The 71,169-nt window shown below is 49.9% G+C and overlaps 4 non-coding genes across 4 annotated transcripts; all 4 read left to right on the top strand.

Moving 5' to 3' along the window:
• Positions 1-15,488: 15,488 nt before the first annotated feature.
• Trnat-agu (transfer RNA threonine (anticodon AGU)) lies at positions 15,489-15,561 on the top strand. The gene has a single exon. It is a non-coding gene; the product is annotated as a tRNA-Thr (tRNA).
• A 27,938-nt stretch (positions 15,562-43,499) lies between these two features.
• On the top strand, positions 43,500-43,572 carry Trnas-gga (transfer RNA serine (anticodon GGA)). The gene has a single exon. It is a non-coding gene; the product is annotated as a tRNA-Ser (tRNA).
• A 10,202-nt stretch (positions 43,573-53,774) lies between these two features.
• Trnat-agu (transfer RNA threonine (anticodon AGU)) lies at positions 53,775-53,847 on the top strand. The gene has a single exon. It is a non-coding gene; the product is annotated as a tRNA-Thr (tRNA).
• Positions 53,848-56,032: 2,185 nt separating this feature from the next.
• Trnat-agu (transfer RNA threonine (anticodon AGU)) lies at positions 56,033-56,105 on the top strand. The gene has a single exon. It is a non-coding gene; the product is annotated as a tRNA-Thr (tRNA).
• Positions 56,106-71,169: the final 15,064 nt, after the last annotated feature.

The raw sequence follows: 71,169 nt of genomic DNA, 5'->3' as shown, positions 1-71,169 counted from the left end.
TTTCTTGTTTTCCAGATTCTTTACCTTGAGCTACTACATCCTCCCCTTTGCTTTTCGAGGTATTCTTGAATGCCAATTCTTATTTATTTCATATTTTCAACAAGCCCTTCATTTCCTAATCTCATTCGCTACATGCAGAGCGAGGGCCTCTGTTCTGGCAGTCTTGGTGCCATAGGGAGTTGAGAGGGTTGAACGGGGGTCGGCCACTCTCGACATGTCGTAGATGCTTGAGTAACTGCCACGGGGTTGAAAAGAAGGTCCCCTTCACCCCGAGTAGTCCGAGTGGCACTGGCTACCACCCCCAAGGGCAGGAAAAAAAAACACCAGAACATAAATACCCCAGAAAGTGGAGGCTAAAAAGCCCCGCCCGTAGCGTAGTGCTTATCACACCAGACCGGTATTCTGGAGGTCGTGGGTTCGGATCCCACCTGGCGGGCATTTTTTCGCCACATTCTTATTTTGAAAAGTCTTTATATTGAGGTACAACATCCTCCCCTTTGCTTTCCGAGGTCTTCTTGACTGCCAATTCCTATTTTTGTCTTATTTCCAACGAGTCCCTCATTTCCAATTCTGATTCGCTACATGCATAGCGAGGGCCTCAGTTCTGGTAGTCTTGGTGCCACAGGGAGGTTAAGACGGTTCAACGCTGGTTGACCACTCTCGACATGTCGTAGATGCTTGAGTCACTGCCAGGGGGTTTTGAAAAGAAGGTCCCTTTCACCCCGAGTAGTTCGAGTGGCGCTGGCCACCACCCCCAAGCGCAGGAAACAAAAACACCTGAACATAAATACCCCAGAAAGTGGAGGCTAAAATAGCCCCGCCGGTAGCGTAGGGGTTATCGCACCAGATCGGTATTATGGAGGTCATGGGTACGGATCCCACCTGGCGGGCATTTTTTCTCCACTTTCTTATTTTCCAAATTCTTTATCTTGACGAACTACATCCTGCCCTTTGCTTTCCGAGGTTTTCTTGACTGCCAATTTTTTTGCTGTGTTATTTTCAACGAGCCCCTCATTTCCTATTCTGATTCGCTACATGCATAGCGGGGGCATCTGTTTTGGCAGTCCTGGTGCCATAGGAAGCCTAAGTGGGTTGAAGGCTGGTCGACCACTCTAGACAAGTCGTAGACGCTCGAGTCAGGGCCCGGGGGTTTGAAAGAAGGTGCCCTTCACCCGGAGTAGTCCGAGTGGCACTGGCTACCACCCCCCAAGCGCAGGAGACAAAAACACCTGAAGATAAATACCCCAGAAAGTGGAGGCCAAAATAGCCCCGCTGGTAGCGTAGTGGTTATCGCACCAGACTGGTATTCTGGAGGTGGAGGGTGCGGATCCCACCTGGCGGGCATTTTTTCTCCACATTGTTATTTTCAAAAGTCTTTTTATTGAGCTACAACATCCTCCCCTTTGCTTTCCGAGGTCTTCTTGACTGCCAATTTCTATTTTTGTCTTATTTTCAACAAGCCCCCCATTTCCAATTCTAATTCACTATATGCATAGCGAGGGCCTCAGTTCTGGTAGTCTTGGTGCCATAGGGAGCTAAAGACCGTTCAACGCTGGTCGACCACTCTCGACATGTCGTAGACGCTCGAGTCACAGCCCGGGGTTGAAAAGAAGGTCCGCTTCACCCCGAGTAGGCCGAGTGGCGCTGGCTACCACCCCCAAGCGCAGGAAAAAAAACACCTGAACATAAATACCCCAGAAAATGAAGTCTAAAGTAGCCCCGCCAGTAGCGTAGTGCTGATCACACCAGACCGGTATTCTGGAGGTCGTGGGTTCGGATCCCACCTGGCGGGCATTTTTTCTCCACTTTCTTATTTTAAAATTTTTCGGAATATTTATATTGAGCTACTACATCCTCCCCTTTGCTTTCCGAGGTCTTCTTGACTGCCAATTCTTATTTTTGTCTTATTTTCAACGAGCTCCTCATTAACTTTTCCGATTCGCTACATGCATAGCGAGGGCCTCTGTTCTGGCAGTGTTTGTGCCATAGGGAGCTTAAGAGGGTTCAACGCTGGTCGACCACTCTCGACATGTCGTAGACGCTCGAGTCACTGCCAGGGGATGTTGAAAAGAAGGTCCCCTTCAGCCCGAGTAGTTCGAGTGGCGCTGTCTACCACCCCCTTGCGCAGGAAACAAAAACACCTGAACATAAATACCCCAGAAAGTGGAGGCCAAAATAGCCCCGCTGGTAGCGTAGTGGTTATCGCACCAGACTGGTATTCTGGAGGTCGTGGGTGCGGATCCCACCTGGCGGGCATTTTTTCTCCACATTGTTATTTTCAAAAGTCTTTTTATTGAGCTACAACATCCTCCCCTTTGCTTTGCGAGGTCTTCTTGACTGCCAATTTCTATTTTTGTCTAATTTTCAACAAGCCCCTCATTTCCAATTCTAATTCGCTACATGCATAGCGAGGGCCTCAGTTCTGGTAGTCTTGGTGCCATAGGGAGCTAAAGACCGTTCAACGCTGGTCGACCACTCTCGACATGTCGTAGACGCTCGAGTCACAGTCCGGGGGTTGAAAAGAAGGTCCGCTTCACCCCGAGTAGGCCGAGTGGCGCTGGCTACCACCCCCAAGCGCAGGAAAAAATTTTTTCTCCACTTCTTGTTTTCCAAATTCTGTACCTTGAGCTACTACAACCTCCCCTTTGCTTTCCGAGGTCTTCTTGACTGCCAATTCTTATTTTTGTCTTATTTTCAACGAGCCCCTCATTTCCTATTCTGATTCGCTACATGCATAGCGAGGGCCTCTGTTCTGGCAGTGTTTGTGCCATAGGGAGCTTAAGAGGGTTCACCGCTGGTCGAACACTCTCGACATGTCGTAGACGCTCGAGGCACAGCCCGGGGGTTGAAAAGAAGGTCCCCTTCATCCCGAGTAGTCCGAGTGGCGCTGCCTACCACCGCCAAGTGCAGGAAACAAAAACATCTGAACATAAATACCCCAGAAAGGGGAGGCTCAAGTAGCCCCACCTGTAGCGTAGTGTTTATCGCACCAGACTGGTATTCTGGAGGTCGTGGGTTCGGATCCCACATGGCAGGCATTTTTTCTCCACTTTCTTGTTTTCCAGATTCTTAACCGTGAGCTACTACATCCTCCCCTTTGCTTTCCGAGGTATTCTTGACTACCAATTCTTATTTCTGTCATATTTTCAACGAGCCCCTCATTTCTTATTCTGATTCGCTACATGCATTGCGAGGGCCTCTGTTCTCGCAATCCTGGTGCTATAGGGAGCTTAAGAGGGTTCAACGCTGGTCGACCGCTCTCGACATGTCGTAGACGCTCGAGTCACTGCCAGGGAATTGAAAAGAAGGACCCCTTCACCCCGAGTAGTTCGAGTGGCGCTGGCTACCACCCCCAAGCGCAGGAAAGAAGAACACCTGAACATAAATTCCCCAGAAAGTAGAGGCTAAAATATCCCCGCCGGCAGCGTAGTGGTTATCGCACCAGACCGGTATTCTGGAGGTCGTGGGTTCGAATCCCACCTGGCGGGCAATTTTTCTCCACATTCTTAAATCAAAAGTCTTTACCTTGACCAACAACATCCTCCCCTTTTATTTCCGAGGTCTTCTTCACTGCCAATTCTCATTTCTGTGTTATTTTCAACGAGCCCCTCATTTCTTATTCTGTATTCGCTACTTGCATAGCGAGGGCTACTGTTCTGGCAGTCTTAGTGCCATAGGTAGCTTAAGAGGGTTCAACGCTGGTCGACCACTCTCGACATGTCGTAGACGCTCGAGTCACAGCCCGGGGGTGAAAGAAGGTCCCCTTCACCCGGAGTAGTCCGAGTGGCACTGACTACCACCCCCAAGCGCAGGAGACAAAAATATCTTAACATGAATACCGCAGAAAGCAGAAGCTAAAGTGGCCCCGCCGGTAGCATAGTGGTTATCGCACCAGACCGGTATTCTGGAGGTCGTGGTTTCGGATCCCACGTGGCGGGCATTTTTTCTCCACTTCTTGTTTTCCAAATTCTGTACCTTGAGCTACTACATCCTCTCCTGTGCTTTCCGAGGTCTTCTTGACGGCCAATTCCTATTTCTGTCTTATTTTAAACGAGCCCCTCATTTCCTATTCTGATTCGCTACATGCAGAGAAAGGGCCTCTGTTCTGGCAGTCTTGGTGCCATAGGGAGCTTAAGAGGGTTCAACGCTGGTCGACCACTCTCGACATGTCGTAGACGCTCGAGTAACGGCCCTTGGGTTGAAAAGAAGGTCCCCTTCACCCCGAGCAGTCCGAGTGGCGCTGGCTACCACCCCCAAACACAGGAAATAAAAACAACTGAACATAAATACCCCAGAAAGTGGAGGCTAAAAAGCCCCGCCGGTAGCGTAGTGCCTATCACACCAGACCGGTATTCTGGAGGTCGTGGGTTCGGATCCCATCTGGCGGGCATTTTTTCTCAAATTTCTTATTTTCCAAATTCTTTATCTTGACGAACTACATCCTCCCCTTTGCTTTCCGAGAGTTTATTGACTGCCAATTTTTTTTGCTGTGTTATTTTCAACGAGCCCCTCATTTCCTATTCTGATTCCTTATATGCATAGCGAGGGCCTCTGTTCTAGCAGTCTTGGTGCCATAGGGAGCTTAAGAGGGTTCAACGCTGGTCGACCACTCTCGACTTGTCGTAGACGCTCGAGTCACTGCCAGGGGATGTTGAAAAGAAGGTAACCTTCACCCCAAATAGTTCGAGTGGCGCTGGCTACCACCCCCAGGCGCAGGGAACAAAAACACCTGAACAAAAATACCCCAGAAAGTGGAGGCCAAAATAGCCCCGGCGGTAGCGTAGTGGTTATCGCACCAGACCGGTATTCTGGAGGTCGTGGGTTCGAATCCCACCTGGCGGGCAATTTTTCTCCACATTCTTAAATCAAAAGTCTTTACCTTGACCAACAACATCCTCCCCTTTTATTTCCGAGGTCTTCTTCACTGCCAATTCTCATTTCTGTGTTATTTTCAACGAGCCCCTCATTTCTTATTCTGTATTCGCTACTTGCATAGCGAGGGCTACTGTTCTGGCAGTCTTAGTGCCATAGGTAGCTTAAGAGGGTTCAACGCTGGTCGACCACTCTCGACATGTCGTAGACGCTCGAGTCACAGCCCGGGGGTGAAAGAAGGTCCCCTTCACCCGGAGTAGTCCGAGTGGCACTGACTACCACCCCCAAGCGCAGGAGACAAAAATATCTTAACATGAATACCGCAGAAAGCAGAAGCTAAAGTGGCCCCGCCGGTAGCATAGTGGTTATCGCACCAGACCGGTATTCTGGAGGTCGTGGTTTCGGATCCCACGTGGCGGGCATTTTTTCTCCACTTCTTGTTTTCCAAATTCTGTACCTTGAGCTACTACATCCTCTCCTGTGCTTTCCGAGGTCTTCTTGACGGCCAATTCCTATTTCTGTCTTATTTTAAACGAGCCCCTCATTTCCTATTCTGATTCGCTACATGCAGAGAAAGGGCCTCTGTTCTGGCAGTCTTGGTGCCATAGGGAGCTTAAGAGGGTTCAACGCTGGTCGACCACTCTCGACATGTCGTAGACGCTCGAGTAACGGCCCTTGGGTTGAAAAGAAGGTCCCCTTCACCCCGAGCAGTCCGAGTGGCGCTGGCTACCACCCCCAAACACAGGAAATAAAACCAACTGAACATAAATACCCCAGAAAGTGGAGGCTAAAAAGCCCCGCCGGTAGCGTAGTGCCTATCACACCAGACCGGTATTCTGGAGGTCGTGGGTTCGGATCCCATCTGGCGGGCCTTTTTTATCCTCTTTCTTATTTTCCAAAGTATTTATATTGAGCTACTACATCCTCACCTTTGCTTTCCGAGGTCTTCTTGACTGCCAATTCCTATTTTCGTCTTATTTTCAACGAGCCCCTCATTTCCAGTTCTGATTCGCTACGTGCATAGCGAGGGCCTCTGCTCTGGCAGTATTGGTGCCATAGGGAGCTTAAGTGGTTCAACGCTGTTGGACCACTCTCGACATGTCGTAGACGCTCAAGTAACGGCCCGGGGGTTGAAAAGAAGGTCCCCATCACCCGGAGTAGTCCGAGTGGCACTGGCTACCACCCCCAAGCGCAGGAAAAAAAAAACACCTGAACAAAAATAACCCAGAAAGTGAAGTCTAAAGGAGCCCCGCTGGTAGCGGAGTGGTAATCGCACCAGACCGGAATTCTGGAGGTCGTGGTTTCGGATCCCACCTGGCAGGCCTTTTTTCTCCAATTTCTTATTTTCCAAATTCTTAACCTTGATCTAATACATCCTCCCCTTTGCTTTCCGAGGTATTCTTGACTGCCAATTCCTATTTTTGTCTTGTTTTCAACGAGCCCCTCATTTCCTATTCTGATTCGCTACATGCATAGCGAGGGCCTCTGTTCTAGCAATCTTCGTGCCATAGAGAGCTTAAGAGGGTTCAACGCTGGTCGACCACTCTCGACATGTAGACGCTCGAGTCACTGCCAGGGAATTGAAAAGAAGGTCACCTTCACCCCGAGTAGTTCGAGTGGCGCTGGCCACCACCCCCAAGCGCAGGAAACAAAAACACCTAAACATAAATACCCCAGAAAGTGGAGGCTAAAATAGACCCACCGGTAGCATACTGGTTATCGCACCAGACCGGTATTCTGGAGGTCGTGGGTTTGGATCCTACCTGGCGGGCTTTTTTTCGTCTCTTTCCTATTTTTCAAATTCTTTACCTTGAGCTACTACATCCTCCGCTTTGCTTTCCGAGGTATTTTTGACTGCTAATTCCTATTTTTGTCTTATTTTCAACGAGCCCCTCATTTCCTATTCTGATTCGCTACATGCATAGCGAGGGCCTCTGTTCTGGCCATGTTGGTGCCATAGGGAGCTTCAGAGGGTTCAACGCTGTTCGACCCCTCTCGACATGTCGTATACGCTCGAGTCATTGCCAGGGGATGTTGAAAAGAAGGTCCCCTTCAGCCCGAGTAGTTCGAGTGGCGCTGGCTACCACCCCCAGGCGCAGAAAACAAAAACACCTGAAGATAAATACCCCAGAAAGTGGAGGCCAAAATAGCCCCGCTGGTAGCGTAGTGGTTATCGCACCAGACTGGTATTCTGGAGGTGGAGGGTGCGGATCCCACCTGGCGGGCATTTTTTCTCCACATTGTTATTTTCAAAAGTCTTTTTATTGAGCTACAACATCCTCCCCTTTGCTTTCCGAGGTCTTCTTGACTGCCAATTTCTATTTTTGTCTTATTTTCAACAAGCCCCCCATTTCCAATTCTAATTCACTATATGCATAGCGAGGGCCTCAGTTCTGGTAGTCTTGGTGCCATAGGGAGCTAAAGACCGTTCAATGCTGGTCGACCACTCTCGACATGTCGTAGACGCTCGAGTCACAGCCCGGGGTTGAAAAGAAGGTCCGCTTCACCCCGAGTAGGCCGAGTGGCGCTGGCTACCACCCCCAAGCGCAGGAAAAAAAACACCTGAACATAAATACCCCAGAAAATGAAGTCTAAAGTAGCCCCGCCAGTAGCGTAGTGCTGATCACACCAGACCGGTATTCTGGAGGTCGTGGGTTCGGATCCCACCTGGCGGGCATTTTTTCTCCACTTTCTTATTTTAAAATTTTTCGGAATATTTATATTGAGCTACTACATCCTCCCCTTTGCTTTCCGAGGTCTTCTTGACTGCCAATTCTTATTTTTGTCTTATTTTCAACGAGCTCCTCATTAACTTTTCCGATTCGCTACATGCATAGCGAGGGCCTCTGTTCTGGCAGTGTTTGTGCCATAGGGAGCTTAAGAGGGTTCAACGCTGGTCGACCACTCTCGACATGTCGTAGACGCTCGAGTCAGTGCCAGGGGATGTTGAAAAGAAGGTCCCCTTCAGCCCGAGTAGTTCGAGTGGCGCTGTCTACCACCCCCTTGCGCAGGAAACAAAAACACCTTAACATAAATACCCCAGAAAGTGGAGGCCAAAATAGCCCCGCTGGTAGCGTAGTGGTTATCGCACCAGACTGGTATTCTGGAGGTCGTGGGTGCGGATCCCACCTGGCGGGCATTTTTTCTCCACATTGTTATTTTCAAAAGTCTTTTTATTGAGCTACAACATCCTCCCCTTTGCTTTGCGAGGTCTTCTTGACTGCCAATTTCTATTTTTGTCTAATTTTCAACAAGCCCCTCATTTCCAATTCTAATTCGCTACATGCATAGCGAGGGCCTCAGTTCTGGTAGTCTTGGTGCCATAGGGAGCTAAAGACCGTTCAACGCTGGTCGACCACTCTCGACATGTCGTAGACGCTCGAGTCACAGTCCGGGGGTTGAAAAGAAGGTCCGCTTCACCCCGAGTAGGCCGAGTGGCGCTGGCTACCACCCCCAAGCGCAGGAAAAAATTTTTTCTCCACTTCTTGTTTTCCAAATTCTGTACCTTGAGCTACTACAACCTCCCCTTTGCTTTCCGAGGTCTTCTTGACGGCCAATTCTTATTTTTGTCTTATTTTCAACGAGCCCCTCATTTCCTATTCTGATTCGCTACATGCATAGCGAGGGCCTCTGTTCTGGCAGTGTTTGTGCCATAGGGAGCTTAAGAGGGTTCACCGCTGGTCGAACACTCTCGACATGTCGTAGACGCTCGAGGCACAGCCCGGGGGTTGAAAAGAAGGTCCCCTTCATCCCGAGTAGTCCGAGTGGCGCTGCCTACCACCGCCAAGTGCAGGAAACAAAAACATCTGAACATAAATACCCCAGAAAGGGGAGGCTCAAGTAGCCCCACCTGTAGCGTAGTGTTTATCGCACCAGACTGGTATTCTGGAGGTCGTGGGTTCGGATCCCACATGGCAGGCATTTTTTCTCCACTTTCTGGTTTTCCAGATTCTTAACCGTGAGCTACTACATCCTCCCCTTTGCTTTCCGAGGTATTCTTGACTACCAATTCTTATTTCTGTCATATTTTCAACGAGCCCCTCATTTCTTATTCTGATTCGCTACATGCATTGCGAGGGCCTCTGTTCTCGCAATCCTGGTGCTATAGGGAGCTTAAGAGGGTTCAACGCTGGTCGACCGCTCTCGACATGTCGTAGACGCTCGAGTCACTGCCAGGGAATTGAAAAGAAGGACCCCTTCACCCCGAGTAGTTCGAGTGGCGCTGGCTACCACCCCCAAGCGCAGGAAAGAAGAACACCTGAACATAAATTCCCCAGAAAGTAGAGGCTAAAATATCCCCTCCGGCAGCGTAGTGGTTATCGCACCAGACAGGTATTCTGGAGGTTGTGGGTTAGAATCCCACCTGGAGGGCATTTTTTCTCAAATTTCTTATTTTCCAAATTCTTTATCTTGACGAACTACATCCTCCCCTATGCTTTCCGAGATTTTATTGACTGCCAATTTTTTTTGCTGTGTTATTTTCAACGAGCCCCTCATTTCCTATTCTGATTCCTTATATGCATAGCGAGGGCCTCTGTTCTAGCAGTCTTGGTGCCATAGGGAGCTTAAGAGGGTTCAACGCTGGTCGACCACTCTCGACTTGTCGTAGACGCTCGAGTCACTGCCAGGGGATGTTGAAAAGAAGGTAACCTTCACCCCAAATAGTTCGAGTGGCGCTGGCTACCACCCCCAGGCGCAGGGAACAAAAACACCTGAACAAAAATACCCCAGAAAGTGGAGGCCAAAATAGCCCCGGCGGTAGCGTAGTGGTTATCGCACCAGACCGGTATTCTGGAGGTCGTGGTTTCGAATCCCACCTGGCGGGCAATTTTTCTCCACATTCTTAAATCAAAAGTCTTTACCTTGACCAACAACATCCTCCCCTTTTATTTCCGAGGTCTTCTTCACTGCCAATTCTCATTTCTGTGTTATTTTCAACGAGCCCCTCATTTCTTATTCTGTATTCGCTACTTGCATAGCGAGGGCTACTGTTCTGGCAGTCTTAGTGCCATAGGTAGCTTAAGAGGGTTCAACGCTGGTCGACCACTCTCGACATGTCGTAGACGCTCGAGTCACAGCCCGGGGGTGAAAGAAGGTCCCCTTCACCCGGAGTAGTCCGAGTGGCACTGACTACCACCCCCAAGCGCAGGAGACAAAAATATCTTAACATGAATACCGCAGAAAGCAGAAGCTAAAGTGGCCCCGCCGGTAGCATAGTGGTTATCGCACCAGACCGGTATTCTGGAGGTCGTGGTTTCGGATCCCACGTGGCGGGCATTTTTTCTCCACTTCTTGTTTTCCAAATTCTGTACCTTGAGCTACTACATCCTCTCCTGTGCTTTCCGAGGTCTTCTTGACGGCCAATTCCTATTTCTGTCTTATTTTAAACGAGCCCCTCATTTCCTATTCTGATTCGCTACATGCAGAGAAAGGGCCTCTGTTCTGGCAGTCTTGGTGCCATAGGGAGCTTAAGAGGGTTCAACGCTGGTCGACCACTCTCGACATGTCGTAGACGCTCGAGTAACGGCCCTTGGGTTGAAAAGAAGGTCCCCTTCACCCCGAGCAGTCCGAGTGGCGCTGGCTACCACCCCCAAACACAGGAAATAAAAACAACTGAACATAAATACCCCAGAAAGTGGAGGCTAAAAAGCCCCGCCGGTAGCGTAGTGCCTATCACACCAGACCGGTATTCTGGAGGTCGTGGGTTCGGAGCCCATCTGGCGGGCATTTTTTATCCTCTTTCTTATTTTCCAAAGTATTTATATTGAGCTACTACATCCTCACCTTTGCTTTTCGAGGTCTTCTTGACTGCCAATTCCTATTTTCGTCTTATTTTCAACGAGCCCCTCATTTCCAGTTCTGATTCGCTACGTGCATAGCGAGGGCCTCTGCTCTGGCAGTATTGGTGCCATAGGGAGCTTAAGTGGTTCAACGCTGTTGGACCACTCTCGACATGTCGTAGACGCTCAAGTAACGGCCCGGGGGTTGAAAAGAAGGTCCCCATCACCCGGAGTAGTCCGAGTGGCACTGGCTGCCACCCCCAAGCGCAGGAAAAAAAAAACACCTGAACCAAAATAACCCAGAAAGTGAAGTCTAAAGGAGCCCCGCTGGTAGCGGAGTGGTAATCGCACCAGACCGGAATTCTGGAGGTCGTGGTTTCGGATCCCACCTGGCAGGCATTTTTTCTCCAATTTCTTATTTTCCAAATTCTTAACCTTGATCTACTACATCCTCCCCTTTGCTTTCCGAGGTATTCTTGACTGCCAATTCTTATTTTTGTCTTGTTTTCAACGAGCCCCTCATTTCCTATTCTGATTCGCTACATGCATAGCGAGGGCCTCTGTTCTAGCAATCTTCGTGCCATAGAGAGCTTAAGAGGGTTCAACGCTGGTCGACCACTCTCGACATGTAGACGCTCGAGTCACTGCCAGGGAATTGAAAAGAAGGTCACCTTCACCCCAAGTAGTTCGAGTGGCGCTGGCCACCACCCCCAAGCGCAGGAAACAAAAAAACTTAACATAAATACCCCAGAAAGTGGAGGCTAAAATAGACCCACCGGTAGCGTACTGGTTATCGCACCAGACCGGTATTCTGGAGGTCGTGGGTTTGGATCCTACCTGGCGGGCTTTTTTTCGTCTCTTTCCTATTTTTCAGATTCTTTACCTTGAGCTACTACATCCTCCGCTTTGCTTTCCGAGGTATTTTTGACTGCTAATTCCTATTTTTGTCTTATTTTCAACGAGCCCCTCATTTCCTATTCTGATTCGCTACATGCATAGCGAGGGCCTCTGTTCTGGCCATGTTGGTGCCATAGGGAGCTTCAAAGGGTTCAACGCTGGTCGACCCCTCTCGACATGTCGTATACGCTCGAGTCATTGCCAGGGGATGTTGAAAAGAAGGTCCCCTTCAGCCCGAGTAGTTCGAGTGGCGCTGGCTACCACCCCCAGGCGCAGAAAACAAAAACACCTGAAGATAAATACCCCAGAAAGTGGAGGCCAAAATAGCCCCGCTGGTAGCGTAGTGGTTATCGCACCAGACTGGTATTCTGGAGGTGGAGGGTGCGGATCCCACCTGGCGGGCATTTTTTCTCCACATTGTTATTTTCAAAAGTCTTTTTATTGAGCTACAACATCCTCCCCTTTGCTTTCCGAGGTCTTCTTGACTGCCAATTTCTATTTTTGTCTTATTTTCAACAAGCCCCCCATTTCCAATTCTAATTCACTATATGCATAGCGAGGGCCTCAGTTCTGGTAGTCTTGGTGCCATAGGGAGCTAAAGACCGTTCAACGCTGGTCGACCACTCTCGACATGTCGTAGACGCTCGAGTCACAGCCCGGGGTTGAAAAGAAGGTCCGCTTCACCCCGAGTAGGCCGAGTGGCGCTGGCTACCACCCCCAAGCGCAGGAAAAAAAAACACCTGAACATAAATACCCCAGAAAGTAAAGTCTAAAGTAGCCCCGCCGGTAGTGTAGTGCTTATCGCACCAGACCGGTATTCTGGAGGTCGTGGGTTCGGATCCCACGTGGCAGGCATTTTTTCTCCACTTCTTGTTTTCCAAATTCTGTACCTTGAGCTACTACATCCTCCCATTTGCTTTCCGAGGTCTTCTTGACTGCCAATTTCTATTTTTGTCTTATTTTCAACAAGCCCCTCATTTTCAATTTTAATTCGCTACATGCATAGCGAGGGCCTCAGTTCTGGTAGTCTTGGTGCCATAGGTAGCTTAAGACGGTTCAACGCTGGGCGACCACTCTCGACATGTCGTAGACGCTCGAGTCACAGCCAGGGGGTTGAAAAGAAGGTCCCCTTCACCCCGAGCAGTCCGAGTGGCGCTGGCTACCACCCCCAAACACAGGAAATAAAAACCACTGAACATAAATACCCCAGAAAGTGGAGGCTAAAAAGCCCCACCGGTAGCGCAGTGCCTATCACACCAGACCGGTATTCTGGAGGTCGTGGGTTCGGATCCCACCAGGCGGGCATTTTTTATCCACTTTCTTATTTTCCAAAGTATTTATATTGAGCTACTACATCCTCACCTTTGCTTTCCCAGGTCTTCTTGACTGCCAATTCCTATTTTTGTCTTATTTTCAACGAGCCCATCATTTCTTATTCTGATTCGCTACATGCATAGCGAGGGCTACCGTTCTGGCAGTCTTGGTGCCATAGGTAGCTTAAGAGGGTGCAACGCTGGTCGACCACTCCCGACATGTCGTAGACGCTCGAGTCACGGCCCTGGCATTGAAAAGAAGGTCCCCTTCACCCGGAGCAGTCCGAGTGGCACTGGCTACCACCCCCAAGCGCAGGAAACAAAAACACCTGAACATAAATACCCCCGAAAGTGGAGGCTAAAATAGCCCCACCGGAAGCGTAGTGGTTATCGCACCAGACCAGTATTCTGGAGGTCGTGGGTTCGGATCCTACCTGGCGGGCATTTTTTCTCCTCTTTCTTATTTTCCAAATTCTTACCCTTGAGGTACCACATCCTCCCCTTTGCTTTCCGTGGTCTTCTTCACTGCCAATTCCTATTTCTGTGTTATTTTCAACGAGCCACTCATTTCTTATTCCGATTCGCTACATGCATAGCGAGGGCTACTGTTCTGGCAGTTTTGGTGCCATAGGTAGCTTAAGAGGGTTCAACACGGGTCGACCACTCTCGACATGTCGTAGACGCTCGAGTCACGGCCCTGGGGTTGGAAAGAAGGTCCTTCACCCGGAGTAGTCCGAGTGGCACTGGCTACCACCCACAAGCGCAGGAAACAAAAACACCTGAACATAAATACCCCAGAAAGTGGAGGCTAAAATAGCACCGCCGGTAGCGTAGTGGTTATCGCACCAGACCGGTATTCTGGAAGTCGTGGGTTCGGATCCCACGTGGCGGGCATTTTTTCTCCACACTCTTGTTTTCCAAATTCTGTACCTTGAGCTACTACATCCTCCCCTTTGCTTTCCGAGGTCTTCTTGACTGCTAATTCCTATTTTTGTCTTATTTTCAACGAGCCCCTCATTTCCTATTCTGATTCGCTACATGCATAGCGAGGGCCTCTGTTCTGGCAGTGTTGGTGCCATAGGGAGCTTAAGAGGGTTCAACGCTGGTCGACCACTCTCGACATGTCGTAGACGCTCGAGTCACTGTCAGGGGATGTTGGAAAGAAGGTCCCCTTCAGCCCGAGTAGTTCTAGTGGCGCTGGCTACCACCTCCAGGCGCAGGAAACAAAAACACCTGAACATAAATACCCCAGAAAGTGGAGGCCAAAATAGCCCCGCCGGTAGCGTAGTGGTTATAGCACCAGACCGGTATTCTGGAGGCCGTGGGTTCGGATCCCACCTGGCGGGCCTTTTTTCTCTACATTGTTATTTTCAAAAGTCTTTATATTGAGCTACAACATCCTCCCCTTTGCTTTCCGGGGTCTTCTTGACTGCAAATTTCTATTTTTGTCTTATTTTCAACAAGCCCTTCATTTCCAATTCTAATTCGCTACATGCATAGCGAGGGCCTCAGTTGTAGTAGTCTTGGTGCCATAGGGAGCTTAAGACCGTTCAACGCTGGTCGACCACTCTCGACATGTCGTAGACGCTCGAGTCACAGCCCGGGGGTTGAAAAGAAGGTCCGCTTCACCCCGAGTAGTCCGAGTGGCGCTGGCTACCACCCCCAAGCGCAGGAAAAAAAAAACCTGAACATAAATACCCCAGAAAGTAGAGGCCAAAATAGCCCCGCCAGTAGCGTAGTGATTATCGCACCAGACCGGTATTCTGGAGGTCGTGGGTTCGGATCCTACCTGGCGGGCATTTTTTCTCCACTTTCTAATTTTGCAAATTCTTAAACTTGAGCTACTACATCCTCCCCTTTGCTTTCCGAGGTATTTCTGACTACAAATTCTTATTTCTGTCATATTTTCAACGAGCCCCTCATTTCCTATTCTGATCCGCTACATGCAGAGCGAGGGCCTCTGTTCTGGCAGTCTTGGTGCCATAGGAAGCTTCAGAGGGTTGAACGGTGGTCGACCACTCTCGACATGTCGTAGACGCTCGAGTCACAGCCCGGGGGTTGAAAAGAAGGTCCGCTTCACCCCGAGCAGTCCGAGTGGCGCTGGCTACCACCCCCAAACACAGGAAATAAAAACAACTGAACATAAATACCCCAGAAAGTGGAGGCTAAAAAGCCCCACCGGTAGCGCAGTGCTATCACACCAGACCGGTATTCTGGAGGTCGTGGGTTCGGATCCCACCAGGCGGGCATTTTTTATCCACTTTCTTATTTTCCAAAGTATTTATATTCAGCTACTACATCCTCACCTTTGCTTCCCCAGGTCTTCTTGACTGCCAATTCCTATTTTTGTCTTATTTTCAACGAGCCCATCATTTCTTATTCTGATTCGCTACATGCATAGCGAGGGCTACCGTTCTGGCAGTCTTGGTGCCATAGGTAGCTTAAGGGGGTGCAACGCTGGTCGACCACTCCCGACATGTCGTAGACGCTCGAGTCACGGCCCTGGCATTGAAAAGAAGGTCCCCTTCACCCGGAGTAGTCCGAGTGGCACTGGCTACCACCCCCAAGCGCAGGAAACAAAAACACCTGAACATAAATACCCCCGAAAGTGGAGGCTAAAATAGCCCCACCGGTAGCGTAGTGGTTATCGCACCAGACCAGTATTCTGGAGGTCGTGGGTTCGGATCCTACCTGGCGGGCATTTTTTCTCCTCTTTCTTATTTTCCAAATTCTTACCCTTGAGCTACCACATCCTCCCCTTTGCTTTCCGTGGTCTTCTTCACTGCCAATTCCTATTTCTGTGTTATTTTCAACGAGCCACTCATTTCTTATTCCGATTCGCTACATGCATAGCGAGGGCTACTGTTCTGGCAGTCTTGGTGCCCTAGGTAGCTTAAGAGGGTTCAACGCGGGTCGACCACTCTCGACATGTCGTAGACGCTCGAGTCACGGCCCTGGGGTTGGAAAGAAGGTCCTTCACCCGGAGTAGTCCGAGTGGCACTGGCTACCACCCACAAGCGTAGGAAACAAAAACACCTGAACATAAATACCCCAGAAAGTGGAGGCTAAAATAGCCCCGCCGGTAGCGTAGTGGTTATCGCACCAGACCGGTATTCTGGAAGTCGTGGGTTCGGATCCCACGTGGCGGGCATTTTTTTCTCCACACTCTTGTTTTCCAAATTCTGTACCTTGAGCTACTACATCCTCCCCTTTGCTTTCCGAGGTCTTCTTGACTGCTAATTCCTATTTTTGTCTTATTTTCAACGAGCCCCTCATTTCCTATTCTGATTCGCTACATGCATAGCGAGGGCCTCTGTTCTGGCAGTGTTGGTGCCATAGGGAGCTTAAGAGGGTTCAACGCTGGTCGACCACTCTCGACATGTCGTAGACGCTCGAGTCACAGCCCGGGGGTTGAAAAGAAGGTCCGCTTCACCCCGAGTAGTCCGAGTGGCGCTGGCTACCACCCCCAAGCGCAGGAAAAAAAAAACCTGAACATAAATACCCCAGAAAGTAGAGGCCAAAATAGCCCCGCCAGTAGCGTAGTGATTATCGCACCAGACCGGTATTCTGGAGGTCGTGGGTTCGGATCCTACCTGGCGGGCATTTTTTCTCCACTTTCTAATTTTGCAAATTCTTAAACTTGAGCTACTACATCCTCCCCTTTGCTTTCCGAGGTATTTTTTACTACAAATTCTTATTTCTGTCATATTTTCAACGAGCCCCTCATTTCCTATTCTGATCCGCTACATGCAGAGCGAGGGCCTCTGTTCTGGCAGTCTTGGTGCCATAGGAAGCTTCAGAAGGTTGAACGGTGGTCGACCACTCTCGACATGTCGTAGACGCTCGAGTCACAGCCCGGGGGTTGAAAAGAAGGTCCCCTTCACCCGGAGTAGTCCGAGTGGCACTGGCTACCACCCCCAAGCGCAGGAAACAAAAACACCTGAACATAAATACCCCCGAAAGTGGAGGCTAAAATAGGCCCACCGGTAGCGTAGTGGTTATCGCACCAGACCGGTATTCTGGAGGTCGTGGGTTCGGATCCCATCTGGCGGGCATTTTTTATCCTCTTCCTTAATTTCCAAAGTATTTATATTGAGCTACTACATCCTCACCTTTGCTTTCCGAGGTCTTCTTGACTGCCAATTCCTATTTTTGTCTTATTTTCAACGAGCCCCTCATTTCCAGATCTGATTCGCTACGTGCATACGCGAGGGCCTGTGTTCTGGCAGTATTGGTGCCATAGGGAGCTTAAGTGGTTCAACGCTGTTGGACCACTCTCGACATGTCGTAGACGCTCGAGTAACGGCCCGGGGGTTGAAAAGAAGGTCCCCATCACCCAGAGTAGTCCGAGTGGCACTGGCTACCACCCCCAAGCGCAGGAAAAAAAAACACCTGAACAAAAATAACCCAGAAAGTGAAGTCTAAAGGAGCCCCGCTGGTAGCGGAGTGGTAATCGCACCAGACCGGAATTCTGGAGGTCGTGGTTTCGGATCCCACCTGGCAGGCATTTTTTGTCCTCTTGCTTCTTTTCCAAATTCTGTACCTTGAGCCACTACATCCTCCAATTTGCTTTCCGAGGTCTTTTTGACTGCCAATTTCTATTTTTGTCGTAATTTCAACAAGCCCCTCATTTCCAATTCTAATTCGCTACATGCATAGCGAGGGCCTCAGTTTTGGTAGTCTTGGTGCCATAGGTAGCTTAAGACGGTTCAACGCTGGGCTACCACTCTCGACATGTCGTAGACGCTCGAGTCACTGCCAGGGGGTTGAAAAGGAGGTCCCCTTCACCCCGAGTAGTTCGAGTGGCGCTGGTTACCACCCTCATGCGCAGGAAACAAAAACACCCGAACATAAATACCCCAGAAAGTGGAGGCCAAAATAGCCCCAGCGGTAGCGTAGTGGTTATCGCACCAGACCGTTATTCTGGATGTCGTGGGTTCGGATCCCACCTGGCAGGCATTTTTTGTCCTCTTGCTTCTTTTCCAAACTCTTAACCTTGATCTACTACATCCTCCCCTTTGCTTTCCCTGGTATTCTTCACTGCCAATTCCTATTTCTGTGTTATTTTCAACGAGCCCCTCATTTCTAATTCTGATTCTCTACATGCATAGCGAGGGCTACTGTTCTGGCAGTCTTGGTGCCATACGTAGCTTAAGAGGGTTCAACCCTGGTCGACCACTCTCGACATGTCGTAGACGTTCGAGTCACGACCCTGGGGTTGGAAATAAGGTCCCCTTCACCCGGAGTAGTCCGAGTGGCTCTGGCTACCACCCCAACCACAGGAAACAAAAAAACCTGAACATAAATACCCCTGAAAGTGAAGGCTAAAATAGCCCCGCCGGTAGCGTAGTGATTATCGCACCAGACCGGTATTCTGGAGGTCGTGGGTTGGGATCCCACGTGGCGGGCATTTTTCCTCCACTTCTTGTTTTCGAAATTCTGTACCTTGAGCAATTACATCCTCCCCTTTGCTTTCCGAGGTATTCTTGACTGCCAATTCTTATTTTTGTCTTGTTTTCAACGAGCCCCTCATTTCCTATTCTGATTCGCTACATGCATAGCGAGGGCCTCAGTTCTGGTAGTCTTGGTGCCATAGGGGGCTTAAGGGGGTTGAACCCTGGTTGACCACTCTCGACATGTCGTAGATGCTTGAGTCACTGCCAGGGGGTGGAAAAAAAGGTCCCCTTCACTCCGAGTAGTTCGAGTGGCGCTGGCCACCACCCCCAAGCGCAGGAAACAGACACACCTGAACATAATAACCCCAGAAAGTGGAGGCTACAATAGCCCCGCCGGCAGCAGAGTGGTTATCGCACCAAACCGGTATTCTGGAGGTCGTGGGTTCGGATCCCACCTGGCGGGCATTTTTTGTCCTCTTGCTTCTTTTCCAAATTCTGTACCTTGAGCTACTACATCCTCCAATTTGCTTTCCGAGGTCTTTTTGACTGCCAATTTCTATTTTTGTCGTAATTTCAACAAGCCCCTTATTTCCAATTCTAATTTGCTACATGCATAGCGAGGGCCTCAGTTTTGGTAGTCTTGGTGCCATAGGTAGCTTAAGACGGTTCAACGCTGGGCTACCACTCTCGACATGTCGTAGACGCTCGAGTCACTGCCAGGGGGTTGAAAAGAAGGTCCCCTTCACCCCGAGTAGTTCGAGTGGCGCTGGCTACCACCCCCATGCGCAGGAAACAAAAACACCCGAACATAAATACCCCAGAAAGTGGAGGCCAAAATAGCCCCAGCGGTAGCGTAGTGGTTATCGCACCAGACCGTTATTCTGGATGTCGTGGGTTCGGATCCTACCTGGCGGGCATTTTTTGTCCTCTTGCTTCTTTTCCAAATTCTGTACCTTGAGCCACTACATCCTCCAATTTGCTTTCCGAGGTCTTTTTGACTGCCAATTTCTATTTTTGTCGTAATTTCAACAAGCCCCTCATATCCAATTCTAATTCGCTACATGCATAGCGAGGGCCTCAGTTCTGGTAGTCTTGGTGCCATAGGTAGCTTAAGACCGTTCAACGCTGGTCGACCACTCTCGACATGTCGTAGACGCTCCAGTCACAGATCGGGGGTTGAAAAGAAGGTCCCCTTCATCCCGAGTAGTCCGAGTGGCGCTGGTTACCACCGCCATGTGCAGGAAACAAAAACACCGGAACATAAATACCCCAGAATGGGGAGGCTAAAGTAGCCCCACCTGTAGCGTAGTGGTTATCGCACCAGACCGGTATTCTGGAGGTCGTGGGTTCGGATTCCACATGGCAGGCATTTTTTCTCCACTTTCTTGTTTTCCAGATTCTTTACCTTGAGCTACTACATCCTCCCCTTTGCTTTCCGAGGTATTCTTGACTGCCAATTCCTATTTATTTCATATTTTCAACGAGCCCTTCATTTCCTATTCTCATTCGCTACATGCATAGGAGGGCCTCCGTTCTGGCAGTCTTGGTGCCATAGGGAGCTTGAGAGGGTTGAACGGGGGTCGGCCACTCTCGACATGTCATAGATCCTTGAGTCACTGCCAGGGGGTTGAAAAGAAGGTCCCCTTCACCCCGAGTATTCCTAGTGGTACTGGCTACCACCCCCAAGCGCAGGAAACAAAAACACCTGAACATAAATACCCCAGAAAGTAGAGGGTAAAGTAGCCCTGCAGGCTGCGTAGTGGTTATCGCACCAGACCGGTATTCTGAAGGTCGTGGGTTCGGATTCCACCTGGCGAGCATTTTTTCTCCACTTTCTTGTTTTCCAAATTCTTTACCTTGAGCTACTACATACTCCCTATTGCTTTCCGAGGTTTTCTTGACTGGCAATTATTTTTCTGTCTTTATTTCAACGATTCCCTCATTTCCTATTCTGATTCGCTACATGCAGAGCGAGGGCCTCTGTTCTGGCAGTCTTGGTGCCATAGAGAGCTTCAGAAGGTTTAACGGTGGTCGACCACTCTCGACATGTCGTACACGCTCGAGTCACTGCCAGGGGGTTGAACAGAAGGTCCCCTTAACCCCGAGTAGTTCGAGTGGCGCTGGCTACCACCCCCAAGTGCAGAAAACAAGAACAACTGAACATAAATACCCCAGAAAGTAGAGGCTAAAATATTCCCGCCGGCAGCGTAGTGGTTATCGCACCAGACAGGTATTCTGGAGGTTGTGGGTTAAAATACCACCTGGAGGGCATTTTTTCTCAACTTTCTTATTTTCCAAATTCTTTATCTTGACGAACTACATCCTCCCCTTTGCATTTCGAGGTTTTCTTGACTGCCAATTTTTTTTGCTGTGTTATTTTCAACGAGCCCCTCATTTCCTATTCTGATTCGCTACATTCATAGGAGGGCCTCAGTTCTGGCAGTCTTGGTGCCATAGGGAGCTTAAGGGGGTTGAACCCTGGTTGACCACTCTCGACATGTCGTAGATGCTTGAGTCACTGCCAGGGGGTTGAAAAGAAGGTCCCCTTCAGCCCGAGTAGTTCGAGTGGCGCTGGCTACCACCCCCTTGCGCAGGAAACAAAAACACCTGAAGATAAATACCCCAGAAAGTGGAGGCCAAAATAGCCCCGCTGATAGCGTAGTGGTTATCGCACCAGACTGGTATTCTGGAGGTGGTGGGTGCGGATCCCACCTGGCGGGCATTTTTTCTCCACATTGTTATTTTCAAAAGTCTTTTTATTGAGCTACAACATCCTCCCCTTTGCTTTCCGAGGTCTTCTTGACTGCCAATTTCTATTTTTGTCTTATTTTCAACAAGCCCCTCATTTGCAATTTTAATTCACTACATGCATAGCGAGGGCCTCAGTTCTGGTAGTCTTGGTGCCATAGGGAGCTAAAGACCGTTCAACACTGGTCGACCACTCTCGACATGTCGTAGACGCTCGAGTCACAGCCCGGGGGTTGAAAAGAAGGTCCGCTTCACCCCGAGTAGGCCGAGTGGCGCTGGCTACCACCCCCAAGCGCAGGGAAAAAAAAACACCTGAACATAAATACCCCAGAAAGTGAAGTCTAAAGTAGCCCCGCCGGTAGTGTAGTGCTTATCGCACCAGACCGGTATTCTGGAGGTCGTGGGTTCGGATCCCACGTGGCAGGCATTTTTTCTCCACTTCTTGTTTTCCAAATTCTGTACCTTGAGCTACTACATCCTCCCATTTGCTTTCCGAGGTCTTCTTGACTGCCAATTCCTATTTTTGTCTTATTTTCAACGAGCCCATCATTTCTTATTCTGATTCGCTACATGCATAGCGAGGGCTACCGTTCTGGCAGTCTTGGTGCCATAGGTAGCTTAAGAGGGTGCAACGCTGGTCGACCACTCCCGACATGTCGTAGACGCTCGAGTCACGGCCCTGGCATCGAAAAGAAGGTCCCCTTCACCCGGAGTAGTCCGAGTGGCACTGGCTACCACCCCCAAGCGCAGGAAACAAAAACACCTGAACATAAATACCCCCGAAAGTGGAGGCTAAAATAGCCCCACCGGTAGCGTAGTGGTTATCGCACCAGACCGGTATTCTGGAGGTCGTGGGTTCGGATCCTACCTGGCGGGCATTTTTTCTCCTCTTTCTTATTTTCCAAATTCTTACCCTTGAGCTACCACATCCTCCCCTTTGCTTTCCGTGGTCTTCTTCACTGCCAATTCCTATTTCTGTGTTATTTTCAACGAGCCACTCATTTCTTATTCCGATTCGCTACATGCATAGCGAAGGCTACTGTTCTGGCAGTCTTGGTGCCATAGGTAGCTTAAGAGGGTTCAACGCGGGTCGACCACTCTCGACATGTCGTAGACGCTCGAGTCACGGCCCTGGGGTTGGAAAGAAGGTCCTTCACCCGGAGTAGTCCGAGTGGCACTGGCTACCACCCCCAAGCGCAGGAAACAAAAACACCTGAACATAAATACCCCAGAAAGTGGAGGCTAAAATAGCCCCGCCGGTAGCGTAGTGGTTATCGCACCAGACCGGTATTCTGGAAGTCGTGTGTTCGGATCCCACGTGGCGGGCATTTTTTCTCCACACTCTTGTTTTCCAAATTCTGTACCTTGAGCTACTACATCCTCCCCTTTGCTTTCCGAGGTCTTCTTGACTGCTAATTCCTATTTTTGTCTTATTTTCAACGAGCCCCTCATTTCCTATTCTGATTCGCTACATGCATAGCGAGGGCCTCTGTTCTGGCAGTGTTGGTGCCATAGGGAGCCTAAGAGGGTTCAACGCTGGTCAACCACTCTCGACATGTCGTAGACGCTCGAGTCACTGTCAGGGGATGTTGGAAAGAAGGTCCCCTTCAGCCCGAGTAGTTCTAGTGGCGCTGGCTACCACCCCCAGGCGCAGGAAACAAAAACACCTCAACATAAATACCCCAGAAAGTGGAGGCCAAAATAGCCCCGGCGGTAGCGTAGTGGTTATCGCACCAGACCGGTATTCTGGAGGCCGTGGGTTCGGATCCCACCTGGCGGGCCTTTTTTCTCTACATTGTTATTATCAAAAGTCTTTATATTGAGCTACAACATCCTCCCCTTTGCTTTCCAGGGTCTTCTTGACTGCAAATTTCTATTTTTGTCTTATTTTCAACAAGCCCTTCATTTCCAATTCTAATTCGCTACATGCATAGCGAGGGCCTCAGTTCTAGTAGTCTTGGTGCCATAGGGAGCTTAAGACCGTTCATCGCTGGTCGACCACTCTCGACATGTCGTAGACGCTCGAGTCACAGCCCGGGGGTTGAAAAGAAGGTCCGCTTCACCCCGAGTAGTCCGAGTGGCGCTGGCTACCACCCCCAAGCGCAGGAAAAAAAAACCTGAACATAAATACCCCAGAAAGTAGAGGCCAAAATAGCCCCGCCAGTAGCGTAGTGATTATCGCACCAGACCGGTATTCTGGAGGTCGTGTTTTCGGATCCTACCTGGCGGGCATTTTTTCTCCACTTTCTAATTTTGCAAATTCTTAAACTTGAGCTACTACATCCTCCCCTTTGCTTTCCGAGGTATTTTTGACTACAAATTCTTATTTCTGTCATATTTTCAACGAGCCCCTCATTTCCTATTCTGATCCGCTACATGCATAGCGAGGGCCTCAGTTCTGGTAGTCTTGGTGCCATAGGGAGCTTAAGACCGTTCAACGCTGGTCGACCACTCTCGACATGTCGTAGACGCTCCAGTCACAGCCCGGGGGTTGAAAAGAAGGTCCCCTTCATCCCGAGTAGTCCGAGTGGCGCTGGCTACCACCGCCAAGTGCAGGAAACAAAAACACCTGAACATAAATACCCCAGAAAGGGGAGGCTAAAGTAGCCCCACCTGTAGCGTAGTGGTTATCGCACCAGACCGGTATACTGGAGGTCGTGGGTTCGGATCCCATCTGGCGGGCATTTTTTATCCTCTTCCTTATTTTCCAAAGTATTTATATTGAGCTACTACATCCTCACCTTTGCTTTCCGAGGTCTTCTTGACTGCCAATTCCTATTTTTTGTCTTATTTTCAACGAGCCCCTCATTTCTAGATCTGATTCGCTACGTGCATAGCGAGGGCCTCTGTTCTGGCAGTATTGGTGCCATAGGGAGCTTAAGTGGTTCAACGCTGTTGGACCACTCTCGACATGTCGTAGACGCTCGAGTAACGGCCCGGGGGTTGAAAAGAAGGTCCCCATCACCCGGAGTAGTCCCAGTGGCACTGGCTACCACCCCCAAGCGCAGGAAAAAAAACACCTGAACAAAAATAACCCAGAAAGTGAAGTCTAAAGGAGCCCCGCTGGTAGCGGAGTGGTAATCGCACCAGACCGGAATTCTGGAGGTCGTGGTTTCGGATCCCACCTGGCAGGCATTTTTTCTCCAATTTCTTATTTTCCAAATTCTTAACCTTGATCTACTACATCCTCCCCTTTGCTTTCTGTGGTCTTCTTCACTGCCAATTCCTATTTCTGTGTTATTTTCAACGAGCCCCTCATTTCTTATTCTGATTCTCTACATGCATAGCGAGGGCTACTGTTCTGGCAGTCTTGGTGCCATACGTAGCTTAAGAGGGTTCAACCCTGGTCGACCACTCTCGACATGTCGTAGACGTTCGAGTCACGGCCCTGGGGTTGGAAATAAGGTCCCCTTCACCCGGAGTAGTCCGAGTGGCTCTGGCTACCACCCCCAACCACAGGAAACAAAAAAACCTGAACATAAATACCCCTGAAAGTGAAGGCTAAAATAGCCCCGCTGGTAGCGTAGTGATTATCGCACCAGACCGGTATTCTGGAGGTCGTGGGTTGGGATCCCACGTGGCGGGCATTTTTCCTCCACTTCTTGTTTTCCAAATTCTGTACCTTGAGCTACTACATCCTCCCCTTTGCTTTCCGAGGTATTCTTGACTGCCAATTCTTATTTTTGTCTTGTTTTCAACGAGCCCCTCATTTCCTATTCTGATTCGCTACATGCATAGCGAGGGCTACTGTTCTGGCAGTTTTGGTGCCATAGGTAGCTTAAGAGGGTTCAACACGGGTCGACCACTCTCGACATGTCGTAGACGCTCGAGTCACGGCCCTGGGGTTGGAAAGAAGGTCCTTCACCCGGAGTAGTCCGAGTGGCACTGGCTACAACCCCCAAGCGCAGGAAACAAAAACACCTAAACATAAATACCCCAGAAAGTGGAGGCTAAAATAGACCCACCGGTAGCGTACTGGTTATCGCACCAGACCGGTATTCTGGAGGTCGTGGGTTCGGATCCCACCTGGCGGGCATTTTTTCTCCACATTCTTATTTTCAAAAGTCTTTATATTGAGCTACAACATCCTCCCCTTCGCTTTCCGAGGTGTTCTTGACTGCCAATTTCTATTTTTGTCTTATTTTCAACAAGCCCCTCTATTCCAATTCTAATTCGCTACATGCATAGCGAGGGCCTCAGTTCTGGTAGTCTTGGTGCCATAGGGAGCTTAAGGGGGTTGAACCCTGGTTGAACACTCTCGACATGTCGTAGATGCTTGAGTCACTGCCAGGGGGTTGAAAAGAAGGTCCCCTTCACCCCGAGTAGTTCGAGTGGCGCTGGCCACCACCCCCAAGCGCAGGAAACAGACACACCTGAACATAATAACCCCAGAAAGTGGAGGCTACAATAGCCCCGCCGGCAGCATAGTGGTTATCGCACCAAACCGGTATTCTGGAGGTCGTGGGTTCGGATCCCACCTGGCGGGCATTTCTTGTCCTCTTGCTTCTTTTCCAAATTCTGTACCTTGAGCTACTACATCCTCCAATTTGCTTTCCGAGGTCTTTTTTACTGCCAATTTCTATTTTTGTCGTAATTTCAACAAGCCCCTTATTTCCAATTCTAATTTGCTACATGCATAGCGAGGGCCTCAGTTTTGGTAGTCTTGGTGCCATAGGTAGCTTAAGACGGTTCAACGCTGGGCTACCACTCTCGACATGTCGTAGACGCTCGAGTCACTGCCAGGGGGTTGAAAAGAAGGTCCCCTTCACCCCGAGTAGTTCGAGTGGCGCTGGGTACCACCCCCATGCGCAGGAAACAAAAACACCCGAACATAAATACCCCAGAAAGTGGAGGCCAAAATAGCCCCAGCGGTAGCGTAGTGGTTATCGCACCAGACCGTTATTCTGGATGTCGTGGGTTCGGATCCCACCTGGCGGGCATTTTTTGTCCTCTTGCTTCTTTTCCAAATTCTGTACCTTGAGCCACTACATCCTCCAATTTGCTTTCCGAGGTCTTTTTGACTGCCAATTTCTATTTTTGTCGTAATTTCAACAAGCCCCTCATTTCCAATTCTAATTCGCTACATGCATAGCGAGGGCCTCAGTTCTGGTAGTCTTGGTGCCATAGGTAGCTTAAGACCGTTCAACGCTGGTCGACCACTCTCGACATGTCGTAGACGCTCCAGTCACAGATCGGGGGTTGAAAAGAAGGTCCCCTTCATCCCGAGTAGTCCGAGTGGCGCTGGTTACCACCGCCATGTGCAGGAAACAAAAACACCGGAACATAAATACCCCAGAATGGGGAGGCTAAAGTAGCCCCACCTGTAGCGTAGTGGTTATCGCACCAGACCGGTGTTCTGGAGGTCGTGGGTTCGGATCCCACATGGCAGGCATTTTTTCTCCACTTTCTTGTTTTCCAGATTCTTTACCTTGAGCTACTACATCCTCCCCTTTGCTTTCCGAGGTATTCTTGACTGACAATTCCTATTTATTTCATATTTTCAACGAGCCCTTCATTTCCTATTCTCATTCGCTACATGCATAGGAGGGCCTCCGTTCTGGCAGTCTTGGTGCCATAGGGAGCTTGAGAGGGTTGAACGGGGGTCGGCCACTCTCAAAATGTCGTAGATGCTTCAGTCACTGCCAGGGGGTTGAAAAGAAGGTCCCCTTCACCCCGAGTATTCCGAGTGGCACTGGCTACCACCCCCAAGCGCAGGAAACAAAAACACCTGAACATAAATACCCCAGAAAGTAGAGGGTAAAGTAGCCCCGCCGGTAGCGTAGTGGTTATCGCACCAGACCGGTATTCTGGAGGTCGTGGGTTCGGATCCCACCTGGTGGGCATTATTTCTCCTCTTGCTTCTTTTCCAAATTCTTTACCTTGAGGTACTACATCCTCCCCAATGCTTTCCGAGGTCTTCTTGATTGCCAATTCATATTTCTGTCTTATTTTCAAAGATCCCCTCATTTCCTATTCTGATTCGCTACATGCATAGGAGGGCCTCCGTTCTGGCAGTCTTGGTGCCATAGGGAGCTTAAGAGGGTTCAACGCTGGTCGACCACTCTCGACATGTCGTAGACGCTCGAGTCACGGCCCCGGGGGTTTGAAAGAAGGTCCCCTTCACCCGGAGTAGTCCGAGTGGCACTGGCTACCACCCCCAAGCGCAGGAGACAAAAACACCTTAACATAAATACCCCAGAAAGTAGAGGGTAAAGTAGCCCCGCCGGTAGCGTAGTGGTTATTGCACCAGACCGGTATTCTGGAGGTCGTGGGTTCGGATCCCAACTGGCGGGCATTTTTTCCCTACTTTCTTATTTTCCAAATTCTTTACCTTGAGCTACTACATCCTCCCCTTTGCTTACCGAGGTATTGTTGACTGCCAATTCTTATTTCTGTCATATTTTCAACGAGCCCCTCATTTCCTATTCTGATTCGGTACATGCATAGCGGGGGCCTCTGTTCTGGCAGTCCTGGTGCCATACAGAAATTACCAGGGTTCAACGCTGGTCGACCACCCTCGACATGTCGTAGACGCTCGAGTCACGGCCCGGGGTTTTAAAAGAAGGTGCCCTTCACTCCGAGTAGTCCGAGTGGCGCTGGCTACCACCCCCAAGCGCAGGAAACAAAAACACCTTAACAATAATATCCCAGAAAGTGGAAGCTAAAGTTGACCCGCCGGTAGCGTGTGGTTATTGCACCAGACCGATATTCTGGAGGTCGTGGGTTCGGATCCCAACTGGCGGGCATTTTTTCCCCACTTTCTTATTTTCCAAATCCTTTACCTTGAGCTACTACATCCTCCCCTTTGCTTACCGAGGTATTGTTGACTGCCAATTCTTATTTCTGTCATATTTTCAACGAGCCCCTCATTTCCTATTTTGATTCGCTACATGCAGAGCGAGGGCCTCTGTTCTGGCAGTCTTGGTGCCATAGAGAGTTTCAGAAGGTTGAACGGTGGTCGACCGCTCTCGACATGTCGTACACGCTCGAGTCACTGCCAGGTGGTTGAACAGAAGGTCCCCTTAACCCCGAGTAGTTCGAGTGGCGCTGGCTACCACCCCCAAGCGCAGAAAACTAGAACACCAGAACATAAATACCCCAGAAAGTAGAGGTTAAAATATCCCCGCCGGCAGCGGAGTGGTTATCGCACCAGACAGGTATTCTGGAGGTTGTGGGTTAGAATCCCACCTGGAGGGCATTTTTTCTCAACTTTCTTATTTTCCAAATTCTTTATCTTGACGAACTACATCCTCCCCTTTGCTTTTCGAGGTTTTCTTGACTGCCAATTTTTTTTTTTGCTGTGTTATTTTCAACGAGCCCCTCATTTCCTATTCTGATTCGCTACATGCATGGCGGGGGCCTCTGTTCTGGCAGTCCTGGTGCCATAGGAAGCTTAAGAGGGTTGAACGCTGGTTCACCACTCTCGACATGTCGTAGACGCTCGAGTCACGGCCCCGGGGGTTTGAAAGAAGGTCCCCTTCACCCGGAGTAGTCCGAGTGGCACTGGCTACAACCCCCAAGCGCAGGAGACAAAAACACCTTAACATAAATACCCCAGAAAGTAGAGGGTAAAGTAGCCCCGGCAGTAGCGTAGTGGTTATCGCACCAGACCGGTATTCTGGAGGTCGTGGGTTCGGATCCCACCTGGCGGGCATTTTTTCTCCTCTTGCTTCTTTTCCAAATTCTTTACTTTGAGTTACTACATCTTCCCCTTTGCTTTCCGAGGTCTCCTTGACTGCCAATTCCTATTTCTGTCTTATTTTCAACGAGCCCCTCATTTCCTATTCTGATTCGCTACATGCATAGGAGGGCCTCCGTTCTGGCAGTCTTGGTGCCATAGGGAGCTTAAGAGGGTTCAACGCTGGTCGACCACTCTCGACATGTCGTAGACGCTCGAGTCACGGCCCCGGGGGTTTGAAAGAAGGTCCCCTTCACCCGGAGTAGTCTGAGTGGCACTGGCTACCACCCCCAAGCGCAGGAGACAAAAACACCTTAACATAAATACCCCAGAAAGTAGAGGGTAAAGTAGCCCCGCCGATAGCGTAGTGGTTATTGCACCAGACCGGTATTCTGGAGGTCGTGGGTTCGGATCCCAACTGGCGGGCATTTTTTCCCTACTTTCTTATTTTCCAAATTCTTTACCTTGAGCTACTACATCCTCCCCTTTGCTTACCGAGGTATTGTTGACTGCCAATTCTTATTTCTGTCATATTTTCAACGAGCCCCTCATTTCCTATTCTGATTCGGTACATGCATAGCGGGGGCCTCTGTTCTGGCAGTCCTGGTGCCATACAGAAATTACCAGGGTTCAACGCTGGTCGACCACCCTCGACATGTCGTAGACGCTCGAGTCACGGCCCGGGGTTTTAAAAGAAGGTGCCCTTCACTCCGAGTAGTCCGAGTGGCGCTGGCTACCACCCCCAAGCGCAGGAAACAAAAACACCTTAACAAAAATATCCCAGAAAGTGGAAGCTAAAGTTGACCCGCCGGTAGCGTGTGGTTATTGCACCAGACCGATATTCTGGAGGTCGTGGGTTCGGATCCCAACTGGCGGGCATTTTTTCCCCACTTTCTTATTTTCCAAATCCTTTACCTTGAGCTACTACATCCTCCCCTTTGCTTACCGAGGTATTGTTGACTGCCAATTCTTATTTCTGTCATATTTTCAACGAGCCCCTCATTTCCTATTTTGATTCGCTAGATGCAGAGCGAGGGCCTCTGTTCTGGCAGTCTTGGTGCCATAGAGAGTTTCAGAAGGTTGAACGGTGGTCGACCGCTCTCGACATGTCGTACACGCTCGAGTCACTGCCAGGTGGTTGAACAGAAGGTCCCCTTAACCCCGAGTAGTTCGAGTGGCGCTGGCTACCACCCCCAAGCGCAGAAAACTAGAACACCAGAACATAAATACCCCAGAAAGTAGAGGTTAAAATATCCCCGCCGGCAGCGGAGTGGTTATCGCACCAGACAGGTATTCTGGAGGTTGTGGGTTAGAATCCCACCTGGAGGGCATTTTTTCTCAACTTTCTTATTTTCCAAATTCTTTATCTTGACGAACTACATCCTCCCCTTTGCTTTTCGAGGTTTTCTTGACTGCCAATTTTTTTTTTGCTGTGTTATTTTCAACGAGCCCCTCATTTCCTATTCTGATTCGCTACATGCATGGCGGGGGCCTCTGTTCTGGCAGTCCTGGTGCCATAGGAAGCTTAAGAGGGTTGAACGCTGGTTCACCACTCTCGACATGTCGTAGACGCTCGAGTCACGGCCCCGGGGGTTTGAAAGAAGGTTCCCTTCACCCGGAGTAGTCCGAGTGGCACTGGCTACAACCCCCAAGCGCAGGAGACAAAAACACCTTAACATAAATACCCCAGAAAGTAGAGGGTAAAGTAGCCCCGGCAGTAGCGTAGTGGTTATCGCACCAGACCGGTATTCTGGAGGTCGTGGGTTCGGATCCCACCTGGCGGGCATTTTTTCTCCTCTTGCTTCTTTTCCAAATTCTTTACCTTGAGTTACTACATCTTCCCCTTTGCTTTCCGAGGTCTCCTTGACTGCCAATTCCTATTTCTGTCTTATTTTCAACGAGCCCCTCATTTCCTATTCTGATTCGCTACATTCATAGGAGGGCCTCAGTTCTGGCAGTCTTGGTGCCATTGGGAGCTTAAGAGGGTTCAACGCTGGTCGACCACTCTCGACATGTCATAGACGCTCGAGTCACGGCCCGGGGGTTGAAAAGAAGGTCCCCTTCACCCCGAGTACTCCGAGTGGCGCTGGCTACCACCCCCAAGTGCAGGAAACAAAAACACCTGAACACAAATACCCAGCAAGTGGAGGCAAAAGTAGCCCCGCCGGTAGCGCAGTGGTTATCGCACCAGACCGGTATTCTGGAGGTCTTGGGTTCGGATCCTACCTGGCGGGCATTTTTTCTCCACTTTCTAATTTTCCAAATTCTTAACCTTGAGCTTATATATACTCCCCTTTGCTTTCCGAGGTATTCTTGACTACCAATTCTTATTTCTGTCATATTTTCAACGAGCCCCTCATTTCCTATTCTGATTCGCTACATGCAGAGCGAGGGCCTCTGTTCTAGCAGTCTTGGTGCCATAGGGAGCTTAAGAGGGTTCAACGCTGCTCGACCACTCTCGACATGTCGTAGACGCTCGAGTCACTGCCAGGGGATGTTGAAAAGAAGGTAACCTTCACCCCGAGTAGTTCGAGTGGCGCTGGCCACCACCCCCAAGCGCAGGAAACAGACACACCTGAACATAATAACCCCAGAAAGTGGAGGCTAAAATAGCCCCGCCGGCAGCATAGTGGTTATCGCACCAAACCGGTATTCTGGAGGTCGTGGGTTCGGATCCCACGTGGCGGTCATTTTTTCTCCACTTCTTGTTTTCCAAATTCTGTACCTTGAGCTACTACATCCTCCCCTTTGCTTTCCGAGGTCTTCTTGACTGCCAATTCTTATTTTTGCCTTATTTTCAACGAGCCCCTCATTTCCTATTCTGATTCGCTACATGCATAGCGAGGGCCTCTGTTCTGGCAGTGTTGGTGCCATAGGGAGCTTAAGAGGGTTCAACGCTGGTCGACCACTCTCGACATGTCGTAGACGCTCGAGTCACTGCCAGGGGATGTTGAAAAGAAGGTCCCCTTCAGCCCGAGTAGTTCGAGTGGCGCTGGCTACCACCTCCAGGCGCAGGAAACAAAAACACCTGAACAAAAATACCCCAGAAAGTGCTGGCCAAAATAGCCCCACCGGTAGCGTAGTGGTTATCGCACCAGACCGGTTCTCGAGGTCGGTGGTTCGGATCCCACCTGGCGGGCATTTTTTCTCCACATTGTTATTTTCAAAAGTCTTTATATTGAGCTACAACATCCTCCCCTTTGCTTTCCGAGGTCTTCTTGACTGCCAATTTCTATTTTTGTGTTATTTTCAACTAGCCCCTCATTTCCAATTTTAATTCGCTACATGCATAGCGAGGGCCTCAGTTCTGGTAGTCTTGGTGCCATAGGGAGCTTAAGACCGTTCAACGCTGGTCGACCACTCTCGACATGTCGTAGACGCTCCAGTCACAGCCCGGGGGTTGAAAAGAAGGTCCCCTTCATCCCGAGTAGTCCGAGTGGCGCTGGTTACCACCGCCATGTGCAGGAAACAAAAACACCGGAACATAAATACCCCAGAATGGGAAGCTAAAGTAGCCCCACCTGTGGCGTAGTGGTTATCGCACAAGACCGGTATTCTGGAGGTCGTGGGTTCGGATCCCACATGGCAGGCATTTTTTCTCCACTTTCTTGTTTTCCAGATTCTTTACCTTGAGCTACTACATCCTCCCCTTTGCTTTCCGAGGTATTCTTGACTGCCAATTCCTATTTATTTCATATTTTCAACGAGCCCTTCATTTCCTATTCTCATTCGCTACATGCATAGGAGGGCCTCCGTTCTGGCAGTCTTGGTGCCATAGGGAGCTTGAGAGGGTTCGACGCTGGTCGTCCACTCTCGACATGTCGTAGACGCTCGAGTCACGGCCCGGGGGTTTGAAAGAAGGTCCCCTTCACCCGGAGTAGTCCGAGTGGCACTGGCTACCACCCCCAAGCGCAGGAGACAAAAACACCTTAACATAAATACCCCAGAAAGTAGAGGGTAAAGTAGCCCCGCCAGTAGCGTAGTGGTTATCGCACCAGACCGGTATTCTGGAGGTTGTAGGTTCGGATCCCAGCTGGCGGGCATTTTTTCTCCTCGTGCTTCTTTTCAAAATGTTTTACCTTGAGTTACTACATCCTGCCCTTTTCTTTCCGAGGTCTTCTTGACTGCCAATTCCTATTTCTGTCTTATTTTCAACGAGCCCCTCATTTCCTATTCTGATTCGCTACATGCATAGCGAGGGCCTCTGTTCTGGCAGCCTTGGTGCCATACAGAACTTACCAGGGTTCAACGCTGGTCGACCAGCCTCGACATGTCGTAGACGCTCGAGTCACGGCCCGGGGTTTCAAAAGAAGGTGCCCTTCACTCCGAGTAGTCCGAGTGGCACTGGCTACAACCCCCAAGCGCAGGAGACAAAAACACCTTAACATAAATACCCCAGAAAGTAGAGGGTAAAGTAGCCCCGGCAGTAGCGTAGTGGATATCGCACCAGACCGGTATTCTGGAGGTCGTGGGTTCGGATCCCACCTGGCGGGCACTTTTTCTCCTCTTGCTTCTTTTCCAAATTCTTTACCTTGAGTTACTACATCTTCCCCTTTGCTTTCCGAGGTCTCCTTGACTGCCAATTCCTATTTCTGTCTTATTTTCAACGAGCCCCTCATTTCCTATTCTGATTCGCTACATTCATAGGAGGGCCTCAGTTCTGGCAGTCTTGGTGCCATTGGGAGCTTAAGAGGGTTCAACGCTGGTCGACCACTCTCGACATGTCATAGGCGCTCGAGTCACGGCCCGGGGGTTGAAAAGAAGGTCCCCTTAACCCCGAGTACTCCGAGTGGCGCTGGCTACCACCCACAAGTGCAGGAAACAAAAACACCTGAACATAAATACCCAGAAAGTGGAGGCTAAAGTAGCCCTGCAGGCAGCGTAGTGGTTCTCGCACCAGACTGGTATTCTGGAGGTCGTGGCTTCGGATCCCACCTTGCGAGCATTTTTTCTCCACTTTCTTGTTTTCCAAATTCTTTACCTTGAGCTGCTACATTCTCCCTATTGCTTTCCGAGGTCTTCTTGACTGCCAATTCTTATTTCTGTCTTATTTTCAACGAACCCCTCATTTCCTATTCTGATTCGCTACATGCATTGCGAGGGCCTCAGTTCTGGTAGTCTTGGTGCCATAGGGAGCTTAAGGGGGTTGAACCCTGGTTGACCACTCTCGACATGTCGTAGATGCTTGAGTCACTGCCAGGGGGTTGAAAAGAAGGTCCCCTTCACCCCGAGTAGTTCGAGTGGCGCTGGCCACCACCCCCAAGCGCAGGAAACAGACACACCTGAACATAATAACCCCAGAAAGTGGAGGCTAAAATAGCCCCGCCGGTAGCGTAGTGGTTATCGCACCAGACCGGTATTCTGGAGGTCGTGGGTTCGGATCCCACCTGGCGTGCATTTTTTCTCCACATTCTTATTTTCAAAAGTCTTTATATTGAGCTACAACATCCTCCCCTCCGCTTTCCGAGGTCTTCTTGACTGCCAATTTCTATTTTTGTCTTATTTTCAACCAGCCCCTCTATTCCAATTCTAATTCGCTACATGCATAGCGAGGGCCTCAGTTCTGGTAGTCTTGGTGCCATAGGGAGCTTAAGGGGGTTGAACCCTGGTTGACCACTCTCGACATGTCGTAGATGCTTGAGTCACTGCCAGGGGGTTGAAAAGAAGGTCCCCTTCACCCCGAGTAGTTCGAGTGGCGCTGGCCACCACCCCCAAGCGCAGGAAACAGACACACCTGAACATAATAACCCCAGAAAGTGGAGGCTAAAATAGCCCCGCCGGCAGCATAGTGGTTATCGCACCAAACCGGTATTCTGGAGGTCGTGGGTTCGGATCCCAAGTGGCGGGCATTTTTTGTCCTCTTGCTTCTTTTCCAAATTCTGTACCTTGAGCTACTACATCCTCCAATTTGCTTTCCGAGGTCTTTTTGACTGCCAATTTCTATTTTTGTCGTAATTTCAACAAGCCCCTCATTTCCAATTCTAATTCGCTACATGCATAGCGAGGGCCTCAGTTCTGGTAGTCTTGGTGCCATAGGTAGCTTAAGACGGTTCAACGCTGGGCGACCACTCTCGACATGTCGTAGACGCTCGAGTCACTGCCTGGGGGTTGAAAAGAAGGTCCCCTTCACCCCGAGTAGTTCGATTGGCGCTGGCTACCACCCTCATGCGCAGGAAACAAAAACACCCGAACATAAATACCCCAGAAAGTGGAGGCCAAAATAGCCCCAGCGGTAGCGTAGTGGTTATCGCACCAGACCGTTATTCTGGATGTTGTGGGTTCGGATCCCACCTGGCAGGCATTTGTTTTCCACTTTCTTATTTTCCAAATTCTTTACCTTGAGCTACTACATCCTCCCCTTTTCTTTCCGAGGTCTTCTTGACTGCCAATTCCTATTTCTGTCTTATTTTCAACGAGCCCCTCATTTCCTATTCTGATTCGCTACATGCATAGCGAGGGCCTCTGTTCTGGCAGCCTTGGTGCCATACAGAACTTACCAGGGTTCAACGCTGGTCGACCACCCTCGACATGTCGTAGACGCTCGAGTCACGGCCCGGGGTTTCAAAAGAAGGTGCCCTTCACTCCGAGTAGTCCGAGTGGCGCTGGCTACCACCACCAAGCGCAGGAAACAAAAACACCTTAACAATAATATCCCAGAAAGTGGAAGCTAAAGTTGACCCGCCGGTAGCGTAGTGGTTATTGCACCAGACCGGTATTCTGGAGGTCGTGGGTTCGGATCCCAACTGGCGGGCATTTTTTCCCCACTTTCTTATTTTCCAAATTCTTTACCTTGAGCTACTACATCCTCCCCTTTGCTTACCGAGGTATTGTTGACTGACAATTCTTATTTCTGTCATATTTTCAACGAGCCCCTCATTTCCTATTCTGATTCGCTACATGCATGGCGGGGGCCTCTATTCTGGCAGTCCTGGTGCCATAGGAAGCTTAAGAGGGTTGAACGCTGGTCCACCACTCTCGACATGTCGTAGACGCTCGAGTCACGGCCCCGGGGGTTTGAAAGAAGGTCCCCTTCACCCGGAGTAGTCCGAGTGACACTGGCTACAACCCCCAAGCGCAGGAGACAAAAACACCTTAACATAAATACCCCAGAAAGTAGAGGGTAAAGTAGCCCCGCCAGTAGCGTAGTGGTTATCGCACCAGACCGGTATTCTGGAGGTCGTGGGTTCGGATCCCACCTGGCGGGCATTTTTTCTCCTCTTGCTTCTTTTCCAAATTCTTTACCTTGAGTTACTACATCTTCCCCTTTGCTTTCCGAGGTCTCCTTGACTGCCAATTCCTATTTCTGTCTTATTTTCAACGAGCCCATCATTTCCTATTCTGATTCGCTACATTCATAGGAGGGCCTCAGTTCTGGCAGTCTTGGTGCCATTGGGAGCTTAAGAGGGTTCAACGCTGGTCGACCATTCTCGACATGTCATAGACGCTCGAGTCACGGCCCGGGAGTTGAAAAGAAGGTCCCCTTCACCCCGAGTACTCCGAGTGGCGCTGGCTACCACCCACAAGTGCAGGAAACAAAAACACCTGAACATAAATACCCAGAAAGTGGAGGCTAAAGTAGCCCTGCAGGCTGCGTAGTGGTTATCGCACCAGACCGGTATTCTGGAGGTCGTGGGTTCGGATCCCACCTGGCGAGCATTTTTTCTCCACTTTCTAATTTTCCAAATTCTTAACCTTGAGCTACTATATACTCCCCTTTGCTTTCCGATGTATTCTTGACTACCAATTCTTATTTCTGTCATATTTTCAACGAGCCCCTTATTTCCTATTCTGATTCGCTACATGCAGAGCGAGGGCCTCTGTTCTGGCAGTCTTGGTGCCATAGAGAGCTTCAGAAGGTTGAACGGTGGTCGACCACTCTCGACATGTCGTACACGCTCGAGTCACTGCCAGGGGGTTGAACAGAAGGTCCCCTTAACCCCGAGTAGTTCGAGTGGCGCTGGCTACCACACCCAAGCGCAGAAAACAAGAACACCTGAACATAAATACCCCAGAAAGTAGAGGCTAAATTATCCCCGCCGGCAGCGTAGTGGTTATCGCACCAGACAGGTATTCTGGAGGTTGTGGGTTAGAATCCCACCTGGAGGGCATTTTTTCTCAACTTTCTTATTTTCCAAATTCTTTATCTTGACGAACTACATCCTCCCCTTTGCTTTTCGAGGTTTTCTTGACTGCCAATTTTTTTTTGCTGTGTTATTTTCAACGAGCCCCTCATTTCCTATTCTGATTCGCTACATGCATAGCGGGGGCCTCTGTTCTGGCAGTCCTGGTGCCATAGGAAGCTTAAGAGGGTTGAACGATGGTCGACCACTCTCGACATGTCGTAGACGCTAGAGTCACGGCCCGGGGGTTTGAAAGAAGGTCCCCTTCACCCGGAGTAGTCCGAGTGGCACTGGCTACCACCCCCAAGCGCAGGAGACAAAAACACGTTAACATAAATACCCCAGAAAGTAGAGGGTAAAGTAGCCCCGCCAGTAGCGTAGTGGGTATCGCACCAGACCGGTATTCTGGAGGTCGTGGGTTCGGATCCCACCTGGCGGGCATTTTTTCTCCTCGTGCTTCTTTTCAAAATTTTTTACCTTGAGTTACTACAGCCTATCCCTTTTCTTTCCGAGGTCTTCTTGACTGCCAATTCCTATTTCTGTCTTATTTTCAACAAGCCCCTCATTTCCTATTCTGATTCGCTACATGCATAGCGAGGGCCTCTGTTCTCGCAGCCTTGGTGCCATGCAGAACTTACCAGGGTTCAACGCTGGTCGACCACCCTCGACATGTCGTAGACGCTCGAGTCACGGCGCGGGGTTTCAAAAGAAGGTGCCCTTCACTCCGAGTAGTCCGAGTGGCGCTGGCTACCACCCCCAAGCGCAGGAAACAAAAACACCTTAACATAAATACCCCAGAAAGTGGAAGCTAAAGTTGCCCCGCCGGTAGCGTAGTGGTTATCGCACCAGACCGGTATTCTAGAGGTCGTGGGTTCGGATCCCAACTGGCGGGCGTTTTTTCCCCACTTTCTTATTTTCCAAATTCTTTACCTTGAGCTACTACATCCTCCCATTTGCTTACCGAGGTATTGTTGACTGCAATTCTTATTTCTGTCATATTTTCAACGAGCCCCTCATTTCCTATTCTGATTCGCTACATGCATGGCGGGGGCCTCTGTTCTGGCAGTCCTGGTGCCATAGGAAGCTTAAGAGGGTTGAACGCTGGTCCACCACTCTCGACATGTCGTAGACGCCCGAGTCACGGCCCCGGGGGTTTGAAAGAAGGTCCCCTTCACCCGGAGTAGTCCGAGTGGCACTGGCTACAACCCCCAAGCGCAGGAGACAAAAACACCTAAACATAAATACCCCAGAAAGTAGAGGGTAAAGTAGCCCCGCCAGTAGCGTAGTGGTTATCGCACCAGACCGGTATTCTGGAGGTCGTGGGTTGGGATCCCACGTGGCGGGCATTTTTCCTCCACTTCTTGTTTTCCAAATTCTGTACCTTGAGCTACTACATCCTCCCCTTTGCTTTCCGAGGTATTCTTGACTGCCAATTCTTATTTTTGTCTTGTTTTCAACGAGCCCCTCATTTCCTATTCTGATTCGCTACATGCATAGCGAGGGCCTCTGTTCTAGCAGTCTTGGTGCCATAGAGAGCTTCAGAGGGTTCAACGCTGGTCGACCCCTCTCGACATGTCGTATACGCTCGAGTCATTGCCAGGGGATGTTGAAAAGAAGGTCCCCTTCAGCCCGAGTAGTTCGAGTGGCGCTGGCTACCACCCCCAGGTGCAGGAAACAAAAACACCTGAACATAAATACCTCAAAAGTTGAGGCTAAAATAGCCCCGCCGGTAGCGTAGTGGTTATCGCACCAGACCGGTATTCTGGAGGTCGTGGGTTCGGATCCCACCTGGCGGGCATTTTTTCTCCACATTCTTATTTTCAAAAGTCTTTATATTGAGCTACAACATCCTCCCCTTCGCTTTCCGAGGTCTTCTTGACTGCCAATTTCTATTTTTGTCTTATTTTCAACAAGCCCCTCTATTCCAATTCTAATTCGCTACATGCATAGCGAGGGCCTCAGTTCTGGTAGTCTTGGTGCCATAGGGAGCTTAAGGGGGTTGAACCCTGGTTGACCACTCTCGACATGTCGTAGATGCTTGAGTCACTGCCAGGGGGTTGAAAAGAAGGTCCCCTTCACCCCGAGTAGTTCGAGTGGCGCTGGCCACCACCCCAAAGCGCAGGAAACAGACACACCTGAACATAATAACCCCAGAAAGTGGAGGCTACAATAGCCCCGCCGGCAGCATAGTGGTTATCGCACCAAACCGGTATTCTGGAGGTCGTGGGTTCGGATCCCACCTGGCGGGCATTTTTGTCCTCTTGCTTCTTTTCCAAATTCTGTACCTTGAGCCACTACATCCTCCAATTTGCTTTCCGAGGTCTTTTTGACTGCCAATTTCTATGTTTGCCGTAATATCAACAAGCCCCTCATTTCCAATTCTAATTCGCTACATGCATAGCGAGGGCCTCAGTTCTGGTAGTCTTGGTGCCATAGGTAGCTTAAGACGGTTCAACGCTGGGCTACCACTCTCGACATGTCGTAGACGCTCGAGTCACTGCCAGGGGGTTGAAAAGAAGGTCCCCTTCACTCCGAGTAGTTCGAGTGGCGCTGGCTACCACCCCCATGCGCAAGAAACAAAAACACCCGAACATAAATACCCCAGAAAGTGGAGGCCAAAATAGCTCCAGCGGTAGCGTAGTGGTTATCGCACCAGACCATTATTCTGGATGTCGTGGGTTCGGATCCCACCTGGCGGGCATTTTTTGTCCTCTTGCTTCTTTTCCAAATTCTGTACCTTGAGCCACTACATCCTCCAATTTGCTTTCCGAGGTCTTTTTGACTGCCAATTTCTATTTTTGTCGTAATTTCAACAAGCCCCTCATTTCCAATTCTAATTCGCTACATGCATAGCGAGGGCCTCAGTTCTGGTAGTCTTGGTGCCATAGGTAGCTTAAGACGGTTCAACGCTGGTCTACCACTCTCGACATGTCGTAGACGCTCGAGTCACTGCCAGGGGATGTTGAAAAGAAGGTCCCCTTCAGCCCGAGTAGTTCGAATGGCGCTGGCTACCACCCCCAGGCGCAGGAAACAAAAACACCTGAACATAAATACACCAGAAAGTGCAGGCCAAAATAGCCCCGCCGGTAGCGTAGTGGTTATCGCACCAGACCGGTATTCTGGAGGTCGTGGGTTCGGATCCTACCTGGCGGGCATTTTTTCTCCTCTTTCTTATTTTCCAAATTCTTACCCTTGAGCTACCACATCCTCCCCTTTGCTTTCCGTGGTCTTCTTCAATGCCAATTCCTATTTCTGTGTTATTTTCAACGAGCCACTCATTTCTTATTCCGATTCGCTACATGCATAGCGAGGGATACTGTTCTGGCAGTCTTGGTGCCATAGGTAGCTTAAGAGGGTTCAACGCGGGTCGACCACTCTCGACATGTCGTAGACGCTCGAGTCACGGCCCTGGGGTTGGAAAGAAGGTCCCCTTCACCCGGAGTAGTCCGAGTGGCACTGGCTACCACCCCCAAGCGCAGGAAACAAAAACACCTGAACATAAATACCCCAGAAAGTGGAGGCTAAAATAGCCCCGCCGGTAGCGTAGTGGTTATCGCACCAGACCGGTATTCTGGAAGTCGTGGGTTCGGATCCCACGTGGCGGGCATTTTTTCTCCACTTCTTGTTTTCCAAATTCTGTACCTTGAGCTACTACATCATCCCATTTGCTTTCCGAGGTCTTCTTGACTGCCAATTTCTATTTTTGTCTTATTTTCAACAAGCCCCTCATTTCCAATTTTAATTCGCTACATGCATAGCGAGGGCCTCGGTTCAGGTAGTCTTGGTGCCATGGGTAGCTTAATACGGTTCAACGCTGGGCGACAATTCTCGACATGTCGTAGACGCTCGAGTCACTGCCAGGGGGTTGAAAAGAAGGTCCCCTTCACCCCGAATAGTCCGAGTGACGCTGGCTACCACCCCCAAACACAGGAAATAAAAACAACTGAACATAAATACCCCAGAAAGTGGAGGCTAAAAAGCCCCGCCGGTAGCGCAGTGCCTATCACACCAGACCGGTATTCTGGAAGTCGTGGGTTCGGATCCCACCTGGCGGGCATTTTTTATCCACTTTCTTATTTTCCAAAGTATTCATATTGAGCTACTACATCCTCACCTTTGCTTTCCCAGGTCTTCTTGACTGCCAATTCCTATTTTTGTCTTATTTTCAACGAGCCCCTCACTTCCAATTCTGATTCGCTACGTGCATAGCGAGGGCCTCTGTTCTGGCAGTCTTGGTGCCATAGGGAGCTATAGAGGGTTCAACGCTGGTGGACTACTCTCGACATGTCGTAGACGCTCGAGTAACGGCCCGGGGGTTAAAAAGAAGGTCCCCTTCACCCCGAGTAGTCCGAGTGGCGCTGGCTACCACCCCAAGCGCAGAAAAAAAAACACCTGAACATATATACCCCAGAAAGTGAAGTCTAAAGTAGCCCCGCCGGTAGCGCAGTGGTTATCGCACCAGACCGGTATTCTGGAGGTCGTGGGTTCGGATTCCACCTGGCGGGCATTTTTTCTCCACATTGTTATTTTCAAAAGTCTTTATATTGAGCTACAACATCCTCCCCGTTGCTTTCCGAGGTCTTCTTGACTGCCAATTTCTATTTTTGTCTTATTTTCAACAAGCCCCTCATTTCCAATTCTAATTCGCTACATGCATAGCGAGGGCCTCAGTTCTGGTAGTCCTGGTGCCATAGGGAGCTTAAGACCGTTCAACGCTGGTCGACCACTCTCGACATGTCGTAGACGCTCGAGGCACAGCCCGGGGGTTGAAAAGAAGGTCCCCTTCATCCCGAGTAGTCCGAGTGGCGCTGCCTACCACCGCCAAGTGCAGGAAACAAAAACATCTGAACATAAATACCCCAGAAAGGGGAGGCTCAAGTAGCCCCACCTGTAGCGTAGTGGTTATCGCACCAGACCGGTATTCTGGAGGTCGTGGGTTCGGATCCCACATGCCAGGCATTTTTTCTCCACTTTCTTGTTTTCCAGATTCTTAACCGTGAGCTACTACATCCTCCCCTTTGCTTTCCGAGGTATTCTTGACTACCAATTGTTATTTCTGTCATATTTTCAACGAGCCCCTCATTTCTTATTCTGATTCGCTACATGCATAGCGAGGGCCTCTGTTCTCGCAATCCTGGTGCCATAGGGAGCTTAAGAGGGTTCAACGCTGGTCGACCGCTGTCGACATGTCGTAGACGCTCAAGTCACTGCCAGGGGATTGAAAAGAAGGACCCCTTCACCCCGAGTAGTTCGAGTGGCGCTGGCTACCACCCCCAAGCGCAGGAAAGAAGAACACCTGAACATAAATACCCCAGAAAGTAGAGGCTAAAATATCCCCGCCGGCAGCGTAGTGGTTATCGCACCAGACAGGTATTCTTGAGGTTGTGGGTTAGAATCCCACCTGGAGGGCATTTTTTCTCAACTTTCTTATTTTCCAAATTCTTTATCTTGACGAACTACATCCTCTCCTTTGCTTTCCGAGGTTTTATTGACTGCCAATTTTTTTTGCTGTGTTATTTTCAACGAGCCCCTCATTTCCTATTCTGATTCCTTATATGCATAGCGAGGGCCTCTGTTCTAGCAGTCTTGGTGCCATAGGGAGCTTAAGAGGGTTCAACGCTGGTCGACCACTCTCGACATGTCGTAGACGCTCGAGTCACAGCCAGGGGATGTTGAAAAGAAGGTAACCTTCACCCCAAATAGTTCGAGTGGCGCTGGCTACCACCCCCAGGCGCAGGGAACAAAAACACCTGAACATAAATACCCCAGAAAGTGGAGGCCAAAATAGCCCCGGCGGTAGCGTAGTGGTTATCGCACCAGACCGGTATTCTGGAGGTCGTGGGTTCGAATCCCACCTGGCGGGCAATTTTTCTCCACATTCTTAAATCAAAAGTCTTTACCTTGACCAACAACATCCTCCCCTTTGCTTTCCGAGGTCTTCTTCACTGCCAATTCCCATTTCTGTGTTATTTTCAACGAGCCCCTCATTTCTTATTCTGTATTCGCTACATGCATAGCGAGGGCTACTGTTCTGGCAGTCTTAGTGCCATAGGTAGCTTAAGAGGGTTCAACGCTGGTCGACCACTCTCGACATGTCGTAGACGCTCGAGTCACAGCCCGGGGGTTGGAAAGAAGGTCCCCTTCACCCGGAGTAGTCCGAGTGGCACTGACTACCACCCCCAAGCGCAGGAGACAAAAATATCTTAACATGAATACCGCAGAAAGCAGAGGCCAAAGTGGCCCCGCTGGTAGCGTAGTGGTAATCGCACCAGACCGGTATTCTGGATGTCGTGGGTTCGGATCTCACCTGGCAGGCATTTTTTTCCACTTTCTTATTTTCCAAATTCTTTACCTTGAGCTACTACATCCTCACCTTTGCTTTCCGAGGTCTTCTTGACTGCCAATTCCTATCTTTGTCCTTTTTTCAACGAGCCCCTCATTTCCAATTCTGATTCGCTCCGTGCATAGCGAGGGCCTCTGTTCTGGCAGTTTGGTGCCATAGGGAGCTTAAGTGGGTTCAACGCTGGTGTACCACTCTCGACATGTCGTAGACGCTCGAGTAACGGCCCGGGGGTTGAAAAGAAGGTCCCCATCACCCGGAGTAGTCCGAGTGGCACTGGCTACCACCCCCAAGCGCAGGAAAAAAAAAAAACACCTGAACATAAATACCCCAGAAAGTGAAGTCTAAAGTAGCCCCGCTGGTAGCGGAGTGGTAATCGCACCAGACCGGAATTCTGGAGGTCGTGGGTTCGGATCCCACCTGGCAGGCATTTTTTCTACACTTTCTTATTTTCCAAATTCTTAACCTTGAGCTACTACATCCTCCCCTTTGCTTTCCGTGGTCTTCTTCACTGCCAATTCCTATTTCTGTGTTATTTTCAACGAGCCCATCATTTCTTATTCTGATTCGCTACATGCATAGCGAGGGCTACCGTTCTGGCAGTCTTGGTGCCATAGGTAGCTTAAGAGGGTGCAACGCTGGTCGACCACTCCCGACATGTCGTAGACGCTCGAGTCACGGCCCTGGCATTGAAAAGAGAGTCCCCTGCACCCGGAGTAGTCCGAGTGGCACTGGCTACCACCCCCAAGCGCAGGAAACAAAAACACCTGAACATAAATACCCCGAAAGTGGAGGCTAAAATAGCCCCACCGGTAGCGTAGTGGTTATCGCACCAGACCGGTATTCTGGAGGTCGTGGGTTCGGATCCTACCTGGCGGGCATTTTTTCTCCTCTTTCTTATTTTCCATATTCTTACCCTTGAGCTACCACATCCTCCCCTTTGCTTTCCGTGGTCTTCTTCAATGCCAATTCCTATTTCTGTGTTATTTTCAACGAGCCACTCATTTCTTATTCCGATTCGCTACATGCATAGCGAGGGATACTGTTCTGGCAGTCTTGGTGCCATAGGTAGCTTAAGAGGGTTCAACGCGGGTCGACCACTCTCGACATGTCGTAGACGCTCGAGTCACGGCCCTGGGGTTGGAAAGAAGGTCCCCTTCACCCGGAGTAGTCCGAGTGGCACTGGCTACCACCCCCAAGCGCAGGAAACCAAAACACCTGAACATAAATACCCCAGAAAGTGGAGGCTAAAATAGCCCCGCCGGTAGCGTAGTGGTTATCGCACCAGACCGGTATTCTGGAAGTCGTGGGTTCGGATCCCACGTGGCGGGCATTTTTTCTCCACTTCTTGTTTTCCAAATTCTGTACCTTGAGCTACTACATCCTCCCATTTGCTTTCCGAGGTCTTCTTGACTGCCAATTTCTATTTTTGTCTTATTTTCAACAAGCCCCTCATTTCCAATTTTAATTCGCTACATGCATAGCGAGGGCCTCGGTTCAGGTAGTCTTGGTGCCATGGGTAGCTTAATACGGTTCAACGCTGGGCGACAATTCTCGACATGTCGTAGACGCTCGAGTCACGGCCCGGGGGTGGAAAGAAGGTCCCCTTCTCCCGGAGTAGTCCGAGTGGCACTGGCTACCACCCCCAAGCGCAGGAGACAAAAACATCTTAACTTAAATACCCCAGAAAGTAGAGGCTAAAGTGGCCCCGCCGGCAGCGTAGTGGTTCTCGCACCAGACTGGTATTCTGGAGGTCGTGGGTTCGGATCCCACGTGGCGGGCATTTTTTCTCCACTTCTTGTTTTCCAAATTCTGTACCTTGAGCTACTACATCCTCCCCTTTGCTTTCCGAGGTCTTCTTGACTGCCAATTCTTATTTTTGTCTTATTTTCAACGAGCCCCTCATTTCCTATTCCGATTCGCTACATGCATAGCGAGGGCCTAAGTTCTGGTAGTCTTGGTGCCATAGGGAGCTAAAGACCGTTCAACGCTGGTCGACCACTCTCGACATGTCGTAGACGCTCGAGTCACGGCCCTGGCGTTGAAAAGAAGGTCCCCTTCACCCTGAGTAGTCCGAGTGGCACTGGCTACCACCCCCAAGCGCAGGAAACAAAAACACCTGAACATAAATACCCCAGAAAGTGGAGGCTGAAATAGCCCCATCGGTAGCGTAGTGGTTATCGCACCAGACCGGTATTCTGGAGGTCGTGGGTTCGGATCCCACCTGACGGGCATTTTTTATCCACTTTCTTATTTTCCAAAGTATTTATATTGAGCTACTACATCCTCACCTTTGCTTTCCCAGGTCTTCTTGACTGCCAATTCCTATTTTTGTCTTATTTTCAACGAGCCCCTCACTTCCAATTCTGATTCGCTACGTGCATAGCGAGGGCCTCTGTTCTGGCAGTCTTGGTGCCATAGGGAGCTTAAGAGGGTTCAACGCTGGTGGACCACTCTCGACATGTCGTAGACGCTCGAGTAACAGCCCGGGGGTTGAAAAGAAGGTCCCCTTCACCCCGAGTAGTCCGAGTGGCGCTGGCTACTACCCCAAGCGCAGAAAAAAAAAACACCTGAACATATATACCCCAGAAAGTGAAGTCTAAAGTAGCCCCGCCGGTAGCGTTGTGGTAATCGCACCAGACAGGTATTCTGGATGTCGTGGGTTCCGATCTCACCTGGCCGGCATTTTTTTCCACTTTCTTATTTTCCAAATTCTTTACCTTGAGCTACTACATCCTCTCCTTTGCTTTCCGAGGTCTTCTTGACTGCCAATTCTTATTTCTGTCTTATTTTCAACGAGTCCCTCATTTCCTATTCTGATTCGCTACATGCATAGCGAGGGCTACCATTCTGGCAGTCTTGGTGCCATAGGTAGCTTAAGAGAGTGCAACGCTGGTCGCCCACTCCCGACATGTCGTAGACGCTCGAGTCACGGCCCTGGCGTTGAAAAGGAGGTCCCCTTCACCCTGAGTAGTCCGAGTGGCACTGGCTACCACCCCCAAGCGCAGGAAAAAAAAACACCTGAACATAAATACCCCAGAAAGTGGAGGCTAAAAAGCCCCGCCCGTAGCGTAGTGCTTATCACACCAGACCGGTATTCTGGAGGTCGTGGGTTCGGATCCCACCTGGCGGACATTTTTTCTCCACTTTCTTATTTTCCAATTTTCCGAAATATTTATATTGAGCTACTACATCCTCAACTTTGCTTTCCGACGTCTTCTTGACTGCCAATTCCTATTTTTGTCCTTTTTTCAACGAGCCCCTCATTTCCAATTCTGATTCGCTACGTGCATAGCGAGGGCCTCTGTTCTGGCAGTTTGGTGCCATACGGAGCTTAAGTGGGTTCAACGCTGGTGTACAACTCTGGACATGTCGTAGACGCTCGAGTAACGGCCCGGGGGTTGAAAAGAAGGTCCCCATCACCCGGAGTAGTCCGAGTGGCACTAGCTACCACCCCCAAGCGCAGGAAACAAAAACACCTGAACATAAATACCCCAGAAAGTGGAATGTAAAATAGCCCCACCGGTAGCGTAGTGGTTATCGCACCAGACCGGTATTCTGGAGGTCGTGGGTTCGGATCCTACCTGGCGGGCATTTTTTCTCCTCTTTCTTATTTCCGAAATTCTTACCCTTGAGCTAGCACATCCTCCCCTTTGCTTTCCGTGGTCTTCTTCACTGCCAATTCCTATTTCTGTGTTATTTTCAACGAGCCCCTCATTTCTTATTCTGATTCGCTACATGCATAGCGAGGGCTACTGTTCTGGCAGTCTTGGTGCCATAGGTAGCTTAAGAGGGCTCAACGCTGGTCGACCACTCTCGACATGTCGTAGACGCTCGAGTCACGGCCCTGGGGTTGGAAAGAAGGTCCCCTTCACCCGGAGTAGTCCGAGTGGCACTGGCTACCACCCCCAAGCGCAGGAAACAAAAACACCTGAACATAAATACCCCAGAAAGTGGAGGCTAAAATAGCCCCGCTGGTAGCGTAGTGGTTATCGCACCAGACCGGTATTCTGGAGGTCGTGGGTTCGGATCCCACGTGGCGGGCATTTTTTCTCCACACTCTTGTTTTCCAAATTCTGTACCTTGAGCTACTACATCCTCCACTTGCTTTCCGAGGTCTTCTTGACTGCCAATTCTTATTTTGTCTTATTTTCAACGAGCCCCTCATTTCCTATTCTGATTCGCTACATGCATAGCCAGGGCCTCTGTTTTGGCAGTGTTGGTGCCATAGGGAGCTTAAGAGGGTTCAACGCTGGTCGACCACTCTCAACATGTCGTAGACGCTCGAGTCACAGCCCGGGGGTTGAAAAGAAGGTCCGCTTCACCCCGAGTAGTCCGAGTGGAGCTGGCTACCACCCCCAAGCGCAGGAAAAAAAAAACACCTGAACATAAATGCCCCAGAAAGCTGAGGCCAAAGTAGCCCCGCCGGTAGCGTAGTGATTATCGCACCAGACTGGTATTCTGGAGGTCGTGGGTTCGGATCCCACATGGCAGGCATTTTTTCTCCGCTTTCTTGTTTTCCAGATTCTTTACCTTGAGCTACTACATCCTCCCCTTTGCTTTTCGAGGTATTCTTGAATGCCAATTCTTATTTATTTCATATTTTCAACAAGCCCTTCATTTCCTAATCTCATTCGCTACATGCAGAGCGAGGGCCTCTGTTCTGGCAGTCTTGGTGCCATAGGGAGTTGAGAGGGTTGAACGGGGGTCAGCCACTCTCGACATGTCGTAGATGCTTGAGTAACTGCCACGGGGTTGAAAAGAAGGTCCCCTTCACCCCGAGTAGTCCGAGTGGCACTGGCTACCACCCCCAAGGGCAGGAAAAAAAAACACCAGAACATAAATACCCCAGAAAGTGGAGGCTAAAAAGCCCCGCCCGTAGCGTAGTGCTTATCACACCAGATCGGTATTCTGGAGGTCGTGGGTTCGGATCCCACCTGGCGGGCATTTTTTCGCCACATTCTTATTTTGAAAAGTCTTTATATTGAGGTACAACATCCTCCCCTTTGCTTTCCGAGGTCTTCTTGACTGCCAATTCCTATTTATGTCTTATTTCCAACGAGTCCCTCATTTCCAATTCTGATTCGCTACATGCATAGCGAGGGCCTCAGTTCTGGTAGTCTTGGTGCCACAGGGAGGTTAAGACGGTTCAACGCTGGTTGACCACTCTCGACATGTCGTAGATGCTTGAGTCACTGCCAGGGGGTTTTGAAAAGAAGGTCCCTTTCACCCCGAGTAGTTCGAGTGGCGCTGGCCACCACCCCCAAGCGCAGGAAACAAAAACACCTGAACATAAATACCCCAGAAAGTGGAGGCTAAAATAGCCCCGCCGGTAGCGTAGGGGTTATCGCACCAGATCGGTATTATGGAGGTCATGGGTTCGGATCCCACCTGGCGGGCATTTTTTCTCCACTTTCTTATTTTCCAAATTCTTTATCTTGACGAACTACATCCTGCCCTTTGCTTTCCGAGGTTTTCTTGACTGCCAATTTTTTTGCTGTGTTATTTTCAACGAGCCCCTCATTTCCTATTCTGATTCGCTACATGCATAGCGGGGGCATCTGTTTTGGCAGTCCTGGTGCCATAGGAAGCCTAAGTGGGTTGAAGGCTGGTCGACCACTCTAGACAAGTCGTAGACGCTCGAGTCAGGGCCCGGGGGTTTGAAAGAAGGTCCCCTTCACCCGGAGTAGTCCGAGTGGCACTGGCTACCACCCCCCAAGCGCAGGAGACAAAAACACCTTAACGTAAATACCCCAGAAAGTGGAGGCTAAAATAGCCCCGCCGGTAGCGCAGTGGTTATCGCACCAGACCGGTATTCTGGAGGTCGTGGGTTCGGATCTCTCCTGGCAGGCATTTTTTCTCCACTTTCTTATTTTCCAAATTCTTTACCTTGAGCTACTACATCCTCTCCTTTGCTTTCCGAGGTCTTCTTGACTGCCAAATTCTATTTTGTCTTATTTTCAACAAGCCCCTCTTTTCCAATTCTAATTCGCTACATGCATAGCGAGGGCCTCAGTTCTGGTAGTCTTGGTGCCATAGGGAGCTAAAGACCGTTCAACGCTGGTCGACCACTCTCGACATGTCGTAGACGCTCGAGTCACCGCCCGGGGGTTGAAAAGAAGGTCCGCTTCACCCCGAGTAGGCCGAGTGGCGCTGGCTACCACCCCCAAGCGCAGGAAAAAAAACACCTGATCATAAATACCCCAGAAAATGAAGTCTAAAGTAGCCCCGCCAGTAGCGTAGTGCTTATCACACCAGACCGGTATTCTGGAGGTCGTGGGTTCGGATCCCACCTGGCGGGCATTTTTTCTCCACTTTCTTATTTTCAAATTTTTCGGAATATTTATATTGAGCTACTACATCCTCCCCTTTGCTTTCCGAGGTCTTCTTGACTGCCAATTCTTATTTTTGTCTTATTTTCAACGAGCTCCTCATTAACTTTTCCGATTCGCTACATGCATAGCGAGGGCCTCTGTTCTGGCAGTGTTTGTGCCATAGGGAGCTTAAGAGGGTTCAACGCTGGTCGACCACTCTCGACATGTCGTAGACGCTCGAGTCACTGCCAGGGGATGTTGAAAAGAAGGTCCCCTTCAGCCCGAGTAGTTCGAGTGGCGCTGTCTACCACCCCCTTGCGCAGGAAACAAAAACACCTGAACATAAATACCCCAGAAAGTGGAGGCCAAAATAGCCCCGCTGGTAGCGTAGTGGTTATCGCACCAGACTGGTATTCTGGAGGTCGTGGGTGCGGATCCCACCTGGCGGGCATTTTTTCTCCACATTGTTATTTTCAAAAGTCTTTTTATTGAGCTACAACATCCTCCCCTTTGCTTTGCGAGGTCTTCTTGACTGCCAATTTCTATTTTTGTCTAATTTTCAACAAGCCCCTCATTTCCAATTCTAATTCGCTACATGCATAGCGAGGGCCTCAGTTCTGGTAGTCTTGGTGCCATAGGGAGCTAAAGACCGTTCAACGCTGGTCGACCACTCTCGACATGTCGTAGACGCTCGAGTCACAGTCCGGGGGTTGAAAAGAAGGTCCGCTTCACCCCGAGTAGGCCGAGTGGCGCTGGCTACCACCCCCAAGCGCAGGAAAAAATTTTTTCTCCACTTCTTGTTTTCCAAATTCTGTACCTTGAGCTACTACAACCTCCCCTTTGCTTTCCGAGGTCTTCTTGACTGCCAATTCTTATTTTTGTCTTATTTTCAACGAGCCCCTCATTTGCTATTCTGATTCGCTACATGCATAGCGAGGGCCTCTGTTCTGGCAGTGTTTGTGCCATAGGGAGCTTAAGAGGGTTCACCGCTGGTCGAACACTCTCGACATGTCGTAGACGCTCGAGGCACAGCCCGGGGGTTGAAAAGAAGGTCCCCTTCATCCCGAGTAGTCCGAGTGGCGCTGCCTACCACCGCCAAGTGCAGGAAACAAAAACATCTGAACATAAATACCCCAGAAAGGGGAGGCTCAAGTAGCCCCACCTGTAGCGTAGTGTTTATCGCACCAGACTGGTATTCTGGAGGTCGTGGGTTCGGATCCCACATGGCAGGCATTTTTTCTCCACTTTCTTGTTTTCCAGATTCTTAACCGTGAGCTACTACATCCTCCCCTTTGCTTTCCGAGGTATTCTTGACTACCAATTCTTATTTCTGTCATATTTTCAACGAGCCCCTCATTTCTTATTCTGATTCGCTACATGCATTGCGAGGGCCTCTGTTCTCGCAATCCTGGTGCTATAGGGAGCTTAAGAGGGTTCAACGCTGGTCGACCGCTCTCGACATGTCGTAGACGCTCGAGTCACTGCCAGGGAATTGAAAAGAAGGACCCCTTCACCCCGAGTAGTTCGAGTGGCGCTGGCTACCACCCCCAAGCGCAGGGAACAAAAACACCTGAACAAAAATACCCCAGAAAGTGGAGGCCAAAATAGCCCCGGCGGTAGCGTAGTGGTTATCGCACCAGACCGGTATTCTGGAGGTCGTGGGTTCGAATCCCACCTGGCGGGCAATTTTTCTCCACATTCTTAAATCAAAAGTCTTTACCTTGACCAACAACATCCTCCCCTTTTATTTCCGAGGTCTTCTTCACTGCCAATTCTCATTTCTGTGTTATTTTCAACGAGCCCCTCATTTCTTATTCTGTATTCGCTACTTGCATAGCGAGGGCTACTGTTCTGGCAGTCTTAGTGCCATAGGTAGCTTAAGAGGGTTCAACGCTGGTCGACCACTCTCGACATGTCGTAGACGCTCGAGTCACAGCCCGGGGGTGAAAGAAGGTCCCCTTCACCCGGAGTAGTCCGAGTGGCACTGACTACCACCCCCAAGCGCAGGAGACAAAAATATCTTAACATGAATACCGCAGAAAGCAGAAGCTAAAGTGGCCCCGCCGGTAGCATAGTGGTTATCGCACCAGACCGGTATTCTGGAGGTCGTGGTTTCGGATCCCACGTGGCGGGCATTTTTTCTCCACTTCTTGTTTTCCAAATTCTGTACCTTGAGCTACTACATCCTCTCCTGTGCTTTCCGAGGTCTTCTTGACGGCCAATTCCTATTTCTGTCTTATTTTAAACGAGCCCCTCATTTCCTATTCTGATTCGCTACATGCAGAGAAAGGGCCTCTGTTCTGGCAGTCTTGGTGCCATAGGGAGCTTAAGAGGGTTCAACGCTGGTCGACCACTCTCGACATGTCGTAGACGCTCGAGTAACGGCCCTTGGGTTGAAAAGAAGGTCCCCTTCACCCCGAGAAGTCCGAGTGGCGCTGGCTACCACCCCCAAACACAGGAAATAAAAACAACTGAACATAAATACCCCAGAAAGTGGAGGCTAAAAAGCCCCGCCGGTAGCGTAGTGCCTATCACACCAGACCGGTATTCTGGAGGTCGTGGGTTCGGATCCCATCTGGCGGGCATTTTTTATCCTCTTTCTTATTTTCCAAAGTATTTATATTGAGCTACTACATCCTCACCTTTGCTTTTCGAGGTCTTCTTGACTGCCAATTCCTATTTTCGTCTTATTTTCAACGAGCCCCTCATTTCCAGTTCTGATTCGCTACGTGCATAGCGAGGGCCTCTGCTCTGGCAGTATTGGTGCCATAGGGAGCTTAAGTGGTTCAACGCTGTTGGACCACTCTCGACATGTCGTAGACGCTCAAGTAACGGCCCGGGGGTTGAAAAGAAGGTCCCCATCACCCGGAGTAGTCCGAGTGGCACTGGCTGCCACCCCCAAGCGCAGGAAAAAAAAAACACCTGAACAAAAATAACCCAGAAAGTGAAGTCTAAAGGAGCCCCGCTGGTAGCGGAGTGGTAATCGCACCAGACCGGAATTCTGGAGGTCGTGGTTTCGGATCCCACCTGGCAGGCATTTTTTCTCCAATTTCTTATTTTCCAAATTCTTAACCTTGATCTACTACATCCTCCCCTTTGCTTTCCGAGGTATTCTTGACTGCCAATTCTTATTTTTGTCTTGTTTTCAACGAGCCCCTCATTTCCTATTCTGATTCGCTACATGCATAGCGAGGGCCTCTGTTCTAGCAATCTTCGTGCCATAGAGAGCTTAAGAGGGTTCAACGCTGGTCGACCACTCTCGACATGTAGACGCTCGAGTCACTGCCAGGGAATTGAAAAGAAGGTCACCTTCACCCCAAGTAGTTCGAGTGGCGCTGGCCACCACCCCCAAGCGCAGGAAACAAAAACACCTAAACATAAATACCCCAGAAAGTGGAGGCTAAAATAGACCCACCGGTAGCGTACTGGTTATCGCACCAGACCGGTATTCTGGAGGTCGTGGGTTTGGATCCTACCTGGCGGGCTTTTTTTCGTCTCTTTCCTATTTTTCAGATTCTTTACCTTGAGCTACTACATCCTCCGCTTTGCTTTCCGAGGTATTTTTGACTGCTAATTCCTATTTTTGTCTTATTTTCAACGAGCCCCTCATTTCCTATTCTGATTCGCTACATGCATAGCGAGGGCCTCTGTTCTGGCCATGTTGGTGCCATAGGGAGCTTCAAAGGGTTCAACGCTGGTCGACCCCTCTCGACATGTCGTATACGCTCGAGTCATTGCCAGGGGATGTTGAAAAGAAGGTCCCCTTCAGCCCGAGTAGTCCGAGTGGCGCTGGCTACCACCCCCAAACACAGGAAATAAAAACCACTGAACATAAATACCCCAGAAAGTGGAGGCTAAAAAGCCCCACCGGTAGCGCAGTGCCTATCACACCAGACCGGTATTCTGGAGGTCGTGGGTTCGGATCCCACCAGGCGGGCATTTTTTATCCACTTTCTTATTTTCCAAAGTATTTATATTGAGCTACTACATCCTCACCTTTGCTTTCCCAGGTCTTCTTGACTGCCAATTCCTATTTTTGTCTTATTTTCAACGAGCCCATCATTTCTTATTCTGATTCGCTACATGCATAGCGAGGGCTACCGTTCTGGCAGTCTTGGTGCCATAGGTAGCTTAAGAGGGTGCAACGCTGGTCGACCACTCCCGACATGTCGTAGACGCTCGAGTCACGGCCCTGGCATTGAAAAGAAGGTCCCCTTCACCCGGAGTAGTCCGAGTGGCACTGGCTACCACCCCCAAGCGCAGGAAACAAAAACACCTGAACATAAATACCCCCGAAAGTGGAGGCTAAAATAGCCCCACCGGTAGCGTAGTGGTTATCGCACCAGACCAGTATTCTGGAGGTCGTGGGTTCGGATCCTACCTGGCGGGCATTTTTTCTCCTCTTTCTTATTTTCCAAATTCTTACCCTTGAGGTACCACATCCTCCCCTTTGCTTTCCGTGGTCTTCTTCACTGCCAATTCCTATTTCTGTGTTATTTTCAACGAGCCACTCATTTCTTATTCCGATTCGCTACATGCATAGCGAGGGCTACTGTTCTGGCAGTTTTGGTGCCATAGGTAGCTTAAGAGGGTTCAACACGGGTCGACCACTCTCGACATGTCGTAGACGCTCGAGTCACGGCCCTGGGGTTGGAAAGAAGGTCCTTCACCCGGAGTAGTCCGAGTGGCACTGGCTACCACCCACAAGCGCAGGAAACAAAAACACCTGAACATAAATACCCCAGAAAGTGGAGGCTAAAATAGCACCGCCGGTAGCATAGTGGTTATCGCACCAGACCGGTATTCTGGAAGTCGTGGGTTCGGATCCCACGTGGCGGGCATTTTTTCTCCACGCTCTTGTTTTCCAAATTCTGTACCTTGAGCTACTACATCTTCCCCTTTGCTTTCCGAGGTCTTCTTGACTGCTAATTCCTATTTTTGTCTTATTTTCAACGAGCCCCTCATTTCCTATTCTGATTCGCTACATGCATAGCGAGGGCCTCTGTTCTGGCAGTGTTGGTGCCATAGGGAGCTTAAGAGGGTTCAACGCTGGTCGACCACTCTCGACATGTCGTAGACGCTCGAGTCACTGTCAGGGGATGTTGGAAAGAAGGTCCCCTTCAGCCCGAGTAGTTCTAGTGGCGCTGGCTACCACCTCCAGGCGCAGGAAACAAAAACACCTGAACATAAATACCCCAGAAAGTGGAGGCCAAAATAGCCCCGCCGGTAGCGTAGTGGTTATCGCACCAGACCGGTATTCTGGAGGCCGTGGGTTCGGATCCCACCTGGCGGGCCTTTTTTCTCTACATTGTTATTTTCAAAAGTCTTTATATTGAGCTACAACATCCTCCCCTTTGCTTTCCGGGGTCTTCTTGACTGCAAATTTCTATTTTTGTCTTATTTTCAACAAGCCCTTCATTTCCAATTCTAATTCGCTACATGCATAGCGAGGGCCTCAGTTGTAGTAGTCTTGGTGCCATAGGGAGCTTAAGACCGTTCAACGCTGGTCGACCACTCTCGACATGTCGTAGACGCTCGAGTCACAGCCCGGGGGTTGAAAAGAAGGTCCGCTTCACCCCGAGTAGTCCGAGTGGCGCTGGCTACCACCCCCAAGCGCAGGAAAAAAAAAACCTGAACATAAATACCCCAGAAAGTAGAGGCCAAAATAGCCCCGCCAGTAGCGTAGTGATTATCGCACCAGACCGGTATTCTGGAGGTCGTGGGTTCGGATCCTACCTGGCGGGCATTTTTTCTCCACTTTCTAATTTTGCAAATTCGTAAACTTGAGCTACTACATCCTCCCCTTTGCTTTCCGAGGTATTTTTGACTACAAATTCTTATTTCTGTCATATTTTCAACGAGCCCCTCATTTCCTATTCTGATCCGCTACATGCAGAGCGAGGGCCTCTGTTCTGGCAGTCTTGGTGCCATAGGAAGCTTCAGAGGGTTGAACGGTGGTCGACCACTCTCGACATGTCGTAGACGCTCGAGTCACAGCCCGGGGGTTGAAAAGAAGGTCCGCTTCACCCCGAGCAGTCCGAGTGGCGCTGGCTACCACCCCCAAACACAGGAAATAAAAACAACTGAACATAAATACCCCAGAAAGTGGAGGCTAAAAAGCCCCACCGGTAGCGCAGTGCCTATCACACCAGACCGGTATTCTGGAGGTCGTGGGTTCGGATCCCACCAGGCGGGCATTTTTTATCCACTTTCTTATTTTCCAAAGTATTTATATTCAGCTACTACATCCTCACCTTTGCTTCCCCAGGTCTTCTTGACTGCCAATTCCTATTTTTGTCTTATTTTCAACGAGCCCATCATTTCTTATTCTGATTCGCTACATGCATAGCGAGGGCTATCGTTCTGGCAGTCTTGGTGCCATAGGTAGCTTAAGGGGGTGCAACGCTGGTCGACCACTCCCGACATGTCGTAGACGCTCGAGTCACGGCCCTGGCATTGAAAAGAAGGTCCCCTTCACCCGGAGTAGTCCGAGTGGCACTGGCTACCACCCCCAAGCGCAGGAAACAAAAACACCTGAACATAAATACCCCCGAAAGTGGAGGCTAAAATAGCCCCACCGGTAGCGTAGTGGTTATCGCACCAGACCAGTATTCTGGAGGTCGTGGGTTCGGATCCTACCTGGCGGGCATTTTTTCTCCTCTTTCTTATTTTCCAAATTCTTACCCTTGAGCTACCACATCCTCCCCTTTGCTTTCCGTGGTCTTCTTCACTGCCAATTCCTATTTCTGTGTTATTTTCAACGAGCCACTCATTTCTTATTCCGATTCGCTACATGCATAGCGAGGGCTACTGTTCTGGCAGTCTTGGTGCCCTAGGTAGCTTAAGAGGGTTCAACGCGGGTCGACCACTCTCGACATGTCGTAGACGCTCGAGTCACGGCCCTGGGGTTGGAAAGAAGGTCCTTCACCCGGAGTAGTCCGAGTGGCACTGGCTACCACCCACAAGCGTAGGAAACAAAAACACCTGAACATAAATACCCCAGAAAGTGGAGGCTAAAATAGCCCCGCCGGTAGCGTAGTGGTTATCGCACCAGACCGGTATTCTGGAGGTCGTGGGTTGGGATCCCACGTGGCGGGCATTTTTCCTCCACTTCTTGTTTTCGAAATTCTGTACCTTGAGCAACTACATCCTCCCCTTTGCTTTCCGAGGTATTCTTGACTGCCAATTCTTATTTTTGTCTTGTTTTCAACGAGCCCCTCATTTCCTATTCTGATTCGCTACATGCATAGCGAGGGCCTCAGTTCTGGTAGTCTTGGTGCCATAGGGAGCTTGAGAGGGTTGAACGGGGGTCGGCCACTCTCGACATGTCGTAGATCCTTGAGTCACTGCCAGGGGGTTGAAAAGAAGGTCCCCTTCACCCCGAGTATTCCGAGTGGTACTGGCTACCACCCCCAAGCGCAGGAAACAAAAACACCTGAACATAAATACCCCAGAAAGTAGAGGGTAAAGTAGCCCTGCAGGCTGCGTAGTGGTTATCGCACCAGACCGGTATTCTGAAGGTCGTGGGTTCGGATTCCACCTGGCGAGCATTTTTTCTCCACTTTCTTGTTTTCCAAATTCTTTACCTTGAGCTACTACATACTCCCTATTGCTTTCCGAGGTTTTCTTGACTGGCAATTATTTTTCTGTCTTTATTTCAACGATTCCCTCATTTCCTATTCTGATTCGCTACATGCAGAGCGAGGGCCTCTGTTCTGGCAGTCTTGGTGCCATAGAGAGCTTCAGAAGGTTTAACGGTGGTCGACCACTCTCGACATGTCGTACACGCTCGAGTCACTGCCAGGGGGTTGAACAGAAGGTCCCCTTAACCCCGAGTAGTTCGAGTGGCGCTGGCTACCACCCCCAAGTGCAGAAAACAAGAACAACTGAACATAAATACCCCAGAAAGTAGAGGCTAAAATATTCCCGCCGGCAGCGTAGTGGTTATCGCACCAGACAGGTATTCTGGAGGTTGTGGGTTAAAATACCACCTGGAGGGCATTTTTTCTCAACTTTCTTATTTTCCAAATTCTTTATCTTGACGAACTACATCCTCCCCTTTGCATTTCGAGGTTTTCTTGACTGCCAATTTTTTTTGCTGTGTTATTTTCAACGAGCCCCTCATTTCCTATTCTGATTCGCTACATTCATAGGAGGGCCTCAGTTCTGGCAGTCTTGGTGCCATAGGGAGCTTAAGGGGGTTGAACCCTGGTTGACCACTCTCGACATGTCGTAGATGCTTGAGTCACTGCCAGGGGGTTGAAAAGAAGGTCCCCTTCACCCCGAGTAGGCCGAGTGGCACTGGCTACCACCCCCAAGCGCAGGAAAAAAAACACCTGAACATAAATACCCCAGAAAATGAAGTCTAAAGTAGCCCCGCCGGTAGCGTAGTGCTTATCACACCAGACCGGTATTCTTGAGGTCGTGGGTTCGGATCCCACCTGGCGGGCATTTTTTCTCCACTTTCTTATTTTCAAATTTTTCGGAATATTTATATTGAGCTACTACATCCTCCCCTTTGCTTTCCGAGGTCTTCTTGACTGCCAATTCTTATTTTTGTCTTATTTTCAACGAGCTCCTCATTAACTTTTCCGATTCGCTACATGCATAGCGAGGGCCTCTGTTCTGGCAGTGTTTGTGCCATAGGGAACTTAAGAGTGTTCAACGCTGGTCGACCACTCTCGACATGTCGTAGACGCTCGGGTCACTGCCAGGGGATGTTGAAAAGAAGGTCCCCTTCAGCCCGAGTAGTTCGAGTGGCGCTGGCTACCACCCCCTTGCGCAGGAAACAAAAACACCTGAAGATAAATACCCCAGAAAGTGGAGGCCAAAATAGCCCCGCTGATAGCGTAGTGGTTATCGCACCAGACTGGTATTCTGGAGGTGGTGGGTGCGGATCCCACCTGGCGGGCATTTTTTCTCCACATTGTTATTTTCAAAAGTCTTTTTATTGAGCTACAACATCCTCCCCTTTGCTTTCCGGGGTCTTCTTGACTGCCAATTTCTATTTTTGTCTTATTTTCAACAAGCCCCTCATTTCCAATTCTAATTCACTACATGCATAGCGAGGGCCTCAGTTCTGGTAGTCTTGGTGCCATAGGGAGCTAAAGACCGTTCAACACTGGTCGACCACTCTCGACATATCGTAGACGCTCGAGTCACAGCCCGGGGGTTGAAAAGAAGGTCCGCTTCACCCCGAGTAGGCCGAGTGGCGCTGGCTACCACCCCCAAGCGCAGGGAAAAAAAACACCTGAACATAAATACCACAGAAAGTGAAGTCTAAAGTAGCCCCGCCGGTAGTGTAGTGCTTATCGCACCAGACCGGTATTCTGGAGGTCGTGGGTTCGGATCCCACGTGGCAGGCATTTTTTCTCCACTTCTTGTTTTCCAAATTCTGTACCTTGAGCTACTACATCCTCCCATTTGCTTTCCGAGGTCTTCTTGACTGCCAATTCCTATTTTTGTCTTATTTTCAACGAGCCCATCATTTCTTATTCTGATTCGCTACATGCATAGCGAGGGCTACCGTTCTGGCAGTCTTGGTGCCATAGGTAGCTTAAGAGGGTGCAACGCTGGTCGACCACTCCCGACATGTCGTAGACGCTCGAGTCACGGCCCTGGCATCGAAAAGAAGGTCCCCTTCACCCGGAGTAGTCCGAGTGGCACTGGCTACCACCCCCAAGCGCAGGAAACAAAAACACCTGAACATAAATACCCCAGAAAGGGGAGGCTAAAGTAGCCCCACCTGTAGCGTAGTGGTTATCGCACCAGACCGGTATACTGGAGGTCGTGGGTTCGGATCCCATCTGGCGGGCATTTTTTATCCTCTTCCTTATTTTCCAAAGTATTTATATTGAGCTACTACATCCTCACCTTTGCTTTCCGAGGTCTTCTTGACTGCCAATTCCTATTTTTTGTCTTATTTTCAACGAGCCCCTCATTTCTAGATCTGATTCGCTACGTGCATAGCGAGGGCCTCTGTTCTGGCAGTATTGGTGCCATAGGGAGCTTAAGTGGTTCAACGCTGTTGGACCACTCTCGACATGTCGTAGACGCTCGAGTAACGGCCCGGGGGTTGAAAAGAAGGTCCCCATCACCCGGAGTAGTCCCAGTGGCACTGGCTACCACCCCCAAGCGCAGGAAAAAAAACACCTGAACAAAAATAACCCAGAAAGTGAAGTCTAAAGGAGCCCCGCTGGTAGCGGAGTGGTAATCGCACCAGACCGGAATTCTGGAGGTCGTGGTTTCGGATCCCACCTGGCAGGCATTTTTTCTCCAATTTCTTATTTTCCAAATTCTTAACCTTGATCTACTACATCCTCCCCTTTGCTTTCTGTGGTCTTCTTCACTGCCAATTCCTATTTCTGTGTTATTTTCAACGAGCCCCTCATTTCTTATTCTGATTCTCTACATGCATAGCGAGGGCTACTGTTCTGGCAGTCTTGGTGCCATACGTAGCTTAAGAGGGTTCAACCCTGGTCGACCACTCTCGACATGTCGTAGACGTTCGAGTCACGGCCCTGGGGTTGGAAATAAGGTCCCCTTCACCCGGAGTAGTCCGAGTGGCTCTGGCTACCACCCCCAACCACAGGAAACAAAAACACCCGAACATAAATACCCCAGAAAGTGGAGGCCAAAATAGCCCCAGCGGTAGCGTAGTGGTTATCGCACCAGACCGTTATTCTGGATGTCGTGGGTTCGGATCCTACCTGGCGGGCATTTTTTGTCCTCTTGCTTCTTTTCCAAATTCTGTACCTTGAGCCACTACATCCTCCAATTTGCTTTCCGAGGTCTTTTTGACTGCCAATTTCTATTTTTGTCGTAATTTCAACAAGCCCCTCATATCCAATTCTAATTTGCTACATGCATAGCGAGGGCCTCAGTTTTGGTAGTCTTGGTGCCATAGGTAGCTTAAGACGGTTCAACGCTGGGCTACCACTCTCGACATGTCGTAGACGCTCGAGTCACTGCCAGGGGGTTGAAAAGAAGGTCCCCTTCACCCCGAGTAGTTCGAGTGGCGCTGGCTACCACCCCCATGCGCAGGAAACAAAAACACCCGAACATAAATACCCCAGAAAGTGGAGGCCAAAATAGCCCCAGCGGTAGCGTAGTGGTTATCGCACCAGACCGTTATTCTGGATGTCATGGGTTCGGATCCTACCTGGCGGGCATTTTTTGTCCTCTTGCTTCTTTTCCAAATTCTGTACCTTGAGCCACTACATCCTCCAATTTGCTTTCCGAGGTCTTTTTGACTGCCAATTTCTATTTTTGTCGTAATTTCAACAAGCCCCTCATATCCAATTCTAATTCGCTACATGCATAGCGAGGGCCTCAGTTCTGGTAGTCTTGGTGCCATAGGTAGCTTAAGACCGTTCAACGCTGGTCGACCACTCTCGACATGTCGTAGACGCTCCAGTCACAGATCGGGGGTTGAAAAGAAGGTCCCCTTCATCCCGAGTAGTCCGAGTGGCGCTGGTTACCACCGCCATGTGCAGGAAACAAAAACACCGGAACATAAATACCCCAGAATGGGGAGGCTAAAGTAGCCCCACCTGTAGCGTAGTGGTTATCGCACCAGACCGGTATTCTGGAGGTCGTGGGTTCGGATCCCACATGGCAGGCATTTTTTCTCCACTTTCTTGTTTTCCAGATTCTTTACCTTGAGCTACTACATCCTCCCCTTTGCTTTCCGAGGTATTCTTGACTGCCAATTCCTATTTATTTCATATTTTCAACGAGCCCTTCATTTCCTATTCTCATTCGCTACATGCATAGGAGGGCCTCCGTTCTGGCAGTCTTGGTGCCATAGGGAGCTTGAGAGGGTTGAACGGGGGTCGGCCACTCTCGACATGTCGTAGATCCTTGAGTCACTGCCAGGGGGTTGAAAAGAAGGTCCCCTTCACCCCGAGTATTCCGAGTGGTACTGGCTACCACCCCCAAGCGCAGGAAACAAAAACACCTGAACATAAATACCCCAGAAAGTAGAGGGTAAAGTAGCCCTGCAGGCTGCGTAGTGGTTATCGCACCAGACCGGTATTCTGAAGGTCGTGGGTTCGGATTCCACCTGGCGAGCATTTTTTCTCCACTTTCTTGTTTTCCAAATTCTTTACCTTGAGCTACTACATACTCCCTATTGCTTTCCGAGGTTTTCTTGACTGGCAATTATTTTTCTGTCTTTATTTCAACGATTCCCTCATTTCCTATTCTGATTCGCTACATGCAGAGCGAGGGCCTCTGTTCTGGCAGTCTTGGTGCCATAGAGAGCTTCAGAAGGTTTAACGGTGGTCGACCACTCTCGACATGTCGTACACGCTCGAGTCACTGCCAGGGGGTTGAACAGAAGGTCCCCTTAACCCCGAGTAGTTCGAGTGGCGCTGTCTACCACCCCCAAGTGCAGAAAACAAGAACAACTGAACATAAATACCCCAGAAAGTAGAGGCTAAAATATTCCCGCCGGCAGCGTAGTGGTTATCGCACCAGACAGGTATTCTGGAGGTTGTGGGTTAAAATACCACCTGGAGGGCATTTTTTCTCAACTTTCTTATTTTCCAAATTCTTTATCTTGACGAACTACATCCTCCCCTTTGCATTTCGAGGTTTTCTTGACTGCCAATTTTTTTTGCTGTGTTATTTTCAACGAGCCCCTCATTTCCTATTCTGATTCGCTACATTCATAGGAGGGCCTCAGTTCTGGCAGTCTTGGTGCCATAGGGAGCTTAAGGGGGTTGAACCCTGGTTGACCACTCTCGACATGTCGTAGATGCTTGAGTCACTGCCAGGGGGTTGAAAAGAAGGTCCCCTTCAGCCCGAGTAGTTCGAGTGGCGCTGGCTACCACCCCCTTGCGCAGGAAACAAAAACACCTGAAGATAAATACCCCAGAAAGTGGAGGCCAAAATAGCCCCGCTGATAGCGTAGTGGTTATCGCACCAGACTGGTATTCTGGAGGTGGTGGGTGCGGATCCCACCTGGCGGGCATTTTTTCTCCACATTGTTATTTTCAAAAGTCTTTTTATTGAGCTACAACATCCTCCCCTTTGCTTTCCGAGGTCTTCTTGACTGCCAATTTCTATTTTTGTCTTATTTTCAACAAGCCCCTCATTTCCAATTTTAATTCACTACATGCATAGCGAGGGCCTCAGTTCTGGTAGTCTTGGTGCCATAGGGAGCTAAAGACCGTTCAACACTGGTCGACCACTCTCGACATGTCGTAGACGCTCGAGTCACAGCCCGGGGGTTGAAAAGAAGGTCCGCTTCACCCCGAGTAGGCCGAGTGGCGCTGGCTACCACCCCCAAGCGCAGGGAAAAAAAACACCTGAACATAAATACCCCAGAAAGTGAAGTCTAAAGTAGCCCCGCCGGTAGTGTAGTGCTTATCGCACCAGACCGGTATTCTGGAGGTCGTGGGTTCGGATCCCACGTGGCAGGCATTTTTTCTCCACTTCTTGTTTTCCAAATTCTGTACCTTGAGCTACTACATCCTCCCATTTGCTTTCCGAGGTCTTCTTGACTGCCAATTCCTATTTTTGTCTTATTTTCAACGAGCCCATCATTTCTTATTCTGATTCGCTACATGCATAGCGAGGGCTACCGTTCTGGCAGTCTTGGTGCCATAGGTAGCTTAAGAGGGTGCAACGCTGGTCGACCACTCCCGACATGTCGTAGACGCTCGAGTCACGGCCCTGGCATCGAAAAGAAGGTCCCCTTCACCCGGAGTAGTCCGAGTGGCACTGGCTACCACCCCCAAGCGCAGGAAACAAAAACACCTGAACATAAATACCCCCGAAAGTGGAGGCTAAAATAGCCCCACCGGTAGCGTAGTGGTTATCGCACCAGACCGGTATTCTGGAGGTCGTGGGTTCGGATCCTACCTGGCGGGCATTTTTTCTCCTCTTTCTTATTTTCCAAATTCTTACCCTTGAGCTACCACATCCTCCCCTTTGCTTTCCGTGGTCTTCTTCACTGCCAATTCCTATTTCTGTGTTATTTTCAACGAGCCACTCATTTCTTATTCCGATTCGCTACATGCATAGCGAAGGCTACTGTTCTGGCAGTCTTGGTGCCATAGGTAGCTTAAGAGGGTTCAACGCGGGTCGACCCCTCTCGACATGTCGTAGACGCTCGAGTCACGGCCCTGGGGTTGGAAAGAAGGTCCTTCACCCGGAGTAGTCCGAGTGGCACTGGCTACCACCCCCAAGCGCAGGAAACAAAAACACCTGAACATAAATCCCCAGAAAGTGGAGGCTAAAATAGCCCCGCCGGTAGCGTAGTGGTTATCGCACCAGACCGGTATTCTGGAAGTCGTGTGTTCGGATCCCACGTGGCGGGCATTTTTTCTCCACACTCTTGTTTTCCAAATTCTGTACCTTGAGCTACTACATCCTCCCCTTTGCTTTCCGAGGTCTTCTTGACTGCTAATTCCTATTTTTGTCTTATTTTCAACGAGCCCCTCATTTCCTATTCTGATTCGCTACATGCATAGCGAGGGCCTCTGTTCTGGCAGTGTTGGTGCCATAGGGAGCCTAAGAGGGTTCAACGCTGGTCGACCACTCTCGACATGTCGTAGACGCTCGAGTCACTGTCAGGGGATGTTGGAAAGAAGGTCCCCTTCAGCCCGAGTAGTTCTAGTGGCGCTGGCTACCACCCCCAGGCGCAGGAAACAAAAACACCTCAACATAAATACCCCAGAAAGTGGAGGCCAAAATAGCCCCGGCGGTAGCGTAGTGGTTATCGCACCAGACCGGTATTCTGGAGGCCGTGGGTTCGGATCCCACCTGGCGGGCCTTTTTTCTCTACATTGTTATTATCAAAGTCTTTATATTGAGCTACAACATCCTCCCCTTTGCTTTCCGGGGTCTTCTTGACTGCAAATTTCTATTTTTGTCTTATTTTCAACAAGCCCTTCATTTCCAATTCTAATTCGCTACATGCATAGCGAGGGCCTCAGTTCTAGTAGTCTTGGTGCCATAGGGAGCTTAAGACCGTTCATCGCTGGTCGACCACTCTCGACATGTCGTAGACGCTCGAGTCACAGCCCGGGGGTTGAAAAGAAGGTCCGCTTCACCCCGAGTAGTCCGAGTGGCGCTGGCTACCACCCCCAAGCGCAGGAAAAAAAAACCTGAACATAAATACCCCAGAAAGTAGATGCCAAAATAGCCCCGCCAGTAGCGTAGTGATTATCGCACCAGACCGGTATTCTGGAGGTCGTGTTTTCGGATCCTACCTGGCGGGCATTTTTTCTCCACTTTCTAATTTTGCAAATTCTTAAACTTGAGCTACCACATCCTCCCCTTTGCTTTCCGAGGTATTTTTGACTACAAATTCTTATTTCTGTCATATTTTCAACGAGCCCCTCATTTCCTATTCTGATCCGCTACATGCATAGCGAGGGCCTCAGTTCTGGTAGTCTTGGTGCCATAGGGAGCTTAAGACCGTTCAACGCTGGTCGACCACTCTCGACATGTCGTAGACGCTCCAGTCACAGCCCGGGGGTTGAAAAGAAGGTCCCCTTCATCCCGAGTAGTCCGAGTGGCGCTGGCTACCACCGCCGAGTGCAGGAAACAAAAACACCTGAACATAAATACCCCAGAAAGGGGAGGCTAAAGTAGCCCCACCTGTAGCGTAGTGGTTATCGCACCAGACCGGTATACTGGAGGTCGTGGGTTCGGATCCCATCTGGCGGGCATTTTTTATCCTCTTCCTTATTTTCCAAAGTATTTATATTGAGCTACTACATCCTCACCTTTGCTTTCCGAGGTCTTCTTGACTGCCAATTCCTATTTTTGTCTTATTTTCAACGAGCCCCTCATTTCTAGATCTGATTCGCTACGTGCATAGCGAGGGCCTCTGTTCTGGCAGTATTGGTGCCATAGGGAGCTTAAGTGGTTCAACGCTGTTGGACCACTCTCGACATGTCGTAGACGCTCGAGTAACGGCCCGGGGGTTGAAAAGAAGGTCCCCATCACCCGGAGTAGTCCCAGTGGCACTGGCTACCACCCCCAAGCGCAGGAAAAAAAACACCTGAACAAAAATAACCCAGAAAGTGAAGTCTAAAGGAGCCCCGCTGGTAGCGGAGTGGTAATCGCACCAGACCGGAATTCTGGAGGTCGTGGTTTCGGATCCCACCTGGCAGGCATTTTTTCTCCAATTTCTTATTTTCCAAATTCTTAACCTTGATCTACTACATCCTCCCCTTTGCTTTCTGTGGTCTTCTTCACTGCCAATTCCTATTTCTGTGTTATTTTCAACGAGCCCCTCATTTCTTATTCTGATTCTCTACATGCATAGCGAGGGCTACTGTTCTGGCAGTCTTGGTGCCATACGTAGCTTAAGAGGGTTCAACCCTGGTCGACCACTCTCGACATGTCGTAGACGTTCGAGTCACGGCCCTGGGGTTGGAAATAAGGTCCCCTTCACCCGGAGTAGTCCGAGTGGCTCTGGCTACCACCCCCAACCACAGGAAACAAAAAAACCTGAACATAAATACCCCTGAAAGTGAAGGCTAAAATAGCCCCGCTGGTAGCGTAGTGATTATCGCACCAGACCGGTATTCTGGAGGTCGTGGGTTGGGATCCCACGTGGCGGGCATTTTTCCTCCACTTCTTGTTTTCCAAATTCTGTACCTTGAGCTACTACATCCTCCCCTTTGCTTTCCGAGGTATTCTTGACTGCCAATTCTTATTTTTGTCTTGTTTTCAACGAGCCCCTCATTTCCTATTCTGATTCGCTACATGCATAGCGAGGGCTACTGTTCTGGCAGTTTTGGTGCCATAGGTAGCTTAAGAGGGTTCAACACGGGTCGACCACTCTCGACATGTCGTAGACGCTCGAGTCACGGCCCTGGGGTTGGAAAGAAGGTCCTTCACCCGGAGTAGTCCGAGTGGCACTGGCTACAACCCCCAAGCGCAGGAAACAAAAACACCTAAACATAAATACCCCAGAAAGTGGAGGCTAAAATAGACCCACCGGTAGCGTACTGGTTATCGCACCAGACCGGTATTCTGGAGGTCGTGGGTTCGGATCCCACCTGGCGGGCATTTTTTCTCCACATTCTTATTTTCAAAAGTCTTTATATTGAGCTACAACATCCTCCCCTTCGCTTTCCGAGGTGTTCTTGACTGCCAATTTCTATTTTTGTCTTATTTTCAACAAGCCCCTCTATTCCAATTCTAATTCGCTACATGCATAGCGAGGGCCTCAGTTCTGGTAGTCTTGGTGCCATAGGGAGCTTAAGGGGGTTGAACCCTGGTTGAACACTCTCGACATGTCGTAGATGCTTGAGTCACTGCCAGGGGGTTGAAAAGAAGGTCCCCTTCACCCCGAGTAGTTCGAGTGGCGCTGGCCACCACCCCCAAGCGCAGGAAACAGACACACCTGAACATAATAACCCCAGAAAGTGGAGGCTACAATAGCCCCGCCGGCAGCATAGTGGTTATCGCACCAAACCGGTATTCTGGAGGTCGTGGGTTCGGATCCCACCTGGCGGGCATTTTTTGTCCTCTTGCTTCTTTTCCAAATTCTGTACCTTGAGCTACTACATCCTCCAATTTGCTTTCCGAGGTCTTTTTTACTGCCAATTTCTATTTTTGTCGTAATTTCAACAAGCCCCTTATTTCCAATTCTAATTTGCTACATGCATAGCGAGGGCCTCAGTTTTGGTAGTCTTGGTGCCATAGGTAGCTTAAGACGGTTCAACGCTGGGCTACCACTCTCGACATGTCGTAGACGCTCGAGTCACTGCCAGGGGGTTGAAAAGAAGGTCCCCTTCACCCCGAGTAGTTCGAGTGGCGCTGGGTACCACCCCCATGCGCAGGAAACAAAAACACCCGAACATAAATACCCCAGAAAGTGGAGGCCAAAATAGCCCCAGCGGTAGCGTAGTGGTTATCGCACCAGACCGTTATTCTGGATGTCGTGGGTTCGGATCCCACCTGGCGGGCATTTTTTGTCCTCTTGCTTCTTTTCCAAATTCTGTACCTTGAGCCACTACATCCTCCAATTTGCTTTCCGAGGTCTTTTTGACTGCCAATTTCTATTTTTGTCGTAATTTCAACAAGCCCCTCATTTCCAATTCTAATTCGCTACATGCATAGCGAGGGCCTCAGTTCTGGTAGTCTTGGTGCCATAGGTAGCTTAAGACCGTTCAACGCTGGTCGACCACTCTCGACATGTCGTAGACGCTCCAGTCACAGATCGGGGGTTGAAAAGAAGGTCCCCTTCATCCCGAGTAGTCCGAGTGGCGCTGGTTACCACCGCCATGTGCAGGAAACAAAAACACCGGAACATAAATACCCCAGAATGGGGAGGCTAAAGTAGCCCCACCTGTAGCGTAGTGGTTATCGCACCAGACCGGTGTTCTGGAGGTCGTGGGTTCGGATCCCACATGGCAGGCATTTTTTCTCCACTTTCTTGTTTTCCAGATTCTTTACCTTGAGCTACTACATCCTCCCCTTTGCTTTCCGAGGTATTCTTGACTGCCAATTCCTATTTATTTCATATTTTCAACGAGCCCTTCATTTCCTATTCTCATTCGCTACATGCATAGGAGGGCCTCCGTTCTGGCAGTCTTGGTGCCATAGGGAGCTTGAGAGGGTTGAACGGGGGTCGGCCACTCTCGACATGTCGTAGATGCTTGAGTCACTGCCAGGGGGTTGAAAAGAAGGTCCCCTTCACCCCGAGTATTCCGAGTGGCACTGGCTACCACCCCCAAGCGCAGGAAACAAAAACACCTGAACATAAATACCCCAGAAAGTAGAGGGTAAAGTAGCCCCGCCGGTAGCGTAGTGGTTATCGCACCAGACCGGTATTCTGGAGGTCGTGGGTTCGGATCCCACCTGGCGGGCATTATTTCTCCTCTTGCTTCTTTTCCAAATTCTTTACCTTGAGGTACTACATCCTCCCCAATGCTTTCCGAGGTCTTCTTGATTGCCAATTCATATTTCTGTCTTATTTTCAAAGATCCCCTCATTTCCTATTCTGATTCGCTACATGCATAGGAGGGCCTCCGTTCTGGCAGTCTTGGTGCCATAGGGAGCTTAAGAGGGTTCAACGCTGGTCGACCACTCTCGACATGTCGTAGACGCTCGAGTCACGGCCCCGGGGGTTTGAAAGAAGGTCCCCTTCACCCGGAGTAGTCCGAGTGGCACTGGCTACCACCCCCAAGCGCAGGAGACAAAAACACCTTAACATAAATACCCCAGAAAGTAGAGGGTAAAGTAGCCCCGCCGGTAGCGTAGTGGTTATTGCACCAGACCGGTATTCTGGAGGTCGTGGGTTGGGATCCCAACTGGCGGGCATTTTTTGCCTACTTTCTTATTTTCCAAATTCTTTACCTTGAGCTACTACATCCTCCCCTTTGCTTACCGAGGTATTGTTGACTGCCAATTCTTATTTCTGTCATATTTTCAACGAGCCCCTCATTTCCTATTCTGATTCGGTACATGCATAGCGGGGGCCTCTGTTCTGGCAGTCCTGGTGCCATACAGAAATTACCAGGGTTCAACGCTGGTCGACCACCCTCGACATGTCGTAGACGCTCGAGTCACGGCCCGGGGTTTTAAAAGAAGGTGCCCTTCACTCCGAGTAGTCCGAGTGGCGCTGGCTACCACCCCCAAGCGCAGGAAACAAAAACACCTTAACAATAATATCCCAGAAAGTGGAAGCTAAAGTTGACCCGCCGGTAGCGTGTGGTTATTGCACCAGACCGATATTCTGGAGGTCGTGGGTTCGGATCCCAACTGGCGGGCATTTTTTCCCTACTTTCTTATTTTCCAAATCCTTTACCTTGAGCTACTACATCCTCCCCTTTGCTTACCGAGGTATTGTTGACTGCCAATTCTTATTTCTGTCATATTTTCAACGAGCCCCTCATTTCCTATTTTGATTCGCTACATGCAGAGCGAGGGCCTCTGTTCTGGCAGTCTTGGTGCCATAGAGAGTTTCAGAAGGTTGAACGGTGGTCGACCGCTCTCGACATGTCGTACACGCTCGAGTCACTGCCAGGTGGTTGAACAGAAGGTCCCCTTAACCCCGAGTAGTTCGAGTGGCGCTGGCTACCACCCCCAAGCGCAGAAAACTAGAACACCAGAACATAAATACCCCAGAAAGTAGAGGTTAAAATATCCCCGCCGGCAGCGGAGTGGTTATCGCACCAGACAGGTATTCTGGAGGTTGTGGGTTAGAATCCCACCTGGAGGGCATTTTCTCTCAACTTTCTTATTTTCCAAATTCTTTATCTTGACGAACTACATCCTCCCCTTTGCTTTTCGAGGTTTTCTTGACTGCCAATTTTTTTTTTGCTGTGTTATTTTCAACGAGCCCCTCATTTCCTATTCTGATTCGCTACATGCATGGCGGGGGCCTCTGTTCTGGCAGTCCTGGTGCCATAGGAAGCTTAAGAGGGTTGAACGCTGGTTCACCACTCTCGACATGTCGTAGACGCTCGAGTCACGGCCCCGGGGGTTTGAAAGAAGGTCCCCTTCACCCGGAGTAGTCCGAGTGGCACTGGCTACAACCCCCAAGCGCAGGAGACAAAAACACCTTAACATAAATACCCCAGAAAGTAGAGGGTAAAGTAGCCCCGGCAGTAGCGTAGTGGTTATCGCACCAGACCGGTATTCTGGAGGTCGTGGGTTCGGATCCCACCTGGCGGGCATTTTTTCTCCTCTTGCTTCTTTTCCAAATTCTTTACCTTGAGTTACTACATCTTCCCCTTTGCTTTCCGAGGTCTCCTTGACTGCCAATTCCTATTTCTGTCTTATTTTCAACGAGCCCCTCATTTCCTATTCTGATTCGCTACATGCATAGGAGGGCCTCCGTTCTGGCAGTCTTGGTGCCATAGGGAGCTTAAGAGGGTTCAACGCTGGTCGACCACTCTCGACATGTCGTAGACGCTCGAGTCACGGCCCCGGGGGTTTGAAAGAAGGTCCCCTTCACCCGGAGTAGTCCGAGTGGCACTGGCTACCACCCCCAAGCGCAGGAGACAAAAACACCTTAACATAAATACCCCAGAAAGTAGAGGGTAAAGTAGCCCCGCCGGTAGCGTAGTGGTTATTGCACCAGACCGGTATTCTGGAGGTCGTGGGTTCGGATCCCAACTGGCGGGCATTTTTTCCCTACTTTCTTATTTTCCAAATTCTTTACCTTGAGCTACTACATCCTCCCCTTTGCTTACCGAGGTATTGTTGACTGCCAATTCTTATTTCTGTCATATTTTCAACGAGCCCCTCATTTCCTATTCTGATTCGGTACATGCATAGCGGGGGCCTCTGTTCTGGCAGTCCTGGTGCCATACAGAAATTACCAGGGTTCAACGCTGGTCGACCACCCTCGACATGTCGTAGACGCTCGAGTCACGGCCCGGGGTTTTAAAAGAAGGTGCCCTTCACTCCGAGTAGTCCGAGTGGCGCTGGCTACCACCCCCAATCGCAGGAAACAAAAACACCTTAACAATAATATCCCAGAAAGTGGAAGCTAAAGTTGACCCGCCGGTAGCGTGTGGTTATTGCACCAGACCGATATTCTGGAGGTCGTGGGTTCGGATCCCAACTGGCGGGCATTTTTTCCCCACTTTCTTATTTTCCAAATCCTTTACCTTGAGCTACTACATCCTCCCCTTTGCTTACCGAGGTATTGTTGACTGCCAATTCTTATTTCTGTCATATTTTCAACGAGCCCCTCATTTCCTATTTTGATTCGCTAGATGCAGAGCGAGG

Source organism: Haemaphysalis longicornis, unplaced genomic scaffold (assembly GCF_048455015.1).
Source record: "Haemaphysalis longicornis isolate Haplotype H1 unplaced genomic scaffold, Haemaphysalis longicornis Haplotype H1 scaffold_8, whole genome shotgun sequence".
Taxonomy (NCBI): domain Eukaryota; kingdom Metazoa; phylum Arthropoda; class Arachnida; order Ixodida; family Ixodidae; genus Haemaphysalis; species Haemaphysalis longicornis.
Note: the sequence above shows the minus strand (reverse complement) of the source record. Positions and strands in the feature narration are given on the sequence as shown.